The following is a 72,089-nucleotide window of genomic DNA, read 5'->3' as shown; positions in this document are numbered from 1 at the left end:
CTTATTATCGGGAATAGGATCTTCTAGTTAAAGATATTAAAATTATAAACCTATTAATTACAATGGGCTCCTGACTTGTGCTTTAGGCAATATTTTATTTGCGATCGTAAGCACGTAATATACATTCCGAGTAAAAAGATTGCAACAAAATTTCTAATCTCCTTTTCTTAATTATACTACAAGTTTTTTAATATACTCGTAATTTGTGTTTTAATCCAGGTGAGTTCTTAGTTTTATTACTAGAGCTGTAACAATCATCGATGTCTGCAAAGGACTAAAAAAGCCACGTTATAAAATCATATTTATGGTCTACATATCATTACCATACCGTCTTCCGTAACATAGAACTCTTGAATAAAACATCTTGCTTGTACCGTGTCTATAAGCAAATAAGAAACTATCCGTTCAGTGACCTCACACTAATAAAACGCAGTTACTGAGTGTCGGTTAATTGCTTAGCTATACTACAAATATATTAATTAAATTAACTATATCCTCCCTTTTGTCAAAACAACTGTTATGATCACAGTGATTTAATAAGTTCTATTTATACTGGTAGATACAAAACTTCATTTACGTACTTAAGAGTAAGTCTACCATTCCTAGAATTGACTTATGATTACGCTTTTATTAAATAGAAACCCAATTAATTAGCCTATAGAGGTTTACTTCCATTTACTTCCATATGTTTTATATTGCTATCTCTGAGAATAAAAACTCTGCTTCATTATCATAACTGTTCTAGCGTGTACTCCTTAAACATTTTTTTTATAAATAAGATGTGGAATTCAGATACAATTTTTCAGGCCAAAATTTCCATTTGGGTACAGTTTTTTAACGCCATACAGAGTATGATATCTCAATGTAAGATAAACATCTTACACTAATACAGAAACTACAGTTATAAAGCAATGGATATTAAAACACCCATATGTAGTAAGGGATTGAATCTTTTGAATGTTTCCATTTCGTGCCCATGTGTCCGGACGTTGAATCACATAATACAAATAATAATTTCTACAGATCTATATCAATTTCTTGTTAATATAATGTATTTAAATATGTTTTAACCTAAAACCAGTGTTTTTAGTTTGCTAATCAGCATCCCCAATTCCAATCAACCCCCACCCTCTTCTGATCATGACTGAAGATTAAGTACTATCGTGTACTAGGGGTTGAAATTGTAAGGAAAATATCTTTTTATTAAGTGCTTATTCGTACCAAAATCGCTCATTACGGTCAAATTGACTAACTTACTGTATCATTTAGTAACATTATTTAAAGTTTATCGGGTCAAAATTAAACTAAACTGTTAATATTAATTCCTATTCCAGCTCACTACTAGTTACATCCTGACGAGATTTTTAAATAAATTTAAAATAGATCGAGTTTTTAACTAACAAAGCCTGTAATTTAATCCTGGAATCAAATATGACTTTCTCTTGATTATAATTATATCATTTAGTTATTTACATTGGGCCTTGCCAAACATTTGCTTTTAAAAAATTAATTACGAAAAAAAAACAGTTTTAATACAAATTTTGCTACAGACGCGTCTAAACTATTAGTTTACTTTTGAAAAGATAAATTAAAATTTAACAATGGCAAACGATAAAACATAAGTACAACAAGATACAAGATATGTAACAACAATATATTTAGCAAGATTTTATCCCAGAATTTTTATTTCTTATTTCAGTTATTGTAAACCAATAATTTCATTTTTAGAATACGATGGCAATACAAATGTGGGTAATTATTATCATTTTCACTACAACCTTATGTTTCGGAAATAAGAAATAAAAATTTGTCCCGCCCCTAGTGGCTACGGAGCGAAGGAACGTGACGTGACGCGAAACGGAAGTTTTTCCCCCTGTGCAAAACATACACCTATAGCAAACCAAAATAAGTAGTCACTTCAAAACAATAGACAGCCAAGTTAGTTACAAAATGTCACAAAACATTAGGCTATAAAATTTTATTATTATGAAATTATACTCCAATCAAACATCTAACCGCAACACAATTAAATCAATGAGATAGCACACTTCATGCCATTTATGTGTTATTTTGTTTCTTGAAATGGTATTTAAAAGGTATTTCGTGTTATGTTTAAAAAGTGCTCAATTATCAGTCTAATGAATCAGACCATGTAGTCCTCAGTCAGAATTTCTATCTGTGCCACTTAATAAATCAATAATATTTTAGTTTATAGAATATACCTAGTATACTTTTACGATTGTAGCAACCTCTGAATAGATAACATGAAAGTGTATGTATATTAATTGTAATCTAAGATTTTTTACTATTATGCTTTAAACAAACGTATATACTCAACATATTGTGGTTTTTTAGGTTAAACAAATCTAGGTAAACAAAAAGTGAAAATTTTATCTTACTGTAGATGGTTAATCAGACTGTAATTCTTTAAATATATATATAATATGATGGGGTTTGACCAAATTTGTCTTCACTTTAGTCGTTCAGCAATATATCATTCCACACTCTAATCTGTCAGTATTTGAAATGAATTACAGTATGTTTTTGAGTCCATGTTTAGTTCTATGCATAGTAGGGATAGATCGATCGCTTATTTCCCAGTAACCAAAGTTATCGGTGTCTAAGTTACTAGATTCACCGATCGATCTTGCCCAGTGATGAATCACATCATGGTAATATCATTATTGATATATTCTAGGACCCAGCGAAGTCGAGTCTGGTAGCTGAAAACCTCAACTTTCAATTATTCTAATAAGTTGACATCATCGCACAAAGAACTCACCTAATAGGGCCAATAATAACTGGGCAACCCAGAACTGTTGCCACTTTCTAACAGCAGAAGACCAATGAATTGTGTTTCATTATTTCAAACTAGCAGTTACCGGCGGTCAATTGTACGTGATTTCCTATTGATTAAAAGGTACGTTATAAGCATTTCCTTTTGAAATAACACAATACACGCCCCTGAATGTAAGTTATTGTCGGTTGGAAAATTATTGCAATTTCCATATGCATTTCAAATTAATAATTGTTTTTAAGTGTAAAGAGTAATGTTTAGGGGCCCTGGTATCCGAAAGTGGAATAGTATTTATAAATACAAATTAAATACACAAATTTCTCCGGAACATTCCATAATATTTAAATAAATAGCTCCAAAGATTTCAATAACAACAGTATTATTTAAGCTCAGTGTGACAATATAATGTAATATAATGTATATGAGCTAATTAATATTTTGATGGAAGTAGATACCTTTATGGTCTATATTATTTCAGTGTACATGGCCTTTTGGATTAAAAGTAAAACGAAATTGCGAATGAATTTTATTTTAGGTTTTGCGTATGTATTTGGTGTGCGCATGGTTTGGAGGAACAATTCTGATGTGAATGAATTTTTGTCATATGTCATAGTAAACTTTACCTTTTAGTCACGTTATAAAATATACATACGTAGGTATGAAATACTAAAGTTAGTTAAAAAGCATCTACTGGTATAAAATATCAAATCAAATCAAATCAGCTTTATTGCAGCGACAATATTACAATGTATAGCAAACGTCACAAATTTTAATCTAAAATTTCTTACATTCATGCCACAAAATTCTCATTTACACATACAATTTTACACTTATGCACCTTTCATCCTTCGCCAATATATCCCACTTTAAACAGCAGAATCAGTCGTGTAATTGGGCGGTCTCCCAGTTAAATGCTAAAAACTCCCCTGCATTATAAAATGCTTGTGACACCAAGAGGTGTTTAAGGCGACTTTTGAACGCCTTGGGCGTTAGGGGATTTTTTATTGAATTTGGCAGTCTGTTAATAAAATTAACACCTGCCTGTGAGGGCAGGTGTTCAAAAACCACTGTTCTGTGGCTAGCAGTTCGTAGTAATTCTCTACCTCGTGTCTCATGCGTATGTATGTCCCGGCCTCTGGTTAAGGCACACTTATACATACAAAACAAAGTGGTTTCTAAAATGTACAGTCACGGGAGAGTTAACAGCTGTAATTCCTTAAAAGCTTGCCTGCACGACTCTCTGAATTTTATTTTTGCAATTATTCGAATAGCTTTTTTTTGGAGTTTGAATGCTCTCTGAAACTGAGAGCTTGCGCACGCTCCCCACAGGACCACTCCGTAAGACAAATGGGGGTAAATTAAGCCATAATACGCCGTTATCAGTAACTGACTTGGGCAGTATTTTGCTAAGGATCTCAAGACATAAATGCCTGAGGAAATTTTTGCGCAAACATGATTGATGTGTTCATTCCAAGTCAACCCTTGATCAAGGTGTATTCCTAGGAATTTTGAAGAGAGGACTTCTTCCAGTGTGGAATCAGCTAACAAGACGGCGGATCCACAATGGTTGCCTACATCGCGCAAAGCAAAATTTAAAACGTTGGATTTTGAGGAGTTTGTTGTGAGATTGAGGCTTTGGTAGTATTGTACACAGTTATTGATGTCAACAAAGGCCTGTTGTTCCAACACTTCACTTGATCTTGCACTAAAAACAGAGAGTCGTATCATCAGCATCCTGCACTAGTCCTCCATGCAGAAGTGATGATCCTATGTCGTTGACATAAAGTAGGAAAAGCACAGGACTGAGAATGGATCCCTGGGGAACACCGTACCTCAGTTCTATTGGTTTTGACGATTGATTTGATATTTGGACAACTTGGGATCTATGACTTAGAAATGAGCTAAGCCATTTAAGGCGCACGCCTCTGATGCCATGGGACCCAAGTCTGTCGAGCAGTATGCTATGGTCAACGCAGTCGAATGCTTTGGACAAGTCTAAGAAACACACTCATTGTGTGGTTCCGACATTCTATTCCCTCTACAATTCATATCGACAAGACTCACTACTGCGTCTGTCGTCGATTTGCCCTTTCTGAATCCAAATTGTTCATTTGAGAGCTGACTGTATTTGTCCAAAAATTGAAGCATTCTTATGAGAAAAAGCTTTTCAAAAACTTTGCTCAATACTGGCAAAATTGAGACAGGCCGATAGTTATTGATTGAAAAAATTGATCGTCTTTTTTAAAAATTGGAACAACTTTTGCAATTTTCAGGAGGGAGGGGAAAACTCCTGTTTGGAATGAAGAATTTACCAATTTATTTAAAGGTCTCACCAAATGCTTGCAGCATTGTTTGATGAGCCATGTGGACATTAGATTTAGATCATTTGACTTTTTAGCTGGGAGCTCCTGAATAATTCGGTGAAGCTCATCCTCAGTGACAGGCGTCAGCAACATTGAGGCTGCTGGACTCTGTCTTCGCGAGGGACGTACTTGCGGTTCAGACGGCCGAGGACTTTGCCCAACAGCAACGGATGCGAAAAATTCGTTAAACTGATTGGCAACCTCAGTTCCATCCTCCATAAGTATATTCCCATTTTTTAATTTTGATTTATTTTTTAACTTTTGTTTTATTGTTAATGATGTCCCAAGTTGTTTTTGAAATATTTTTAGAAGACAGAATAGATTTGGAGACATCGTATGCTTTCGCAGCTTGGATCACTTTCCGGTAAATATTTTTGTATTTTTTGAAGAATGTTTTGAAATTTTCATTACAAGTACGTTTGTTAATTTCAGAGAAAAATTTCACTTTCTCTCTCGAGATCAGAATACCTTTTGTGATCCATCTGTTTTTTGACGTTTTTTCGCAAATATTAATCGTTTTTGTAGGGCAGCATGTGTTAATATGGAAATTTAGGACGTCGTTAAATGTTTTGAACTGCTGCTCTACAGATTGAGAAGAGTGAAGGAAACTCCACTTTTCTGTTGACAGGGAAGTGTTGAGGTGAGCGATGTTTTCTGGCCTTGTGTCTCTTATTGTTTGGTTAATTTTGGGCTCCCTTTCAAGTTTCATTCCACTGACGACAGCTTCTTGCCCGTAGTGGTCAGATATAGCTGTGTTTACCACAGACCATAAAATACCATAAAATATTTTTTTATGCATTAGTAGTGATTGGATTGATGCCACGATTAAGAAATATAAACATGCCAAGGTATGAGAAGCCTGCTTTGGTAAAAAAGGATATATTTCTGACCCTCATAATCAACATCCGGTCTATGGAATTTATGGTGCTGTAGTAGCGTTCGTATTATTGCCCCGATCTAAAATATGTATGCATGCATAAGTCTGGAAAGTTTTCTTATACATTCATAGTCATGTACATTCGAACTAAATACTTGCGGAGCCGTAGTATATCGTTTACATTGTTTCCTGATCAATAAAATATATACATGTATAGGTCTCCTAAGTCTTCCCGGTGAAAAAACGATTACTTTCGGCAATCGTCATCAACTTCCGGTATATTATTTACGGTGCTGTAGCAACATATGGCACGATCAAGAAAAATATATACATGTATAGGTGTGGAAAGTTTTCTTCTGTGAAAAAGCGTCTACTTCCGACACACATACGTTGCTCTGAACAATCATAGTCAGCCAAAAAGCGACCACTTCTGAAAATTGTAATCCATATCCGGTCTAATCTATTTCCGTTATACGTACTCTGCTAAGACAAGTCTGTGAAACTTTACCTTTCTAGAACAGCAGGAAATTGAAAAATACAGTTTTTTCCGAGGAATTGTAACCCTATTTCATCCCAAAATAATTGTTCTTCATGAAAAGTCTGTACATCTTATATTGAGCGCTTACGCTACGTGTACTTCAAATTTCACCATTCTAGGCCATCGAAAAGTTAAAAAACCAAAATTTGATTTTTTCAATGGATTGCAACCCCTTTTAACCCCATAGTTTGTTGAACTTCATAAAAGTCTGTTTGTGTTTCTGTGTAAGTCATGAGGCACATGTGTGTGAAATTTAATTTTTTTGGACATTATAGGAAGCCGGAAAACAAAACCTTAATTCTTTTAGGGATTTCAACCCTATTACAGCCATTATATGTGCTTTATCTGCATGATTGTTATGTGGAGAGCACGTCACATATGTTTTTAAATTTCATAGTCGCAGGACATTGGGAAGACAAAAAACTAACTCTGCTTTTTATATATAGATATTATAACATCGTCTTGTGACCTGTTAGACCATAGAAAACTAACGTATTCCAGTGACTGAAAAGACATTGCTCCTATAGAGGTAATAAAAATATAGTCTAAAAATTATCAGATTCCAAAAACGCATAATTTAATTGGCTTTCTAATTAATTTGCAAAATAAAAGATCTCATTAATGAGTCTATAGCATAAAATGTTCCTATATGTTTTACAAAAAGGATGTAGATCGTTGTCTGATCTTTTAGTGATTACTAGAGTTATACCCAACCCTTGATTATAAAACCTTCTGAGATTTTTTAATCAAGAGTTATGCCTATCTTCTATGAAAATATAAATCTTGAGAGTACGATTCTATTGTTAACGTTCCTGTCGTTCCAACAATATTGCAAACAAACAATTTATTTATAAAAAGTAGTTATTTACACCGTTCTTTTAATATACTTACGGGACACCTAGTCTTGAACTTGAAAATATGCATAAACACTATTTGCAGTTACAGGACACTGTAATACAAACGATTTATAAGAACAATTCAATACTATTTCCAAAACAGAGTTCAAAATATTTTAGGCATGATGATTTTATTAATCCGCAAATGGTAGAGTGACCTTGTATTGCAAAAACTCATCGCATTATGATTCATTTTCATATTTATTAACTATTTGCTCAGTAATCTAAATAAATATATAGTCGTCCGAGCCAATTATTCACACGTTTGGTTGTTGATAGTAAAATTAAAAAAGTTAAATCAAAAATTGAGACTGTTGAAGGGCTGAATAAAAAGTGTTTTAACTGTGTCAATTTCATTTAGCCATCTTATATGAAAACATGTAACGCCAGCAATGGATATGTCCAAGGACTAAAAACTGTACACCTCAGAGTGCAGTTCTAGTGCTGACACCTTGTCATAATTGTATTGAGCCCTCATGGACTTCATCACAGCCGTATCCAAAAACTGGAATATAGCTCCTTCCCCTCTTAGAGAGATATAACAAAACTCCACTGCATAACTATTGGTATATTAATCCACTGTTTGGAAGTACATCTTGTATATATTATTTCTAATATAGCCTGTTTTAAAAAAGAACATTTCAGAGAAAACACTACAACTAAAATACATAATTATATGACGAAATAATGACAGTAATATATGACAAAACTATGGACATGGAAACAAAAATTGCATTAATAAAAACATTTATAACTATTAAATCAAAATTTACAACTTGCCTATTTAAAATTCTAAAGCTGCGTTTTAAAAACACAGACTTGATGAGGCCAGAAATAAAGCTACAGAGTCATGTAAAATAGATATAGATAGATAAATTTGCGAGGTAAACTAGTAACTAAAGGTAGCGGTCTGACTATAAACAAAAATGATCCCACAATAAAATATCTTCTGGAATTTGTGAAACGATTTGTAGATTTGATAGAAGCCTCTATGTTGAGCAATATGACTAATGTGGCAAATATTAGACAATTCTTCAAAAACCTTGAAGATATGTAACTATCATTTTGTAACAACTGATATATCACCTGGAACAAAATTAAATCCTGGTTTCTATCCAGTATGGTTTAAAAATGTAAGCCCACGAAGTTGCAAGTAATTAATTGTTTAATGATTGCATATCTCTCAATTCCACAGAGAAAATATTGAATATTGACATGCACCTGTACCGTAGTTGTAATTATTTATGCTGAATCGCGGTAGGAAGTAGGCTCTTTTGTTAACTAGACGCGGTGCGTGGACATTGTTTGTTGGTTAGACCGGTACATCAGCTGATCGAGATGACTACGGTGATACGTTCCGAGCCGGTTCCCGGAGAGAGGGGGACCAGTGTTGGAGTATTGACGACAGCGTACGGACGTCCACTAGAGAAGCAGTAGTTCTTCCTCTAATCTTATAGTTTGGATCTAGAGTAATTCTTTTAATCGGGTGTAAATTCAAATCAAGTTATTAATTTTCTTTAGTGCGTTTTTAGTTTCCTATCAGCCTCCATAGTCTTCAAAGTAGTAAGTCCAGTACCAGCGTTTAGTTAATATCTTTTTATTTTTATACTGATGTGATTAAATTTGTAAAGTTTCCCATATTACAGAGTCTGAGAATTAATTCAATTTTTTGAAGTTTTGTGAATTAAATTTTGCTCGTAAAGTTAATATCAAGTTTTGTGTTATATTGATTTTTGAGTATTTTGAGAAGAGAACTTTTTATTTTATTTTGTTAATTTAAACCATTTTTGGAGAAGTATACATTTTTAGTTTCATTTTAATTTTAATTCTTTTGATCAGACTCTTAATTAGATTTGATCGATTGTGAGAAGTTTTGGAGAAAATCAAATCTAAAGTTTGTAAACTTTGTTAAAATTTTGGGTGAACTTTAATTCGGAATAAATCAAGTATTTCCGAAAAGTTGTTTTGATTTATAAAGTATTAGCTCCAAAGTAATATAGCATATGTACTATAATAACGGTACATAATTTGCGCCACTCTGCTATTTCTTTTTGAGCATAAAAACTTGTTACAACAGGTTATTTACAGGAAAGAACTTGTAAACTTGCATAAACTTGTCGGATTCCTGCAAGTGTGTATAACTTGTATAAGACTTGTGTAAGACTTGTATAAACTTGAAAAATTGTGTATAAACCTGCATAATCTTGTGTAGTGTGTAAGACTTAGGACTTAGAACAGTATTGTGATTTTAGAATATTTGATTTATTTTAAGTAAATTATATTAAAAATAAAATGGAGCTAGCGCATGTGGATCTGTTGCTCAAAAGGAAATTAATATTTGAAATAAAATTTTAGGGGCGGAAATGCTTTTGAAAACGACACCGTCAGAATCTTAGAAAAATGTCGAGGTCCCTTTTGAAGTTAAATATAAGGGCCAGTGCTAGTAACCGGAAAGGGGGTATAAAATAATTATGGTTATAGAAAAGAGCAAGAACAATGAGGGCAGGAGATAGGAATATTGTGAGAGCTTCCTGTGTAAATCTTAAAAAGGTCCGGATGTGCCCAAGCTGGAATAACCCGGCCCGTTGTAAAAGTGTTTGTTTGTAAGAGTACATATCATAAAGTAAACTTTGTTAAAAATTTTGGGTGAACTTTAATTCGGAATAAATCAAGTATTTCCGAAAAGTTGTTTTGATTTATAAAGTATTAGCTCCAAAGTAATATAACATAATATGTACTATAATAACGGTACAAACCTACTAAAATATACAATGTTATGTTGTTTTGTTGGCTTCTCTAAAGCGTTCGATCGCGTTTACGCTCAAACTTGGTTAATTAAATAACGTACAGTGAAATTTCAAAACCTTTCTTGACCATTTTACTTCACCTACTTAAGTCAAGTGGTCGAGGTTCATTCAAAATCCAAAACATAACAAGCTATCGGTCAAATACTGGTGGTAGTGGTTGTGAGTGAGTAATCATGGATTATTTCGAGATTTCTGGTTTTGTTGGTATTAACAAGTGTCTGCGCTGTTGTTATACTACGAACATCACTTTATAATTCTGGTGCTATGCCAGGCATTTTAAAGCCTGTAAATCGGGTTATCATCACAATCCCAAGTCATTATTACAACGAATATCTTAACAAAAACATGACTCGGAAACACTGTACCATGCAAATAACATCCCATTTACATCGCCCTAGTGCCGGAAGAGAGCGTATGTGATGGTATAGACTAGCTTTTAGTGGGAGAAGCTTGAAGTATACCGGTAACACGTCCCGTAAACCGTCAAAAAGTTATAGTTCCAGAGTGTCCCGAGTAACCCATTACTCGTTTACGTGATTTTCGGTTCAAAAATTATTTGAACAAAATTTTTAGAGTAAAAATTGTCACAAAATCAAGCTTGTGGCTCAGGAAATACGTCACGCACTGGGGTGAATACCTTCAAGTTTTCATCTGCAAATAAATTGAGGTGCATTATGAGTAACCGGTTACTCGTGCTGATTATACAACTCCTGATACTAAACATAAAAACCAAGACAGAGGTCTTGGAGACTGATCTCTTTTTCGTCGTTTATGGGCAGGACTGTCATTCAAATCGAGAATAATGACTGTCCAAGTATGGGAAGGATAGTCCAGAAGTGTGCTTGGCAATCAACGCCGTATAAACGAAATGGAACCACTAATGGCCTGAACTACCCTCTTAGCATCAAGAAAAAGATTGCTCAAAAAAGAAGACCGTAGGATTTGGCAAAATTCCAGGAATCCTCGTGATAAAAACAACTTCAATAGAGCGGCGCGGGATTTGAAACGTTTGTTATCTAACTTCAATAATGAAAGGTTTCAGGTTTTTACTGCAAGTCTAACTCCTACAGAAGACACGAAATATTCAATGTGGAAAAACTACTAAACACATGACTAGTCCAAGAGTGCCGATTCCTCCGATTATCTTGCCAGGTTGTGGCTGGGCCAAGAACAACAAGGAGAAAGCTGAAGTATTCGCTACGCACTTACGCGATGTGTTCAAGCCCAGTGACTCAGCTCAAGCTCCTGACCCAGAAATTGAATACTTATCAGAATCACCTACCCAACTATCACTTCCTGTTCAGCCCTTTACTCCCTCTGAAGTAACTGAAAATAATTGTGAAACAATTGAAGCCGTACAAAGCTCCTGGGTATGACCTCATTACAGGAAGGATTTTAAAAGAACTGCCGAGGAAAGCTATTGACTTTTGTCTTCAACGCAATATTGAGAATTGAGCATTTTCCAGCACAGTGGAAATTATCGGAAATTGTCATGGTAGCTAAACCTGGGAAGCCTCCACATCAGGTTAGTTCTTATAGGCCCATAAGTCTATTGCCTGTGACATCAAAAGTTTTTGAGAAGCTTTTTCTAAAACGATTTCAGCAAGTTATTGATAGCGGCAACCTTATCCCCAAACCATCAGTTTAGTTTCCGCCAGAAGCACTCTACCATTGAGCAGATTCATCGTGTGGTCAATGTAGTGAAGGAAGATCTGGAAGCAAAAAGATACTGCTCGGCTGTTTTTCTTGATATCAGTCAGGCTTTTGATAAAGTTTGGCATGAGGGTCTCCTCTATAAATTAAAACTACTAGTTCCTCATTCTTTCTTTAATGTCATCAAGTCCTATTTGTCAAACAGGTTTTTTCGAGTCAAATTTCAAGACGAATACTCCGACCTCCACAAAATTGAGGCGGGCGTTCCACAAGGCAGTGTATTGGGTCCCATCTTCTACACCCTCTTCACATCTGACATACCTGTACGAGCCGATGTCACCATGGCCACCTTTGCTGATGATTCCGCTATACTAGCCTCCCATGAAGTCCCAGGAACTGCATCCCAACGACTACAATCTGAGCTGGATGACTTGTCGGAGTGGCTTGTGAGATGGAGGGTGAAGGTTAATGAAACCAAGTCCACTCATGTAACTTTCACAAACAAGGCCTGCTAACTGCCCACCTGTCTCTCTTAATAATGTCCTCCTCCCCCAATCTGAAGAAGTGAAATATCTGGGTATGCATCTAGACCGAAAACTAACTTGGCGTTCTCATATCTGGCACAAAAGATTATTTTTAAACTCAAAATTCAAAACAATATCCTGGCTTTTAAACAAGAGGTCGAAATTATCATTAAGAAATAAGTTGTTAGTATACAAGGTGATTTTGTTTGGACTTATGCTATACAGCTTTGGGGTACAGCCAGTAACTCCAACATCGAAATTCTCCAACGTTTTCAGTCTAAAGTCCTTCGGAATCCTGGGAGCTCCGTAGTATATAACTATCAATTAATACATCAAGATACCAAAATTCCCACAGTAAAAGAGGAAATAACTCGCTACAGCAAGAAGTACCAAGACAAGCTGTATTCTCATCCGAACTACCTTGCGATGAACCTGTTGGATAATAGTGCGTCAGTTACACGTCTGAAGAGACACTCAATTCTGGACTTACCTCTTAGGTTCTAATTTTAAACTTTCTTGTTTATTTGTGTTAGCTCTATCGCTGGATAGAGTGTAACTCGTGTTAATTTATAATTTTATCTAATTTACTTACTGTTCTAAGAATGTCTGAACAGATTGTAAATAAAATTGTCAAAAAAAAGTATGGGAAGAATGACAAAATACAAGAAGAATAATCCTTTAAATGTTTACATCTTGTTGCTCCCAGTGCTTTAATCGTTTCATCATGTTTGGTTATACCAAGTTCATTTCTCACTGCTAATCAGATATCCGATAATAAATAAACATTTCAGAGGTCTTATCATGAATGTCTCCGCCCATTAGTGTAAAATTCCAATGTCTTAAGATTAAACGAGTTTGAATGCTATATATATATATATATATATATATATATATATATATATATATATATATATATATATATATATATATATTTATTTATTTATTTATTTATTTATTTATTTATTTATATTATAGTATTTCACTTATTTAAATGAAAAACGAAGATATAAAGCTTCTATATTTCGTGGGATTTGATACCCATATTATATACCAATAAAATTTGTATCAATGGCAATAGCCGAATTTTATTTTTTTCAATAAACATTGAATTATAAAATTATTATATATTACATAATATATACATAAAATTATATATAATTCCCTTTCCAAAAACTCTAGGCCAATTTTGGCCCTTGGCTAGTAGATACATACATAGGTACCGTTTCTCACCGGTCGTACTCTCAAGACACGGAAATGAAACTTCGGGCTTCACTCTTACACTACCGATCCACCGGTTAATATTCAAGAGTGGACCAAACCGACCAATAAAATCTGTTATTCCAGTTTTAATTTTAACCAATCAGGATAGAGCTACATCATCAGCTGCTTGGACACCAGCTCGCTTCTCCATTCTACATCCCATCCATCAATCCATTGCATTCCATTATTTGACTCGGTGTCGTCGTTGTGTCAAGTGTTGTGATTGTATCAGAAGTGAATACGCCGAGAAACTCATTTCATTGTTTGTAAGTAAATTAAGTTATACGCCCTGTTGTAATGTGATATAATTGTTTTACTTTCGAATTACCATTTTAATTTGTGCTCATATTATTTTTAAAACTGTGTTTAACATTACAAATCTAGTTTTACACCCTGTATAGCCTAAAGTTAATGATTTGCAATTAAAAAAACAGAATATATAAATTATAAGAAAACCATTAGTAGTTTTTTTTATCCAATTACAGAATGACATAGAAGATTTTAAGGTATAGGCCTAGACTTAGTAGTAAACTTGAAATCTAGTCTTAGCCTATTTTGTTGAAGTGTAAACCGGCTGGGCCTAGTCTAAAAAATTGTAAATGTTTATATTATCCACTCCATAATATTTGCTGTTTTTTTTTCAAAAGGAAACCCCTTAAAAGTACCTTTAAATACTAATATAAGCAGTTAAATTTTGGGAAGACTGATATTGTTTGTCTTGTAAAAGGATTTAATAGTTAAATAGTAATGCCTCTGGCTATCAGCACGGGCTGTGGTAGGTGCTCTGCGCTGATGGCGACGAATGAAAAACATCCCTCGAGATAGTACCATCAGTACTCCATAGTATAAAATTTGAAAAGGCTGATCTCTAATATTTGAGTACTAAAAATATTACAAACTTGCTTGGGTAGGGTATGATAAGCGGACCCGGTTTTTTATATCGATATTGGCAAACGATATGACTTAATCATAACCATTGATATAATCAATCGATACTGATTAATTATTTTAAACTATTAACTTAAATAATTTATATCTATAGCTAGCTGTAAACACTAAAATAATACACGTAGGATAATATTTCAATTTTATATAAGTAATTCTGATTATTAAAAATGGCAGTCAATTTTAGAAAACTACACGACGTTGCTTTTTCGTGGCTTGAACATGTTGGACTCGTACCGAAAAACTCATTATGTGAAATTTGTGGGAAAGAAACAACTGTAAGCTTAACTGTGAGAGTAGTAAATATGGTCATCTTCACTTTTCCTAATTTTGGTTATAATAATTTGTTTGATCACTGTAAATATTAAATTCATATTTTAATTTAAAACATATGATTGTTATTGAGGACTATAGGTACTTTTATATCGATTGATAGTCTATGATTTGAGATGCGAATATTAGGTATCGATGACTATATTCTTCGATATAAAAAACCGGGTCCGCTTATCGTACCCTACCCACTTGCTTTATCATATTGGTATCTATGAGGTTAAAGGCCGACCCTATAAATCACGAATTTGATGTTATCAATGTATTCTGCTCATCCTCCTGAAAAAAATATACATGATTTTGGGGGGGTTGCAAATAACAAATAATATGGTTTTAGGGTGTTTATTCATAAATAGTTAAGTTTTAATGATCTGTTTGTGTTTTGTGTCTGGATATCTGTTTACTTCAATGTTAAGTATTTGGCAGCTGGGGGGGAGATAGCGTATCCTGGGCTGTAGTTAGTGCTTCACAAGATATCGTGTACTGTAGTTCGGATCGAAGTGAGTGCGTGTCAATCATGGATCAACCATCAACTAGTTTGAAGAATGTTGTGTGTCATAGTGTTTTGTCAGGTATGTTAGGAGTATTCGTTTTGAACAAAATGAGATTATTTCCTTTTTAATAGAACATGGAATTTTTAATAATGAGTGTATTTTCGTTGTATTACATTTCAAGTTATATTTCTGATCAGCCCCTCTAGAATTTGATATTTTACTGATAGGTACTATCTTGAGGGATGTTTTTCTTTTGTTGACATCAGCAAGGGCTGTGGCAGCACCTTTGGCCGGAGGCACTCGTCTCAAACCGATAACAACTAATTAATGTGTAGCTCGAAATTAAAGAAAACATTGTTTATCTGGGTCAGAATTCTGCTCATTTTAGTATTATTTTTCATTTACGTTTCCAAAGATGGCACCACATCCAATGACTTCATCTCAAGGTTAAATCACGGGTCACGAAAGGTCACGTGATGCTCAACGTGGATATACAACATGGAAATATTGCTCTGCATGTGAAAAGCTGTTCTATTCTTTATGTTCTACAACTTCGTTATTTATCATTTCTACCCCGTCAAACCTTATATTGTTTTGTTCTGTAGAACGATTCCAATAAGTTAATAAGTGAAACTCGTATTATGCCGCTCCAGCCGTTACTTTTACAATTACCACCATATTCTACATAACAGGGCAATGGCCGCTATTGGCTACTGTAGAAGTATACAAAGAATTTAATTCACTTTAAGAAGTAAAAGAAAACAACACTACGTATTTTCTGTCTATTCTGACTCAATAATAAGTAATGTACATTAAAGTTCCCTCATGACACTACCTTTACATTGAATATGCAGTAAAACATCACTTATTAGCTCCACAATGAGAATAACAAAGAACAAACTTCATTATGGAAGTAGAAGCTGAGACCAAAATGGCTGCAGAATAACACGCGGCCACCAACACAATCAAATCATAGTTTGAATCATTGATATCATTCATATTCATGACCATTTAAAAATACTGAATTAAAAATATTGGACCAAATTATGTAATAGGTAGTTCAAGTAACAATATATAGTTTTGCTGGTTATAAATCTTAAAAATAAATATGTTATTGATATATGAAAAACTATCTATAGGCTATTTATAAAATGTTACAAACATAACAATAACATTTAAGTACCTTGTACTATTTTCAAGGATAAACATCTCTGACTCCTTGTGAAACAAGGATCACACATATGTCATTGTTCTTGCCGCCATTTTAATTCAATAACCAAACACGGTTTCATTTTCAATTATTTTTAAACACGATTTTACTCTGAACTAACTTTGAGCATTGATATTTGAGCTGAATTACGTTCTAAAATCTAGGCTTTTTAAACAAAAGGTCGCTTATTAACTTTGAAAAATAGAACAATCACCGATTAATCGATTGCAACGAAGTATATGTGTAAAATATTTGCTGTTATCCACGCTAATTAACTTTCTACTTACTTTAGTCCGAAGAGACTACGGAGATTGACAGGTGTTCAGATCGTGGTTCAAACACACGTATCGAATTTTAAAGTCGGTGCAAACAGCAAATGAAAATTACAAATATCGTTTATTTATGTGGAAAGGTTTCGTTGTTAGTTGTTAACAGATAAAAACATGTTGAAATTTTAATTAAACATTCGCCCCTTAATGGAAAGTAATCCATGGTGCAGAGTAAGGAGGAAAGGAGAAAAAAACCACTATATTACATAATATCTTTGACGTACATAGATTTCTATTTTTATTTCATTATTTTCTACTTAAAATACACTGGCTTTGATCACATAACAGGTGTCAATCAAGCAATCCATCAGGTTCGCAAGAACCGAGCAGAATTACACTTGTTAACAGTCACACCTCTCTAGCGCGTATGTCCACTCACCAGTCTGTATTATATGTATTTTTTATGTTATTATTTTTTATTTTCAAATTTACAACCTGTCTAGGTATTGACAATTGTAAATAAACCGTTGGTGACAACTCTATTTAACCGTAGTAACTAGAAGCTGGGAAAAGTATGTATGTTAACGGATACGTCGACTCTGATTGGTCGAATAGTGAACGACCAATCAGGTTAAGCCACCTCCTACCTATATAAGCATGTTAACAGTTCACTCTATATATTCTATCTCCACGTACATGCGCGTTGGACGGTCCGTGACTTTTTAACACGATATCACGTGTAACCGTCTGTTTTACGACTTTAAAACGGTATTTAACGTGTACCTAGTCGTTTCTTCTGTACACCCGTAATGGTAACGAGTCTTTTTACGTGAAATAAACATTTTCAAGTGTAACTTTTGGCTCTCAGCGATACGTGATGTATGATGTATGTGATGATGACCCTGGTTCTTGGAGAAGACCCAAGTGTATATATGAAAATATATGGAATTCTGTAATATCGATGAATTAGAAAATTAACGTCTATGTAAATTTAATGTTTTTTTTTTTTTTTGATGTGGTGGGGGGTGGAATAAATATGTCATGTTGTCGGGTAAATAAAAAAAATACATTTATCATGTATTAATTGCTTTAGAAATTTGAATAAATGAACAAAAGAATTGTAAAGATCCTGGAATTTTATATTATTAAAAAACTTTATAAATAGGTGATATCAATATAAAACAAGTCGAATTAACTAATTAGAATTAACATCTATGTAAATTTATTGTTTTTTTTTTTATATAAATATGCCATGTTATCGGGTAAGTAAAAATAAAATTACAATTATCATGTGTTGATTGCTTTTGAAATTTGAATATATCAACAAAAGAATTGTAAAGATCCTGGAATTTTGTATAATTAAAAAACTATAAATAGGTAATTTCAATATAAAACAAGTCGAGAGCTGCTCTTGTTATAATATACAATAACAGAATTTCACTGTTTACACAACTGAAAGCGGTTAAATAAGTGAAAACGAACAAGTTTTTGGTGGCCTTTGGAAAGGCCGTTTGTGCGGAGCGGGCTCGCTCGTTGCGGCAACAGGAGCCTGACGGCGATCTGGATCTCCCGCGACGTGATGGTCGACCGCTTGTTGTAGTGGGCCAGGCGAGAGGCTTCGGCGGCTATCTAGGCTTCTAAAATCATATTATAGTGAAACTATACTTTTATATGTAAAAGAAATGTATTTATTTCAAATTCAGATATTTCAGATTTCTTGGTTAAACTATTTATGATGAAGATGTGAAATATGTTGTATTGCCGTATATAAATAAATAAATATGGCCTAGATACATAAAATAAAAACAAAACTTAAACTCTGAGCAGCGTAGTACTTACGATTACTTTAGCCAATCTGAAATAGTATTTCTGCAGGTAATGATGTGGTCAAAACTACATTTATTAATTAAAAAGTCATAGTTTGTTTTATTTCAATGAAAATAGTACAGGATTTTTTTTATATTTACAATACCAAATTTAGAATGTTCAAAAGTTTCCCAGAGTGTGTTTTTTGCAATGTTGTATTTGTTCTGACTTTTCTTGCAGCAAAACACTATTTGATTTCCACCATTAAATCTCTTCGCTACAAACAGGATATGCTACTTTGGATTTAAAAGAGCAAGGTCATTATTTTTTAACCATTTAAAACAATGTACAATGTTTAAAAATACATTTTAAGGCAATAATTGCATGGTCATTGCCATTGTTCTTGCCAATGTCACTAGCCTACTCAGTAGATAAACGATATAAAAACAGCTGGCAATGATATACTATAAATATGTATAGATCAAATGTATTCGATAGTATCACTATTTATAATCGATAATCATGATTCGATTGTGTTGATGGCCACTTATTTTACTGCAGCCAAGGTAGCTCATGGGTAGCCTATCAGCAGTGTTATTCTTTATTTCAACAGCATCTGTCAATTCAATACAACAGTAGTATAATGTAAAATAATTTACATTATACAATTTATGTAATAATATATCTAGCAACACTCGTGTAATATATATGAGTATACATTTTATTATACATTTCAATTATAATGCATTAGTAATAAAAATAGCCTATTAACAAAATAGACATTACAAAATATAAGGCAAGCATTTGCAACAACTACAGAACAATAACAACTGATAAATATTGATAAATTTTCTATAAATGAAAACAAGGGCATAGTTTTGCAATAACTTTGAAAACAATAACGAGGATAAAAACAAATTAGGGTGCATTAACAATTAATAGTGGAAAATTATTATCAGAGTATGCGCTGTGTGCATGTGGATGTGCACATGTGAATGTATTTAATGAAGGAGGGTCAGCATATGATACATGAAAGGGCCAATTTTCACAAGGAAGAAGTCCATGTACTCAAAGATAGAGTTTGCCTATTTCTGCATCCTTAGCAGAGGACTGTTCCTGGGACAGTTTGTCAAGATGATTAAACCTTCATAAAAATATGTATTGTAATTTTTTACCATAGCATAGTTTGTGTAAACTAGGCTATATTTTTAGTTTATACGTATAATTTACTTGAAATCTACATCTCAACAAAATAACTTTATTCATTGATAAACGTGATTTTATTGTATTTTAAAATTAAAAGTATTTTTGTTTGATCTTTGAGCAAACCCTTTCGAAGGTTAGCATGGTCAGTGTCATCTTAACTATCCTGCATAATTGAGAGTTAACTGTATTTTGTGCAAAGATTAAATTACTAAGTTTGTCACATACCATTCATGATTGCCAAATATATATATATAATGTTATTAAGAACTGCATCGCTAATTTCAAAAAAACGGCGGACATCTAAGTAAGTGTAGGATTGGCAATATCTAGTGTGGAGTTATTCAATTTAAATTGATTTTTTTATGTCAAGAAGATCTGTTCAAAGGCCTAGTTCTTTTCATCATTTAAGTTTTACAATTATTTCAATTTGAAGTTAAATTTATTGTGTGTTTTAATGGTCAAAGTAATTGCTTTAGGATTTGTCAGTATTTTTATTACATTAAGATAAATAATATTACAACGGTTTGTTTCAGCAAAATGAATGCCTGAAGAAGAAGACGGATTGCATGTCAGTAATAACTTAGGAACAGCTCACAAACATGGCTCCTGTGCCCCTTGAAGGCCATCAGACTCCTGTTGGCAACAATGTCCCACAGGAGGGGGCCAGGGGAGGCTCCATATCTCTTGGGGTCCTCATCGACTTCATCGTGCAAAGAACCTACCATGAGCTCACAGTGTTGGCGGAACTGTAAGTTTTCTTATCTCACTTGATTCTGTTTTTTATTATGTAATACTTCATGATAATATATGGCAGCCAATAATGAACAAAATACATTACACAATATTATTCAATATAATGAATTAAATATAAAACAATAAATACTCTGGTAAAAAACAGAATGAATTGATAGTGACTTCCATATTTCCAACTCTATTTTTCAATTTGGCAAAATGATTCAAACATACATTATTATTACATAATATTCACAATATTCTGCCTCTTTGATAAAGGCAATTTTCATTTATTCAATGACAACACGATTTACATGGCAATACTAGGTATGTAATCTCTAAACAGAATTAGGTATTGCATACTATTTGCCACACAATCTTTATATTATGGTTTCAAGGTACTGTATATTTTTACTTAAGAGGACGCAGTAGCAGTACCATATGTCCAATGTTAATTTCAGTTGTCCTGACCTTATTTTTAATCAGATTAGTACGATTTTTATATCATTTTACTCACTAAAGCATTGTCTAGGGTATCCAGTGATTACTTTTCCAAAGAACAAAATTGAAAATTTGTTAAATAGAATTTTGTAATTGGTTTTTAATTGATTTTATTCACAATTACTTAATTTTAAAATAAATAAAGTTTTGGTTACTGGATTCACTTTTTAGGTACATAAGCTTCAAAATATGTTTTATTTTGTAAAATTATCTTGCCTAGGTACTTCAGGAGAACTGTTTAAAACTTTAATTGATTGTCTCTGATCCGTGCCTGGGAGTCTAGATTAAAACTTCTTGTAGTGCAGTCATTGAAGCGAAAAAATACGGTCTTACCTCCGAATTTTTTTACTGTGAACCGATTTGAATGAAATTTTAGAATTAGGCTCATCTTACCCTTAACTTCAAAAGTGAAAATGATCTGAACTCCGCCTATTATTTTTAAGGGGTGTAAACAACCCCTTAATGGAAAAATTGAAATTGAGCCATTTTATCGCTAGAAAACATGTATAATAGTAAGTGGTGAAATTGTAAAGTGTTTTCTAACACAATTACCTCATATTAAAATCATTTTCAACCCCTTGAAAATCTTACAACCTTTGCAAACAACCCCTAAATTAAAAAATCACAAAAAAATACTTTGGTATGACATAAAAAGATGTAAGTATAGAATAAGTAATATTTTATATTCTCTATAATAATTATCAAATTTTTAACCCCCTTTCAACCCTTGAAAACTACCCCTTGATAAAAAATAAAAAAATTTTTTTTTGAAAAATAAAAAGGATTTAAATACTATTCCACACTCTCAAAATGATTATCATATTCTTAAGCTTTTCTACCCTTAAAACTACCCCTAAATTAAAACAGTAAATATATATGATTATATATTTAAAAATAATTAAATTTAGAGTAAAAAATTACCATTTATTGAATAAATTATTTACAAATTATATAAAATTCACTCAAATGTGTTATATATACATATAAGAACGTTGGTATGTATTCATGCCTACGTTTCAAAAATTTGTGAGCCATATTATGTATATATGTACACAATTACAATAGTTTTGGGTCTCTATTATACTGCGTACTTTCACATTGCTCCAGATATTCACACTCCGAAACTTTCAGTTACTAAGTAGAAAAAAATATTATAAGTTTTTGGACCATAACTCCTTCAATTTTCATGCTATCACAATTTATAAAAAACCATTGTAAAGGTAATTAAGAGAGCTACAACATCCTTCATTGCAATATGTAGTAAAAAAACCTTTTTCTCAAACGGTGAAGGGTTAAAGGGCTTAAGAGAGGCTGTGATTGCGCTGCCACGCGCTCTTTAAACAATCATTTCTCCGTCAATTTTTGTTTGACAGAAAAAACAAAAAACCCAAATTGTTTGTCAGAAAAATACCTAAATTTTTCATTCTTACACTTTTATACGTATATGTCGTCATTTTGGAGATATTATGAAAAAAGGTGGTTTTTTAAAATTTGAATTTTTTTTTTCAATCGTTACTTTTTTGAAAAATATGTGTTCTGAAGCAGCCAAACTGATATAACCTATCAAACTCTTCATAATAAAGTTAATTCTAGGCGGAATACGATTAATTTTAATTTTGGTGGAAATGGCACTTATGAAACCCATTGATTTAAAAGTAAAAAACATTAGATGCTCCTCTTATTTGCAATACAGCTCACTTATTTTACGTGCAAAAGACTTTTAATAGTGTTCATTTTAAAGCTTATTTCAAGCACTACAAAACCCTTTTTTATGATAATGCCTAAAATGCATCTGCTCGCCGCTAGATGGCATTGACCACATCGATTAAATTTCAGACACAATAAAAAACTCCTTTGATCTTTAATATCTAGCTTAATATTGCACTTAGAATACTTTATAAAAACCCAAATTGTTTATTTATTTACCTGCTACAATTTTGTTATTTATAATATTTTTAATAAAACGTATATTTTTGGAGATATTTGCAAAAAACCGATGAAAACGTGAAAAAAATGCGAATTTTTAATTGCCAATAACTTGAAAATTATTGGATTTTTCGAAAAACTGTATAGATGATTTTTTGCTTAAAATTAGGCCTACTATCGATATCCGAGGTTATTTAGAAGAAAAAACAATTCACCCCCGAGAAGGGGTGGCAACTACCCCCAGGGTGGTTGCGGAGTTCAAATCATTTTCACTTTTGAAGTTAAGGGTTAAGATGGACCGAATTCCAAAATTGTATGCAATTCGGTTCACAGTAAAAAAATTCGGACCAATAATGCTTCAATGACTGCACTATTGGGAAATTCACCAGGTTATTTTTGGTGCTAAAATTCAATTGTCTTAATATTATTTTGTTTAAAATATATTGCATGAACTGTTTTTCACAATATATACGGATAATAACAATAAATATGTTGTGAGGAAAATATTCAATTACATTATAATAATAGAATAGTTAAACAAGTTACCAAGTCAAGAGCTTGACAACATTGTCACTGAGTTATGAACGATATGTTGAAATGTGGTACTCCTCACTCGGTTCCTTTATACCCGAGAGAAGACGGAAGATATGCGCACAAATGCTGGGTTTGACAACCGAGGAGCAGTGGCTTTTCGGATTTCTCGCAAAATCACACCCACCCACCAATTGCATCGTCACCTTGCTTGAATGACTCATTCTGAACTCTATAGGATTACTTAGCACAGGTGCCATTACTATTATTGATATCATCAACAATCGAGTGCAATTTTTTCAAACTATAAAATTTGGTTTACTTTACCTTGTATTACACAAACACATTTACACTCAATATACAGGGTGATCCATGACGATAAGCAGAAACCATGAGAGCTATGATACAAACACATGATCTATTAGTTAGATATAGTAAATAAGCTGACATAATTATTCAATAAAATTATTTTTTGTAACTTGTGGTTAGTAGATAAATATGAATAGATAAAGTCAATATGTTTGATACTCTATGAATCTAGATTTCTTTATTTAAATGTGATACCAAATTAAAATATAACTCTTTACTTTCTTGGATTATGAATACACCTCAATATTTTTTCCTACTTAACTTGTTCTTGCAAATATTATTTAAGACAAAAAAATATGATACAATGCGATGTTTTTCAGATTACCACGTAAAACTGACATCGAAAGAAAGATTGAAATCTACACATTTTCTGCTCGTACAAGGCAATTGTTTGTCAGACTGCTGGCTCTTGTCAAATGGGCCAACAGTGCCTCGAAAGTGGACAAGTCTGCTGTAAGTACTGATCATTTATTCAGAACATTCCTACTTTTACCATTTGAATAATAGATTTATTTATATGAAAGTTTTGTATACTATCTTAGTAACTCTATGATGTAGGCCTAAATATTTATAGTTTCTATGTAAGTTGTTACATTTTTCAAATCTTTTTGGGTGAAGTGAATAAAAAAAACTACCCACACTACACTAGTGGTTAGCATCTAGTGTTAGACTCTTCCTCGGAACCAAGAGAATAAACAAGTGCTAGAGCTAAAATAATTGTTTATTCGTTTAATTTTTTCAGAATTGGATACATGTATTTTCCAAATATCATGGAATGTTAAAGAAAAATTACAAGGCGTACAATGTTACATCAAAACATTATTGAATGACACAGATATGAAGGAAAGAATTTTAAATGTGTGGTGGGATTGAACCGTCAAGTTGCATTTTAGTTGCTCCTTTTCTATCTCTTGCAGTTACAGTTTTAATACTGCCTAGTTTGTGTTTTTGTCTATATTGAATGTTACAGATTTCAGTAATATCCCAAAAAGTACTCACTCCAAAGTATGTCATCGATTGTACATGAATGATACCCATATCAAATGCCAAAATGTTTAACTTAATGTAATTTTATTAAACTGCAGATTGTAATGTAATTTTATTTAAATTGCAGATTTATGTGTTTTAACAAGTTATTAAGCCAGTATCAACCCACTAGCTATAGTTTTTGTTTACTAAATTTCTATACTTTCAGAACAAGCTTCAATTAACTTCGTGTTTATGTGTTTTAGTGACATTTTATTTCTACTCTAAAGAATTATTCTGTAATATAAAATAGTTGTGTAAAAAATTCTAAAATGTTAGTTTTTTATCAACTTTGTCAAAGATAAATGGATCTTTTAGATAACGGGCATCAGACCGCAAAGTCCATTTGTCATGCATTGTTTTCGTGCCAAGATACAAGATCTTTATTGGCCATTACATAATTTTCACAATTATAATAAGATTTGTAAGATGTACAACATTCACAACTTGAATGAATAAAAAACTTTGTTTTTAAGCCAATTTGCCACTAATACTTTAAATTTCTTAATGGATCGTTTTTAAGCCAATTTGCCACTAATACTTTAAATTTCTTAATGGATCAAAATCTTACAGATAATTGTAACTTATTATACAGCAGATATTGCTGATAGCTATACTTTTTGTGAGACTTAGCCTAACGTTTGGTGTAACCAATTTATGCTTTTGACAAATGTTATAATCATGTAAATTAAAGTGAGAAGTAAAATCATTCATGTTTTCTTTGATAAAAGCAAGTTTTCTTGATAAATATAAATATTAGTTAGGGTCATAATTTTAAGCTTAGAGAAACTGCCTCTACATGACCCACAAGAGGGTAAGGCATCACTAATACTTATTGCTTTCTTTTGGCAGAGAAAATCTTTCTTAGCAGAGCTGCAGTTTCCCAAAGTGTCTATAACTGTCTGTGATGTGTTGAAAGCCTACTTGACAATTAGATATGTCATAGGCTATAATTCCATTTATCTTAAAAAGAAATTATGGCGTAAATAACATTCATTAATACTTATGCATTATGTATACCAACTACACTTACTTTTAGTGGCCTATATTTTCGAATTAAACTAACGAAAATGTCCCCAACTACTGTCCCACTTGTGTATTAACCTATTCTAACTAACCATTGCTGCAACTAGTTGTGTCCTTATTTTAATCCTACCCAGGGCAAATATATTGGTCTTCGAAAAAAAAATCTGAAAATATAACCTTACTACCTGACTGTAACACATGTACTAACCTACTCCATACAAGGACCAACCACCCTACCCGAACATCAAATGACCTGTCCGAGAGCCAACCAACCTATCCTATCCGATGGATAACCAGTATCCAGATGTATCAGTCGAAAATAACAATGAGTCTGTTAAGATTAAACTAATTACTAAAATTCGCATTACACCATTTGCAGCATATAATGGCCTTTCTGGACAAGCAGTCAATGTTGTTTGTGGATACGGCTGACATGTTGGCACGCATGTCTCGTGATACCCTGGTACAGGCTAGGCTACCTAACTTCCACATCCCAGCAGCTGTAGAGGTGCTCACCACAGGCACGTACTCTCGCCTCCCATCCTGCATCAGGGTGAGTACATCTTCTGTCAACAAAAAACTCGTTAAATGTTGCAGAATACCCAGTTTGAAAGTTGTATTGTAGGAATTTTTCTTAATTATTCATATATATATGAATATATGTATATGTTTATATGCTTATTTTTTTGTCTAACAGTTACAGTACAATACCTAATATTGTTACAATACTTTTCAGATATAGGTTAGTACTAAAATTAACTAGTCTTATGTTTTGAAATTTGTATTAAATGACTAGCTTAAATTAACCCTTTGAGTGCCGTAGCGTTTTGCTATATGGTATGCATAAAATGCCGAGTGAAAATGCCTGATTCTGCAAGGGTCTGCTTAAAAATTCATAACAAATTTATTTATTGGTAAAATGTCTTGGGTTTTTGTTTTTTTTTTTAGATAAATATATTTTCTTTATACATGTAATACATTGATCACTTATTTAACGTTTTTATACAAATAAAAAAATAATTAACAAAAACTTTATGAGCAAAAACATTTTGTTTTTTATTTTGACACAACTTAGTGTTATTGAAATATTTTATTTCACTTTTAGTTATTCTATCTTATACTCCATTTATTTCTTTACAAAAAGACATATAAATATTTTTTTTATACTTATAAATAAAGTTTGGAAAATAAATATGAAAATATGAACCACTACAAAATTAAAAATTTTCTAACCTAACCTAACACTCTGCGTATTGTCTACACTGATAATGCTTAAATCTAATGCCTGCAATACTAGGTCTTCATTGTCAGCAATGTTTTTACGACTCATTGTTTATAAATTAATATCACTGAACAAACACAAAAATATAAAAACTATACAAACGTATTTAGTAAAGTACTAGATGCTTACGATCGCCGGCCGTCATTGTTCTACTTACACACAGACTAGAACAACAAAAACAAACGAAATAATTTGAAGATACTAACACTACAAACCCATTTACACTTAAAAGCTTTCAATATCATTTGTGAAATAAACAGCAGCGCAAACAAAAACACGTGACGGCTCGTCCGCATAGCGGCCGATTCTAAACGCGACTAACGCGTTCACTTTACAACCGCCGTAAAAATCAGAATCTGACCAAAATGCAAGAAAACCTACATCAAAAGTTATGTTGAAGCTTTTGGAATGCGTATGTATAGTCATTGAGCCAATGTAGATAAATACTATATAAAATATAAGCGTTACTGCAGAAGTCGCTAACAGCGATTCTGGCATTTCTTGCATATAATGCGGGATCGCTGACAGCAATGCTCCGGCACTCAAAGGGTTAAGTTAGTTTACATATAGCCTATTACTTTTAGCCTAGACTAGTGTGATTTCATTTTAAAGATACATTAATAACAGCTGTTCTGTAATAAGACTACTCACTTTTGTGCTTTCCTTCATTTATATTCTGTAATTACAAAAGTCTTCATATGACTTTTCAGTGGTATTCAGCCCAACTGCGTATTATAATACCCTTTCAAGAAATTCTTGTTGTTCCTGTTTCGTAACTTAGTTTGGATTATATATTTTTGTTTAATATTTTGATAGGAATCTGATTTTTAATAATATTTGGAAGCTGTATTATGCCATACCAAGATTTCATGTAAGTTTAAAATATGAAGTCTATAGACCTTACAGGTATAACTCTTTGGATTGAGTAACATATGTTTATGAATATGTAATAGGATAAATATTTTATGATTACAAGTATGCACACCATAAAAATAGTAAAAGATTTTTTAGTAAGGTAACAATTTTAGTAAATTATGTTAGTTTATTATTATTGAGTTACTCAAAAAATATCAAAATTGTGGAATTTGCTTTTTCTGCGCGTGACATTTCATAAAGCAGTTTGTAATATCGCAAATCAAAAAAATTATGTTATTTAGTTTAAATACTTAATAAATTAATTTTTTTTGTCAATCTCACTGATTTGTATGATTCCAGGAAAGGATAGTGCCTCCAGATCCTATAACCCCAAGTGAACGTAGAGCCACACTACATCGTCTAAACCAAGTGATCCAACATCGGCTGGTCACAGGCAACCTCCTCCCTCAGATGAGGAACCTCAAGGTAACCGATCTCATAGTAGAGTAAGTAAAATGGGGTTATTGAACTTAAGTTGGGGGGAGGGGTAATAAAAAGTTGTAAACTATTATATCAAAATCTATTCATTTTTACATCATAACATTAAAAATTGACATCAACCCATCAGTCTTAACTGATATTTTAAGCACTTAATCAGCAATTAAAACAGTTGAAATTACAGTGTTTTACTTAAACTTGAACAATATAATGTTCTCTATTAAAATTAAATATGAGTTTTGTCTTAGTTCTTTTATAATACACCACATATGATAATCATATATGCCAGATGGTTGTGTGTGTGTGGATTTCTTATTAAAATATAACAGATTTGTCATAAGTAATGTGTTTAAGTCATACTAATTATATGTATACCTTAAAGTATAGTTTCCATTTATAGCTTTAACTTACAACTTGTATATATGAAAAATGTGTACAATATTTTGTGCTATGAAATCATTCATTGCCACTTATGTTTGGTAATTCAAAAATGTAATGAAGTTGTGTGGTAACTTCAATTCAATAGTTATTTAAGAACTCCTTGGTCACTGCCAAATTTTCATTTAGGTAGAAATATTAGTGTTATTTTTTTTATTCAACAATTAGTTTCATTTATAAACAAACCAATTCTTCTGATATTTGCTTTATTTTAATATTTTATCGAGGTTATAAATAAATAGTAATGCAACTTGAAAAAGTTTGCAAGGAATTGATCAATTATTTTATTCTTTTCACCCCAATATATTAAACATAAGATAAACTACAGTTATTTTAATATACCACCCACTAGTAGTAATAATAATTTATTGATTATTAATAAATAACTGACTATTATCCTTCGCAGGATTTGTCCATATCTGAGTTTTTACACAACATCTGATCTTTATTATGTCAAAACTCGGATGTGACTACTGTCCAGTGCATCATTGCTTAGCTTAGACTCCCCAGCACAAATCCCTCCACCTTCAAACTCATTTTTAGTATTGCTTGGCAGCCAGTCTCATTGCATTATGGACATACCCTGTATATCATAAATCATGTGACAAATTTAATTTTAATATCATAAAAATAACTTACTGTAACAAAAAATAAAATCGTACATGAGTTTTATTAATTTAAGTTGTTCACTTGGTTACATTAATGTTTCAGATCGAAGCTGGCAGAGTGACGTTTCATGTAGAGCACGAGTTTGAAGTTTCACTCACTCTTATGGGGGAAGGGCCAAACATTCCCTGGAGGCTCCTGGACATTGACATTCTAGTGGAGGACAAAGAGACTGGAGGTTGGTCTCTCTCTAGTTATTTAATCGTATTCTTCTCCAAAGATAAAAATATTATTTGTTCTTTGTTTTTCTTTCAAAATCCAAACATCAATTAAACCTTCTTTAAAAGATTCAAAAAGATTAAATTTTAATCCTTTCTAAAGATCCAAAAGACAGATATTTCATCTTTTGCAACTCCAAATACATAAAATAATTGCACTCAAAGTCTTAAAAACGCTGATCTCACTGATATAACTTTTTCTAACAATATAATGAATATTATCATTTGGACTTTGTCTTTTAGTATGTCACAGAACACTTGTTAACATTTTCCTTAACTCTACAAATGGGAGGTTGTATGTTTAAAATAAATTAACATTTATAAAGATATGTTCTTAACATAGCTCAATTAAGCAGAAATAAACTCTTCCTACATTAGCCTTAAGTTGAGCCTTAATGTTTATGTCTCACTGTACCTAAAGCTTTACTGTCTGCATCCAGATGGCAAAGCGTTGGTCCATCCTCTGCAAGTGCAGTATGTCCACCAAGTGGTACAAGCCAGGTTAGTGGACAATCCCAACCCTCTCACAGAGGTCTACAACTGTCTGCATTTCTTCTGTCAGTCCCTACAGCTGGAGGTAGGTATTTCATTACATCTTGTATTTGATTAGGTTATGTATGTCCTATTCATTTATTAAGAAAAAACTACTTTTACAATTTAAATTAAATAATTGTATCCAAGTTGGGGAATTAATTGTTAAACGTACCATGTGCAAACTCCTAGTAGTGTCTTGGTAATTCAATCAATCATTTATTGTCAGCACAAAAGTATATAACAATGTCATTAGTTAAAGGATGACGTTGAACAACAATCTATACTGGCTTATAATTATTTAGTACAAATACATTAAAAAAATTCACCAACTCTTTAAATACATGTTTTCTTTAGTTTATTCAAGAGTCGAGTTTTTTTGTCATTTTGCAAGATATTTTCAAAACAGTGCCTATTATGTTTAATAGGCCAAAATTACAATTTAGTGGTCCAGGTGTAAAATTAACTTAATATTTAAAAAATCCAGTGATGACAAAGGACCAAAACCAGGTTAAAATTTAGCCTTTAAATCAAAGTCCTCATTTACACCTTACAAGCATTTTTCAGTTAACCATAACTTAATAGTGGTTTTAAACTTGTTTAGGGACAAGCCTTTGACTTCACTATGTAATCTGTTGAATAACTTAATGCCCTGATATAAAAAGCTGTTTTGAGTGCTAGAGTAAACACATCTTTTTGTAACAGTATTTAGCCTATTCCTTGTTTCACAGCCACAAATATCAGCTATATGTTTGAAAAGCATGGAGGTTTTTTTTAATGTACATTAGTGTACAAAAAAACATGCAGAGATGGGAGGGAAAGAATGCCTAATCTGATAAAATATGGTTTACAGTGAGCTAAATTTGGCAAATTTCAAATAAGCCTAATGATTTTTTACAACAAACAACTTGTCACAATAGCCAGAGTTTCCCCAAAAGTTAATTCCATATTTTAGCTAACCATGTACAAAGGCACAATACACACTAAGCAAAATATCCTGAGGATATCAATTTAATGCAACATTTTAGCAGGAACTATCTTAGTTGTATATTAAGTACAAGTTCAACATCTGTTGTTCAAAGATGGCCAAATGTAGCAATGTTTTGGTACATTGTGAACAGGCAGGAAAAAGTAGAGGATAATAATATGCTTTTAGAAGTCTACAGAATATTATACAAAATGTGAAGGATCAGTTAAAAGTCATGTACTTATTTTTAGGCTGTCGTACAATAACTCAAAACTAATGCTCCAGCACTAAAAGAGTTGCTAATTCTTGTTTATAAACTTTTTCAGGTGTTGTACTCTCAGACTCAGCGACTGTGTCGGGACAGACTGGATGGACACATTCATGTTGATGAGTACTCCCCTGGAAAATGCTTGTCTATATCATATTGGCGGTAAGTAGTGTATCAAACTTAAGGTGATATTAAATATAGTTATTTTGTAACCAAACAGATATAGCTGAGGTAACAATTCAGGAATACTTCATTTAGTAATTACGTCACGTCAGTTTTATTAATAATAATTTGTGTTTAAATTTGCTTTCCAATTAACCTGTGTTTAATTTGATACTTGTGTTGTTATAATTATTTAATATTTAAATATTTATTGTCTTCAAGTAATACCCAACATGCTTAAACATCTCTCAGCATGACGTAAATTAATGTTAGTGTTAATTTTACTATCATTTTAAGTAGTCACAATTATTTTCACACCATGAAATTTATCACTTGGTTATTATAGGTAAACCGCTAACAAAAAAACCTTGGTTGATCTGAGTTCACGCAGGGTGGGGTAAATATCCCTCCAAGCATCCCCACCACTGCTCGGCGCACACTTTAATTCAATCTAATAAAATCAGCTGACTACTCCTGCTCGGTAGGTATCGTTCACTGCTGCGACCCGTTCAGTTGAACCGGTCAGTACAGAGTTACTAAGCCTTCCCGCTAGAGCGTGTTTTACCGGTCATCGTGTTCAACAAAATAAACGACTGAACGGAATGGCCAAGTGAACGAAAGGATCCGCTTGCATAAAAGTGTTCGGGTAGAGGAAGAAACAACATATTTTACAGTGAATGGATAGATATATATCAAGAAATGTATTGTTTCAGGAATCTAGTAAATGTAAATATATATTATTATTAGAACTGATTAACAAAAATAACTGTATGCTACTATATACTGTACATTACTAAATATTTTAGACGTTAATACTTATGAACAATGGACTTGGTTGATTTCCTTTGGTTGATATGCCTTTGATTTATCATAAGATTATTTCACTACAAATGTTTCAATAAATTTCTAAACATCAAACAGACACATTGCATTGTTTGAAAATAATTTATTTTTATAAATAACAACACATTTTAAACATTTAATCGATTAAGTTCCCACCACTTTTCATACTACCCAGGCTGAGTCATTAAAATAATATTACGCACACTACTACGCAGAACGCCTCCTCTCAAATCGACCCTGCATATCGCACCTAGAGCAATATATCATGTGCCCCATGATAACCTTTTAAATGATAATTGGCAATCAATTTTTAACAGCACTAATGTTAATGTTTTTGCATTACAATTTCAGAATATTATTACAATTTCAATAGTCGAATAAATTACGTAAATTAGTGAAAAAGCAACCACTTAATGTGGAGCTTAAAACCCGCTATGTCAGTTTCAGGAAAATTTTAAGCAGAAATTTAAAGCAACTAAAAAATATTATTTTTGTGATAAATTAATGGGGATTTTAAAATGTTTTGGGGGGTTTTACTTAAATTGAGTGGTAGAGGGATTATCAAAGTTTCTTCCCTAAATAAATATTTGCCAAATACCAAATTATTCAATGACAAAATTAAGCTTAAAGTAGCTAACGAATTTAATGAATTATTTACTAATGAGGGTCAGAACTTGGCGAACTTAATTTTCTTCGAGGAAGAACTAATGACTATAAGAAATTTGTCAATTTAGCTTATACTCATAACACACGGTACTCGCAACAAATCGTCATTACAGATTCTATATTTAAAAAAAAAATCAGCGTTACAAATTTGTATTATATTTCTCAAGTTTTGTACCGTAACGTGTGTTTGAGTTACAACTTCGCTTCTGTGTTTCAAGCACCTAATCTTTACTGGTTTAAAAAACGTGTGAAGGATGGGTTACTATCGTTAGATGGCGAAGAAGTATATAGACTTATTGTTCCTTGTTATCGCTGAACTTGTAACCCTTCCTCGCTATTTATTGTTATTCGGTCTGTCCTTCACTATAATTACCATAACTAATACTTCATACAACAGTCCAGCAAAACTAGATTTATACTCGGTTACGTATCATTATCAATGTGACTCATCAATTGCCTGCTTGGTCACTGTTGTCATTGCCATCCAGCCGGATTAAAAATAAATTCTACAACCATTAATAATATCAAAAATTACTAAACTACTATTTTTTAGTTATAAAATTATTTGTTCTATTATTAGTTTTGAGTTCCAATATTCACGACCAGAGCCTACGCACAGGTCCTAGGCCCATGTAGGCTCATCCCGGTTATATTACTCTTCTTATTTCAAATTTTAATTGAATTAAATAGAATTAATGCAATGTTTATTATAATAGAAATAATTAACTACGTATAAGTACCGTATTGTTACACTCTGATACATGATTTCAGACATTGTATATATTTGCTTACGTTTGTTGCAAAACGTGTATATGTGTTTTATTGTACTATTTTTAAGAAAATAAACCATTTTAATTTCATTTTTCATTTCACCTCATTTGGAAAAAAGTATCAAATTTATTCAGTTGCCAGGCCAAATTGAACAAAACTTTCAAAGTGAACGGGTCTTTTGAAACACTCCGATCCGGATCACTCGTTCACCTGACTGACTCGTTCGAATTGAACGGTCCAAGTAAGTAACTGCAGTATAAACAATATGGCGCGAGCAAGACAAGATTTAAACAGCTGACAAGAAGATGCTCCGCCCACTCGCCACTCCCCCCCGCCGGAGGGGGGCCCCTCCTGCGCTGTGCTGCTCAAATATTTGCTTCTGCGCAGGTTTCTTTATTAGCGGTTCACCTATAGAAACAAAAGTTGTATGTGTTTAACCTTAGTGTTAGACATCATCAATATTTTTTTTTTAATATCCACATCAAGTGTTAGGCACCAAAAGCCTAACTTTGAATAGATTGTTGTTATTATAACCAATATAACAATAACCAAGTAGTTATTGTTCTCTTTTCACCTCAACATAAAAATAAAAATGTGATAAAGGTAGTCATTACTTAGTAATCCACTACATATTATCTTCCCAACTAGTCAGCATAGGCAATATCTTGGTAACATTTAATGGTATATTTGAATTACTATTTAATGGGAACTTTTGAAATATCATGCTTTATTTGAGTTTTAATAGGTATCTAAATTAAATATTTAATAATCCACCTTGAATATTGAATCCATAATCATTTCCAGCATAGTGATATTATTATTCCACTAGCAATGAGATTTTTGCTTGAATAATTTATTTCAATACCAGTCTCATATGCTACTCATTGTTTATTGATTTGGTTCCATGCCACAACATTAATTAGTCCTTTTGTTTCTTCAAGACTATTTTCATATTGACACAATCAGCTAAGACTCGTGAGTTGACTTTTTATGCTCTGCCAGTAATAACAAGCCAAAGATATCACCTGAATAAATTGTATATACTTCCTAAATTTAATATTTGAAATCTACTATTTTAAATCATTAATTGTTTGTTAATTATTATTTAATTTATTTGCTTAACAACCAATAATGTGAATATTTTGTGCATGTGTTATAATTGAATTTATTTCACTTTCTAGTATTTCTCTTCTTATTTTTTATGGTAAATAAATGATAGTTCTAAACTTTCTTGAATACAAGGACCAAATTGTATGTAGCCCAAAGCTTAACAGTAAACAAAATCTGTTTGTGCAATATTTACGTATTGAAATTGACACAGGAGTTTTTTAATTTGACCAAGTGATTTTACCAGAGGGGTATTTGAACTAATGCAAAACAATACACATGTCAGATGTTAAAATTTACTTGGGCTATAGAAATTTAGGAATAATTATTTTAAGATTTAGTTTTATACTTAACGAATAACTTTTTCTGTTGCACAACAGTTTGAGGGGAATTAAATGTGATGTTGCAGAGAATTGACTTCAAAGGATCCCAGATCTGAGTTGGGATACCGGCTTACAGTGCTGGTAGACACACACGATCCAGCTAGACCTCTGTCCGTCGTCCATGTGCCTACCCTCGGGAACAAAGTTGGTCTTGGCACTGAGGTATTGTGTTACATTGTCATCCAATAGTAACTGAACATATATCAGGTTTAATTGTTTACATGTGCAGCGACATCCAAATGGAAATGAAAATCAGTGGTGATAAAGGTTAAATAGGCGGTAACAGTCATTGTCTCCTTGGCATCCAAAGAATTTAGTACAGAACCCTTGTTTATATTTGATGTCAGAATACATTAGGACTTTGGAAACTTAGTACTTGAAGAACTGGTCATTTAAAAAATTATTATTAGATCTCATCTTCACCCAGTAAAGATGAGTCACATGTGCTGCAGTAACTTCAGTATGGAGTGTACAAAGATAAATGTCTTATTGTGTTGTATATGTTGTTTTAATTTCCTGTCCAGGGTATCAGAAATGAATTTGAAATGGCTTAGTAAAATTGCTTTGAATATTAAAGAATATTAATAGTTATTTTACTACTCTAAAATATGTCTGTTTGACTAATCATGTATATTTTAACTATTTTACATTCTATTTGAAGGTATGCTCAATTTAATACCAAATTTTACTATCCTCCTATGTGGATTTATAAATAAAAGATATTTAGTGTGTGTATATCAAAATTTTTTATTAATCTTCAATTTAATGACATTTGTGACAAACTAAGGATTACATTTTTATAAATATATTCCAGGTACATTATCGCAATTGGCCAGGAAGAATGTCGCACTTGAAAGATAAAAGTATAAAAAATTCATTTAAATAAGTCTGAGAGAAAATCTTCCCTGCATTCACTTAGCTGTTTAATACACAAACAGCCTTAGATCTCAAGATAACTTTGTATTTTCAGGAGAATGAAATAGCAGACCGAGCTATAAGGTCCGATCTGTTATCCATGGAGAGGCTTCTGGTACACACCATCTACGTTAGGACCAAGAGTAGGCTGTCTGACCTCAAAACTGAGCTGCAGACCATGCTCAAGGATGTTGACTGTGAGTTATCAGTCACATTATTTTGTTACAAATTCTTGAATTCTAATACTTGTTTAGATTTTATGTATTGTTTTATTTGATTCTTTTGTGGTGAAGGAATAGGAAGGAAGTAATATTACACCTTGTAGTGCAGCATTAATATTTGTCCCGTGACTTTCATAGAGTAGGGATGAAAGAGAGATGAGCTATGGTGGCAGGAATGTCATATGTCTGTTTTATCTATGGAGGAGAGGAAGTCTGTGTTAGTCTATTCTACTTCAGAGGAGAAACTTATGGAACAATCCTCAAGTAATGTAAATTGTAGTATACTCCTATAGTATTATAACTGTAGTCGCAGGCTCCCACTGAATCATTCTCAAATCCAAATATCTTTAACAACAGGGTGGGGATGTGCTGATCCTCGATATTCATATTGTTAAATACACATATGTAAGTTTTGTTAATGCATTAAGTGGGCAAGGTTAAATTGTGCATTATACTACAAGCACTAAAGCACCATATTGATTCCATTTCAAGGTGATCATCGGATTCAGCAGGACATGATTTCGTAAACTTCACCATTTATTCTGTGGCTGTTAGTTGGGTGTACAAGATTGTGATTATCATGTTCAATGTATTTTTGAAGTAATTATGACTGTGGTAACCCTCTTTTTCTGACACTTCAGCACATATTCTAATGCTACTAATCAGAATGACAAATGTGTTATGGTGAAGTTTTACTAAAACAATTGTCATAATATTAAAAGATGATATTTAATAAAACAGAGTTCTCACATAATTAGTTTGAGTCAAGCATTGTAAGTATGTCACCAATCTGTTGAATTACTTGTATGTTAACTTGAATTACTCAATTACCTGAAAGTAGTACTTCGTACTTGTTCCACCTTAGCTAGCTCAAGTCTGATGTGTTGTTTGTGCTTTTGTCTCCTATGCAGTGACCGCTTGGGTTCATTCCAGTTAGGTATCGCTTATGTATACTTCTGAGTGGTAGTCCATTACCACACTTTTTAGTTTATAAGTTTTGTATGTATGAGGGTTTTTTGACACCTGAAGAAGAAGAGGGTAGGTTACAATCCTCGGAACTTAGTGTTGTATTTTTTGTGACATATCATGATATAAAATATCCTAAATCCTTCTATCCTTTCAAATCATCCATCATCAATAACACACTGTAAACAAAGTATCTGAAAATATTCATGTATGCCAAAGGTCAGCTGCAAGGTTCACCAGCCATCCTGAGTGTGGCCATACTGCAACCATGCCTGAGAGCAGAGAGCCTCTTGGTGACTGTAGACACGCACACAGGCATGCTGCAGTGTCACGTACCACAGTATGATCCTCCCATCATGACAGAGCTGCAGTCTGCCCTCAACACAGACCACACTAGGCTACCCACACTCATCTCAGAATTGAGGTAATTACTAGAGAAATAGATCATCTTAAAGGACTGTGGAATTGCACATGGTTAAGACAATATTGTGCATATCTCACAAAAGTCCCAATGTACAACATGACCAGTTTCCTTTAGATTTGTTATTTTTAGACTTGAATTGCTATTATCACTGTGATTCCAAAAATTGAAAGTGGCCATATATTTCAAATGTACTTTGTCTTAAAGTTTTCTATGCATTAATGGTTTTCGTTAAACAATGTTTGAATGCTGAGAATACTTTACTGTTGTAATATCTAGTTATGTTAAATCTAGGTATTGGATGACTCAAAGACGCTGTGAGATGACCTTGCAGCATTTGCCCGCCACTCCTCACGAGAAGCTGCCTCTACTGTTCCTGGCTGACCATCCTCTCAGCAGAATCTCCAGGCACAAGATGTTTGTCAAACTCCATAAACATCCCAATGTTATTCTTGTACGTTTACTTCTTAATTGTATGCACATTTAACTGTAGATGTTTGGCATAGTAAAAATTCATAATTATGGTCACTCTTTACAAGTAAGTACTTTTAATTGCTAAAAATATATGCCTCTCCCAAATAATGTGTTATTGTATATTTTTTACGTCAGGAATTGTAGATTATAGTCTTAATGTGGGAAATAGTAAATAATAATCGCAAACATATGTTTTCATGTGATAATTTTTTTTTTTTTTTTGTAGTAGCACACAACTACAAAAAACTTCAAGTCCTTCACCTTTACCTTGTTTGTAGATTGGAGTAAGGCTTTTGATCTAGTTGCTCATAATGTTTACTTCTTGAACAAATTTGTGGTATGCTGGTCCAAACTTAGATTGAATTACTTTAAAAGAAAGGGATCACCCAAATCTTTATAAATTCTTTAATTGCATTAATTTTTTTGTCCTTTCCAGTATTTTTGCTTTTGTATTAGTGTAGGCCCTAATTGGTCTAGCTTTTAAAAATGAAATGAAAAAAAATGAAATATGCCTTTATTCAAGAGGCGGAGTTAGGGCTATTTAGCCCTCTCTATCACTCAACCTCACATAATAAACAGATATATATATACATATTCAACAACATAGACATACATATACATATATGAACTGAGGCTTCATTGAATACTATTTAAAATTAGAATGAAAAGCGTCAATTTCAAACCATTTTTAACAGCAATAATTTCTAATCTAATGTTTCAGGTGGTCGAGATAAAGGAAAAGGAAAACTCCCCCTGCGAGATGGAATGCAATTTCTATCTTGCAGTAGTCAAGCACTCATCAATTGAAGATAACCCCCATGATGATTCTATTGAAACAGAGATACCAAAGATGTATCTGAAAGTGCTGACACTTATTGAGTTTGACACTTTTGTTACTACTCATGGACCATTCACTTCGGTAGATGGTAGGTACTTTATATTTGTTTAGTCTAATGTAAATCATGTAGTTAGATGGTTTGACCAATGTCCACTGAAAGTAAACCTACTGCTTTCAATCTTAGGTCAGTATTATGACTATCATCTTAAATTTACTCGTTCATATAGCATCGAAATATGAACACAGTTCACAGTTCAAATTTTGAAATATTTCAACCCCTAGTGTGGAATAAGTACAGTAAAAAATGTTTAAACAAAAGACATAATGAGGACATGGGTAATGCTTTGGAAGAATAGGGGATGGAACCTCCCCATGGAATATTGACAGTGGCGAGGTAAGGTACACCAGATACATTCTTGGAAATCAAACGTTCATGAAAATGAGCATGGAGGAGCTCTCTTCCGTAACATAATGTGACTCATTCTACTCATTTAATACGGCAACAGCCTCTGTCATGGCCGAGTACACAACTGCAGTAACTCAATGACAATATAAGATCATGCATTTTAATATTGCTTGTGTTGGATGTGATTGGCTGAAGTTTAACAAATATGAACAACGCAATCCATTTGGCTTCTTTATCATAGGATGCTAGCTTTTACGTAGCCTATTGAAATCGCACTCATGGTAGCACTTAAGACAAATTTCTACATAATTTCAGTGAACATAACTCCCTGAGCCCAAAACCATCCCCTGTTATGTATGTATCTACACTATATAACGCAGCTTGTGGAAACGATAACTGTTCCTAAAAAAGCCCAAACAATTTTAAACTTGTTATAAAAATTGATACTACTGTATACATGTCTCAGTTCAGTTCATTGGCCAACTTGGTTCTCCATTTTGCTTTAACACATTAACTGCCATGCCAACCTAATTGGGTCGGCGAATATTTTGTTGCTACTATACACTGCCGACCCGATCGGGCCTCACCATGACGATAACTTAGTTTTACTTTATTGCAGCTACGAGCATTGCGTTTGGCTCTGTTGGCAAACCAGTGGACTAAATGTTCTAAATAGATACAAGAATGAACCGAGGAACGTTGTTTGAAGTTGTTTCGTTATTTTTTAGGTTTACTCAAACACGCCCGAATGTGAAATTTTATCTTCCGATCGGGTCGGCAAATTTATTTTGTACCAATTGTTGATGTATTTTTCTTCTACACTATCGTTAATTGATTTTATTATATTGTTTTATTAATTATTCTCGTTTCATTTACCTCATTATCGTTGTGAATGAAATTAGAAAAACTATTTTGGAAACATTTATATTGGAATTATTGGATATAAAATATTATCCAATATTTATAAAAACAAAGTTTATTTTTAATTGGATACATAAAAGAGGATTAATACTTGTAATACAGATTTAAGGTCTACTTGTGGATTTTCTTAAAACAGTCTTTGCAGAGGTAGGGCTTTTCTGGGCACAGCTCACAGAAAGTTGTCACTTTCTTCAGATTTTTTTCATGCTTGACGACCTAACTCACGCATAGCCTTGTTGTAGTATATCTTGCAGTTTTTCCTTGATCTCAGTTTGGTTTTTTCCTCGCCAACAAAAGTTGTTGTCTCAGAAATGTAGTGATGGTCCGTTGTACACACTGCAGACAGAATTTCGTCTTCTAGACCCAAGAGTGAATACACTAACTTTTCTCTGAACGTTTTGATGGAATACACGACTTCTTCTACATTGAGCAGTAACTTCTATATCATTTTTGTACGCTAGCCTCGCATTGACAACAGCTTTTCCAACTTGTGGCACCAGCGCATCGACAATGTCTTCCAAATCAGAAAACTCAATCCACTATAATTTTCCAATTCACCATAATTACCTCCATATCTACCGCGTTCATTACTCATCGGTTCGTCCGAAAACATCTCTATATCACTTTTATCCAGGTTTCCACTCATCTCTGACATTTAATAAAGCTTAGACTAACATAAACAACCATACAACTATGTAACGAATAACCGCAATGAAAGCAGCGAGTGCAAATGAGGTTACATAAATTGGCGCCAACTACACGACGTATCGACTGTGAGCGGGAAGCAGTTGGGAATGTTTGTTCAGTCAGCCGTTCATTGCACACGCACCATAGAGTAATAAAAAAGAACGCACACTGTCTTCACAGCCATTTAAACTAAATATCCCAAAGTATATTGAAATTTTTATGTCCTCCCAATAGGGTTGGCAAGAAATTTTTTCCGGTAATTTTAGTTAAAAAATAAATCCGCCGACCCGATCGGTCCAAAGTTAAGCCCCACACCCCATATCTTATAATTTGCATAAATCGTTTTCATTTACCGTTATATTCACCACAAAAACAATACCACATAGAAAACGAGTACATACAATTTTGGCAAAACAGGGAACTCTAGAATTCTTTATGGTGGCAGTTAACGTGTTAATATGGTAGCCATTTGATCATTTAAAAAATGCACAACTCCCTTATTTATAGACCTAGAAAAAAGTATTCTGGAATGCTTATAAGACTAAACAGTTTTTTGGTACCTTGAAAGGTTTTTTGAGATATTATATGTAAATGTTTTAAAAACATTTCTATGGTATGAATGCTTTGGTACAGAAATGAATCTTTTAAATACCTCGACTAAATTCTTTGACCAGATTGGTACACCATTTCTTTCCATTATGGTAGCTGTTTAATTTTGAAAAAAATCACAACTCCGTTATTTCTGATCCTAGAGAAAAAACTAAAACTGTTCTGTAAAACTTATAATATTTCCTAAACTTTTTGCTATAAGCCTTTTTTTTATTTATCTCTTACGGTTTTCAAGATATTGAGTACATTTAAATACCATGAGAATAATATTTTAGTTGTCACAAAATCTACCTACTTCTTCCGACTGAGCCGGGAGGACTATTTTATAATTTGATACCATCTGCTTCATTGAAATTATTTTATTTTTAAGTTGTCTTTTCTTTTATGCTATATTAAAATATTAACAGAGGGTAGATTTGTCTGCTCACTCTCCATATAATGAATAACAGATTAGTGTCAAGGGGTGATAATATAGTCCAATTGCCTAGGCATCTAATGTGTTAATAACCAAGCCTGCTATAAATTAGATTACACAAATGAAACATTTGTTCTTTACAGCATTACTGCAAATTTTACCAAAACCGCCACCTTCATAAAACATTAAGCTATGTACGTCAAAAATATTGTTTTGTATTTTGGTTAGTAATTGTAGACTAATTTAATTTATTTTTCAGAGCAAAAAGAAAAGTGTAACCTGAAACGTAAACTGGCGAGCCTAAATGACCAACAGTCAAGCCGCCCCTGCATGACCCCAGCATACTTTATACCCGAGTTGGCTCATGTTGTCGCTCTCTGTGATGAGAGGATACCATTCGTCACTTTGGCTCAGGAGGTCAGTCATGTGTCTTCAACTAGAGATAGTCTTTTTATTACTCCTTTAGTGTTATTATTCCACTGTTTTTGTATTTTACATTTTATTCTTGAGTTGTATGAAATTTTGTTGTAATCCTGTTATGTTAGTTTATAAGTAGTTTGCATCAAATATGTAGACTTTTTTTCTCGGAAAGGGGTTGTATTGCTACTCAGGTTATCCAGCTTTTTACCATTCCAATCACAGACTAGTCCCATTGGTGTCAGGTATAAGGGCCACTGTATTAAAATTATTATCACGAAACTCTTATGTATAAACCTGTTTTTCACCATCTATGCACACATAACCAGTTTTTGTTTCTTAGCATTAGTATATTTCCATATATGTGTAATAAAATTGTTATTTTCTAAATTAAATTTGATATCACTTTTCAAATTTTATCTCAATAACTTCATTTTGTTAGCATGGTCCCTATTATGGTAGTAATAATGTCATAAACAAAGTACATATAATATAAAAACAATATTTAAACAATTTTTGAATCTATTTCAAATATAAAATATTATTTTTAATTTCATTCTGAGAATAATCGCATTTACCATCATATATATTGCTTGTCATTTAGATTTTTAGTTTAGAGCTAGAACCAACTCAATATTTTGATTCCGCAGTTTTATATAACTTATCACGCAGTTGCATCTTCACTTTGATGAGATCTTTTAAAAACACTAAAAACCATTAAAAAACCAGTTTTTAAATAATTTGTGTATCATTCTTTATTTGATTTTTGTATCCTATTTTGATATTATCATTGTTCAGTATTATTTTTTTATTTTTACATGTGTTTTTAATGTCTTGTAAATTTAGTTGAAAAATTAAGCTTTACATGTTTTCCTTTATCTTAATTTAATTTTGTGTTACAGATATCATAAATGCCCTGTAATAAATTATGGTATTATGTACTTAGTCATCCAGAAGCTTTATCAGAACACATCAAACGAATGGTACAACTGGTATACTACCATTGCTTTTGGTTCTTAGTTTTCTTATGAGCTGTTGTTCATTGGGGTTGGGGTGTAACTGGTTATTTTAAATTTTTAATATGAACTCATGGAGTCCTGATACTCTAAAACCTACAGGCAACACATTTTGTCTTGTTTTTAAGTTATTCTCTAGAACTACTGTTACTGTCCAAACAGTTGACACGCAGGGAGATAGCACACCAAGGACTACAAGTGGAGGCCAATGCCACAGCTCTAGTCCTGCGACTGGTACAGCTACCTCCACCCCCTGGTCTGGCCCAGTCCTCCGGTTGGTTCTCATTGCTCAAGCGGCTGCTGTCCGTCTCTATCCGTGTCTTTGGCAAGGTCAAGTGTTGGATGGCAGAGTTTGTCATGTACGGCAGCCCCCTGGCCACCACTCATCCCAAGGAGCAGGGTAACTTTCTGGACATTAGTTGATCATATAAAAATCTTATAACATTTACATATAAAGTGGTATAATTCACACGAAGGTGAAGGTACTTTTACATATTTTTTAATCTGTTGGGTCCAAGAAGAACTTTCAAAGACATTTTGTCCAAAGGCGGTTTTATACTTAAGCAACTCTGAATATAATAAGGTCAAGTATCATCAATACTTTATAAACAAAGCATATTTCTGTTTATAGGCATGCGTCGACCCGTGTATTTCCAGTATGAGATGGGATCTGCAGACAATGTTGGCAAAACTGTAGACGCTCTTCTCAATGATTGGGCACAGATCGCACATCTCTACACACTTGTGGATGAACTTGCAGAGTACTTTAGAATAGGTAATTGCTTTCGGTGAAACCCTGCAATTATTATTTAAAAGGAGCCTAGCTATTTAACTGTTTGTCTCACAAATGCTCTGTCACTGTTTGCTGCAGAGAAGTACAACCTGTCCAACATGGTCACCATCAAGTCCTACAGCTACAGCAAACTGGTATTGGGCTACGGTCCAGAGAGAGGAGCAACAGTTACAGTGCAGTGGAATAGCCAGGCACAGGCCTTCACACTGGTCTTTGGTAACTACTCACTCTTAGATTTGTTTAGTTTATAATTCAACCCTTTGCTACTCTACAGAAATACAAGTAATTTTCAAACCCGACTGTCATATACACAAACACTAGAATAAAACAGCAATCCATTGCAATTTTTACTACTTTTTGCATATTTTTACCACATAGTTTCTTTATCATGTTTAATGTAGTTGTGGTATGTTGATAACTGTTTATATTGGAAATAAGAATTTAATGTTCTTGTGTTTCTGGATGAATTTTTCTCTAAAGTATTGAATTTTGGGATAGGCTTAAATATTAAGGTAGGCATAGTTTAATATTGAAAAGGACAGTTTTATTAAAAACTTAATTTAAGAAAGAGAGAATGTATAACATTAACAGGAATCGTACTACAACAATAATCGTTAATGATAACTGTCAACATGGGACCACTGTTTGAACAAAGCTCCTACCATTTGTTAACAAGGCAGTGAGCTCCTAGCTATCTGCCTGCTTTTTCTATCTTTCCTGTGTTTTTATTTATCTGAGAAACATTTCTTACTCCCAGTTTCCTAGTTCAGTATATGGTTTGTAAAATGAATATTCATTTTAAATTTTTCTATGGTTTTGGTCTAATTATATTTATACTTAAGGATACATATTGTATAGAAATACACACACACTGAATAGAAACAATAATTCTGCAATTTAGTCTGTTTAATCAACTTAGAAAGGATTTTTTTTATAGAATCTGTTAATAAGAAATATATATATGTAGATATCACTTTACAAGTATGAAGCCAATTAAAATTTTGTCAAAACACAAGCGCTTTTTCTTATTCTTTATTTAGATACATAACTGCTCCTATTTACATACATAACCACTCCTGGTCCATGGTCCATTATTGTGTAACCTGGATTTATTTATTAAACTTTGTAGTAAATAAATACTTTCTGCTATTCCATAATACTTCTTTGGACATACTTTTCCTTCACTGTATTTATTTATCTCTTTTGTGGTCTTCTACATGGTCTTCTTCATTGTATTCTTGGATCCAGTATCATCCTAAGGTATTGGTTTTGCTTTGTTTGTGTTCAGTAAAACTATAATTATTTCTACTATAATTTTCAAATATTAATGTATTTTTAACATTTGCAGGAGGCAGCAATACCTGTGTAAATGCCCATTCACTGTTACGGGAACAGTTGGAGGCACATCTGAACCGACACAGGAACCTGGCCCAGATAGTGCACCTGCTGCATGAGACGTATGAGCCGCTGATATCTGTGAGCAAGCTGCCCACAATCCCGCAGTTAGGTGTACACAACTCACGGCCACAGGTGCCTGTCCAGACCTTCACCGTCATGCCGCAGTCACCCACACTCATCCGACTGACTTACCAGGGCATGTACTGTCTAGAACTGCGGCTACGTGGTGGTGGCCTTGTCAGTTTGCGTGATGCTGCGTACAGTCGCTTCGACCGAACCAACGTTGTTAATGAGTTCTCCCCCACACCAGGTCTCAAGGTGGGTTTTGTCTTGTCTTTAGGATATGGTGTGGAAGATTATATAACAAGCAAAAATTGTAACCATAAAAATTGCTTTATCAGAATGAAAGAACAAAGAAAAAGATACAGGAAGTAAATAATGGAAACTAATCAAGCTTTAAGTATTAGAGAGGAGATAGTAAATTATTGAAAGTATGTTCAACCTGCAGATTTTTTTATGTATTAAATGAAATTTTTTTACACAACCCACAATGTCTATTGAAGCTGTTGTAAAAATTGAATTACCTATATTAGAATATTTTCAAATTTAAATCAATACAATATCAAACTGGATTAGCCTGTACTAAAGAGAATTATATAATGAGTGTTGCTTAAACAATAATGAAACAAGTGTTACAGAATCTAACAAGCATTTATTCGCTTTATATTTTTTCAATACTCTTTTCATAAACTTATTCTCTTTGAAAAACATTCATCAGATATAGCATCAAGTAAAATAAAAATTACTTTATTGATTTTCTTATTAGTACATTTAAGTATTTGTTAGCCTTTTTTTCGATACAGGCTATTTTAAAGAGACAACATTGTTCAGATAATCTTGCATTAAGATAAACAAATAAGCAAATCAATTTCGTTTGCAACAATTTGAACAAATTAAAGTAAAATAAATAAATAATGTATTGACATGATTTGATTAAACTCTGATTTTATTTACATGATATATACATATATCATATTATATATGTATATGTAATATTATTATGTGTTGAACCGGTGTATGAATAATACTAAATTGATAATGTTCTACATTTTCTAGACATTCTTATCAAAATATGTGGATGAGAGTGCTGTTTTCCGGAGGAGATCTCAATCAGAGGATGACAATCCACCATCGCCTGTGCCTATGGACCCGGTGGAAGGAGGAGGCTTCTTGAGTGGGCACCGGCAGCCTCAGTCCCCCAACACAAGAGAGGGAGGACTTCGCTTCCACCCACCCCTGACACCCCCGTCAGGCAGCAACCCTCATACCCCAGCCAGCCCTCACACCACTAATATCTCTCAGGTAAGATGTGAGGATCAGTTATCTGTCAAGGAGTCAGAGATTGTAATCGTTTATAATGTTCTATTTCAGTTTTAGCTAAAGTTAATTATTAACATTTTAAATAATTTATATGGCTACTTATGAAAAATCAATCAGGATCTGTTTTAACCCTTTAGATACTGGCAGATGATATATTGTTGATGGTTTATGGTGCCAAAAAGATTGGCTGAAAATAAATCATAACTATTCAACTATTTAACTATTCAAGAGAGTCGATATATAAAAAATACTTGTAAATAATGTGTAAGCCTGTGTTTATGTCTGTAGCCGTGATCTTTGTCTATAAAATACTATATAAGGCTGAAGAAATCAGTAGAGATTCCAATCAATTTCACTAGGCTGAAGAATAAGTTCCTAGGTTGTAGCTCATTCAAGTTTGGAGTTCCCTTATCACTTTGGAAAACATTTATAACCCTGACTTCTGGCCTAAGGGGACCTACATCTGTGCCTTCAGATACTCTCATAAAAATGTTCATGTATTGTCTTTATTGGAAACTAGGCCAGACAACGGAGAGTGGCACTTCACAAGAATATGGATCTTGCTGTAAGCCTACTGTCAAGTTCTGTCATTTAGAAGAGGTTAGTTTGGGAAAAAAGTGTTAAAGACGAGTGATCCGGACCCCAAAAGTTTGTCAGCAGAATTTACTGTAGCCTACATTATTACAATAGAATATCTAATCTATTTGTAATAAGCTGAACCAACGAGCTCATCGTGAGTGAAAAAGCCTGCCGAGGTCATCTGTATTAATGAACACTGGTTGGCCAAGGATTAAATTTCCTTTTACATCCCTGCTGACTTTGTACTTGCAAGTTCTTATTGTAGACAGGCTCCTTGAGATCATGGTGGTGTATTAATATTTATCAAGTGTAACATAAAATTTGAAAAGATTGATGTTGGCAGTTTAATTTTATATGTAAAGCTGCAGCCATTAGGATAAATAATTAGTGAAGTGAATAAAATGAAGCAATGCCTATGAAGCACTAGCCACGAGTTTAAGAATATTCTCAATTTGGTGTGAATAAACAAGTGCTTGACTCGTGAAGCAATTGCTCAATGAATGGAGAAGATACCGGAAAATTCTTGAGCAATTGCTTTACATACGTATTGCTTGCTTCTCAATTTTGAAGCAATTGCTTCAATCCGACACCGATGGAACACCGATCTTTGTTTCAGTTGTCCAAAGCACCTTTCAATAATTACCCCCTCCTTCGCATGCGCAATGTTGAAGTTCACTTGTGCATCTCCTGCAGCTGGCTTAAAAGGTGTTACTAGCCATGGTGATACTCCATAACCCGAGTCTCCAAGCAAACAGGCAGCTCCATCAAATTTTGATATTACATCTCTAATTGGACTCCTTCTCCAAATTCTTGCATCATGTACGCTTCCCGGCCATTCAGCTGAAACACTTGTGAAACGTTCTTGGGCATCACAAGTCGCTTGTACATTGATACTGGCAAACCCCTTCCTATTAATGTACTCATCTCCAACATTTGTGGGTTCTTTAATCTCGATGTGTGTGCAATCAAGAGCTCTCAACTACTGTAGGAAGGCGAAAACGTCTTTGCCACAACAGTTTTGATTCATTAATTTCATTATTCCTTGCAGGAAAGTGAATCCAGTTACCCGATCTTTCCACAATAATATTCGGAACTGAATCAATTGTCTTACATACAGTTGTTCGGTGTATGCCTATATCTTCGCCAATACCACTTTGAAATCCAGGATCACCAACAAACCTCAAAAAAACTCCCATCTTTTGTCTTGGTGATAGAGCTTTACCTCTAGTTTCTTCATTTTCGGGCAAAAACTCATGGGCTAGAAGTCCACACTTTCTCTCCTTACAACGGGTAATTTCTCTTCGTTCACCATAAAATTTGCGAACTCGCACGTACATGAACTCGGCCATGTTGACAGTACCGCCTAAGTCGAGAAATGAAGCGTGCCCTATCGCTTGCTTCATTTTTATCGAGCAATTGCTCCAAAATAATGAAGCACCACCGTTTTATTCACTTCATTTTATGTGCAATTACTTCACTCCAGGAAAACTCGAGCAATTGCTCGGCTAAGAATTTGTTAGCTGTTTTATTCACTTTAAATGAAGCAATTGCTCAAATATACCCAAGTAGAAGCAATTATTTCACTTTATTCACATCACCGAATCTAGACTCGACTATCATTACTTTTTATCGAACACCTGACTCAAATTTTGCATTGCCTCTTCAGTATCTTGAACAGCTCCTTGAATGTATAAAAAATATGAAGGCTTGTGAACACATTGTTCTCATATGAGACTTTAATATTGATATTATTAAAAGACATACCTGTGACCAGTGAATGTTTTAACTTGTAGTTACTACAAGCTATATTTCTTACCGTATTAATACAAATCCAACTAGAAACCAAGCATGCTTAGATAATATTGCAACCAATATTGGTGTAAACCAATACCAATATACTGTACTTGGCGAAGGCCAATTAAGTGACCAAGCTGGCTTATGGGCTAAATTTAGAATAGGAGATTATTTTAATGAATCACTAAAGATCTACTTACTAGATTGTTTAAAGAAATGGCTTCTACTCTACAGATGAGTACATGAATTTTAATTTTGATAACATGATTATTTGTTAATCGCAAATGCATTATTTATTAACTTGTAACTCCTAGATGGCCTATAATGTACTATCATTTGTTACCATTGTTATAATTTATTTTTTTTCTTTTATATTATTGTAAGCACATCCAGTATTAATTGGTGGGCTGATAAATTTGTAGGTAATGGAAGTATGATGTACTCTACAACTCAAAACTGTTCTCTATTGAGTTGGGTTGAAGAGAAACTTTAGTTCATTATGCTTACAGTTATTGTAAGTTTCATTTGTAGCTTGTGAATGCAGTGCCACAGTCAAATTTTTTAGTTATCCATGAGGAATCATTTGATATTATTACCAGAAACATTTCTTAAAATATATATTTGTTGTTTAAAAAGTTGATATTTTGTAATTTTTAAACAATTTTTTCAGACTCAACAACACCAGAGCTTTGGCTCCAGCCCAGCTACCTCATTCAACCTGGCGTCTCCACCATCACTACCACCTAACATTAACCCCTCTCCTTCCATGCTACCCCACCCTTCCCCCAGCTCCAGCTTACTGGCCAACTCTCCCTCTAATCCTCTTCATGTCCCCTCTCCTATGCCTATCTCCTCCCCCGGCCCAGCCATCACAGTTGGTCACTCCCCTGCAAGCTCCTTCATGGGACAGCCAGGTGAGTCTATAAGTATTAATGTTTTACTCAACAGTAGACATACCATCCCCTTTCTATACAGCTGTTTATTGCTTATTGATCCTGTTTCTTTCACATTCCTTCCATTGTCAAAAATAAACTTCAAACAAAGGGTCTAGAGAGGTGAGAGCAGGTGCTAAACATATTCCTCAACCTCTCTAAAGCTTTTGATTGTGTGCATCATGCGACACTGTTGCACCAGCTGTAGTCAAGTGGTATTGGGGGATTGCCACACAATTGGATCTCATCCTATATGAAAGATAGAGAGTAGTGCGTGCAGATTGCGAATGTCTTGTCAGGCAAAGTTAAAATGCCGTACAGTGCCTCACAGGGGTCAATATTAGGGCCAGTCCTTTTTTTAATTTACGTCAACCGATTGAACTCAGTGATCCAGAATGGAAAAATTATTCAGTATGCTGACGATACGACTCTCTGCATCAGATCAAAATCAAGAAACGAACTTGAAGTGGAGTCATTCATTGAATTGAATTCATGCATTGAATATTTCTCCAGAATCAATTTGAAAAAAGTTCAAAACCAATATAATATTCATTCTTTCATAGTTCATAATGAGCCCCTGATCACTGCCAAACAGTTAAAAGAATTTTAAAGGTAGGATGATTTTGTTTATTAAAAATATTGAAGAAGCCCAAAAACCTGTTCATCCTTGGCTAATAAAAATAATCTTTCCAACAGACAACAAGCACTTACTAACAATAGAAACTGAGCCTTAGACAACATTTTTTTAGGAATTGGAGACAAGTAGTTAGTACAATGCATCTTGAAAAGTCTAGAAAAAACATAAGGCCTCCTTTAAGTAAGACAATATCTATATTTCACCAAAATATTGACAGACTCAGTAACAAGATTGAATGATTATTCCATTAACTTATCTTTAAAATCCAGATATTGCACTCACAGAGCATGGCTTAAATTCTAATACCATCGAAGCTGCACAACATCCAAACCATACTGTAGTAACCTCTTTGAGTAGGGAAAATCACTTAAAATGATGGGTAGGTATTTAGGTAAAAAGAGAAGTGAAATCTTCATAAGTCACTTTCATTAGGCAGATAAACTCTTTTCTTAATTATTACAGTGAAGTTTACTAGTTTATGAAAAATAGACAAACAAATCAAATGTGTTCTCCAACTCTTGATGTATGATTAATTTTTAAAACAATTTACTTAATATTTGCAGGTCACACTGATGGCAGTCCTTTTCCATCGTCGCAGAGCATGACATCTCCGGCAGCTTCCAACTGGCCAGCATCTCCAGGCATGCCCCGCCCCTCCCCTGCCCGCCCTGGACAGTCCCCGGACACCCTCATCCCGCCCTACACAGTCCAGATCACAAGACTGGTATGGTACACCACATTAGTATCTTATAAATGCATAAGCTCATTTTTCCCTTCTTATATTTTTATACAACTTAAAATGTTTTCACGCAATTCCAAATTGTACTACTACTAATTAATTAACCCTTCAGGTACTAGACAAAAATTTCCATGTGTTTGATAAGTCTTTCTCGCGCTATTTTACGTAATCAGTCATTACATAAACACCCATGTTTATTTACTCGCGGTAAACATAACAAAAGGTTTACAATCAGGGCAACCGATAACATAGAAGTGAGTTTACAACCTGTATTCACTACTCAAAGAGAAAATTATTTTGAACAAATTATTGAATACCATCATATGGCCTGAATACTGTCAATTGGGTTTAAAAGAAATAAATAAAAGAGCAACTGCGACCTAGTGGGAAAGACGAAAACTACTTCAAAGTGTTTCTTATTTATTCCACTAGATCACATTCATATTCAGGTGAGCGATTATTAATCTCAAAACATTATTGTGAAAACAGTTTAGCACCATAACTCTTCCCGTACGGCTGTCGGAATTACTGCAGGCATTACGTAGGGCGCTCCCGAATTTGTTTTGGGATTACTAGTCAAAGGGTTAATGGCTACATGTTTGCTGATGACCTTGGCCTCTATGTTTGTAGTAAACAGAATTGAAAATCAGATTTTTTGGACAATATGACTAGTGAACTGGTGTGCAGTAAACAAATTATGTTTAAATCCCAATAGGAGTATTGATCTAATTTTTAACATTGGCAGCAATGGGCAAGATCTTACATCCACCAAATTCTTGGGTATAAATATACAAGACAATCATAAATGGTCTACACATACCAATTATATTGCAACCCGAGTAGCTAAGAGTTTTAAGAAATAATATTTCCTGCAATGTATTGTAAGTGTTTATTTTGCTCATATTTTTATTTATCAACCTAAAATATTTGAGGTAACTCTTTATCTGCTAAAAGGCTCTTTATTTTTCAAAACTAGGCCATTAGAATTATAAGTAACATTTCTAGCCAAGAGGAATAAAAACTTGGTATACTAACATTGCCATCCATGTATATTTTATCCGTTTTAGTGTTTATTAGAAGCAATTTAGATAGATTTAAGGAATTAGCTGCAGTTCACAATCATGATACAAGAAACAAGCATAGGCTTCTTTAATAGCAAGTGTACTTTCAGTTCAAACTCAGGCGAGTTTCCAATACCAAGGGATTAAATTCTATAATGTCCTACCTAATTTCATTTAAACTATACCAGTCAATTTGTTGAAAAAAATTACAAGAATTTTGATAAAAAATTGTGTAAAAATGTAGAAGACTTAGATTTAGATGACTTTTTCAATTAAGCGTGACGTACCTTAGCGATATTTTTTACCATTGTTATACATTTTTATTTATGTTTTTGACAAATAAGAAAAGAATTATTCTGATTCTGACTTAGGTTATAGGAGGTGGAATGAAAAAATCTAAACTTCCACCTATTCCTTTCTCTTCAATCGACCTACATTGAAGCTAAATCTCTTCACTCTCTGTCAAATGGTTTTCGAGATAATTTGTTACCAGATCTAAATGGACATAGATAGATACAAAGACTTGAACTTACTAATAATATTTCTAATCAGTTTAATTCCATAAAAGGAAATATATGCCTACTTGCAGGCCATCCAGTATGCTGATGTTCTGTACCCTAGGTATTAGTTTGTCTAAGGTATGAATATCCATGAACCTGAAACAGCACAGTATGTATGCTCTTTCTTCTGAATCCCTATTCGCTTGATCCAGTCTAGAAATTATATCAATAGTTATGTATTTAATCTGTAATGTATTCCTCATTAGTAAAAAGTTGGTGCAACGTACCCTTGACAGTTTTTGAGAAAAAATTGTATGTTGTGTTGTGTATTTTGAATACATTACATATACACATTCGCAATTTCTTTCAGTGAGTGAAAGTCCAGAATAAACTTATTGGTTTGATTTCGTCATTGCTGCCATCTAATAGTAAAAACTAGATAATATTACTTGTCATTACTATTTGCTTCACACTATTACAGCTGATATTTTTTCCTGAAAATACAAAATACTGGAATAGGTATATTTCACATTGTTTTTTTTTTTTTTTTTGTTAATGGAGTAAGCAATAATATGTTATTGTAAATATATCCTTTAAAATTTGTTAATTCATATTGGAAAATTTGACTAAATAGACAACTAATTGTTGGTGAAGTATATCTGACTTGAATGAGGCCCCCTTATCAGCAAGTCTACATTGTGGTATACAAATATTGCGTTGTCTTAAGATTCCTCTACTACTAAACATTTTTAGTTTCTACAGTACTAGCTTGTCCTAAGTTTGAATCTTGATAGTACATGAGTGTTGTCATCGGCAGGTGTGAGTCAGCAGTCTCGAGTTCTTCCCCAGCGATCATGGGCTGGAGCAGTTCCAACATTGCTGACCCATGAGGCTTTGGATCTGCTGTGCTCTCCTTCCTCCCACCCACAGGGACTGCCAGGACCCGAACTGGCTCCTCTAGAGCGATTCCTAGGCTGTGTGTACATGCGGCGTCAACTACAGCGCTTCATCCAGTCTGAAGAATGTGTCAGTATCTGCATGTCATCATTTGTTTATAGTCTGTTTGAATGATAAAGTATTAGTATTATAAATTTGCAGGGTGTTAATGTACACTGGAAATTGTAAGAATTTCCAATACAAAGTTTTCATTTTAAACATTTTTTTCATTGGGTTTGTTTTGTTTTTTTACCTCGAGTTGCAAAACAAATGCAACTTTCAGGAGAGGATGTGCTCTCTAAAGTGTTTATTAATTTATCTGACATTGTTGATATGATTGCAGCCGCAGTTGTCGCAGATGACCACCACAGAGCCAGGAGTTGTTTACTTCAAAGTGGAGACGTTACAGTGTCGTGTAGGGCTCAACACCCAGCATCTGCAGTCTTTACACATCAAGATCACAACTGCGCCAGAACATAAGGACTCATGGTCCCGGAGGAAATACAAGTGCTGGAGAAGTTCTTCGAAATGCGTGTCAGCGCTCCACCCTTCAAGCCTAACGCACTCTGTTGCTTCGGTCGCATGCTTAGTGTGCAGTTCAATCTGCTCAAGGACTTTGTACAGATAATGAAGCTTGAGTTGGTGAGTACATTCACAATTATTGTCAATTGTTAAATATGTTTTATAAGTCAAAATTTGTTACTGTGTAGGTTGACTGATCATCATAATCATCTTTAATAGTAATGGTAGAGATAAGTAGTCCTGTGGTGTAAACAGAGAATCTAAATCTAAGGAGTTTAATTGTATAACCCCATTTTATAAGCCAAAATCCTAATAATTCTCATGTTGAAATATTTTCCAATGCAATAAAAATATTTCAATCTTCAACCATTTTTTTCTTTTTCATTAAAACAGCATTCAATGAAAATGCATTCAGTGAGAATACCATGACTAAATCTACACATTAAGATATTAATTTGGCTTGTTATAATGCTTAGACACTGTATTTGAAAATGTTCTGTGTTAAAAGAGGTTTTCTGAAAATCTAATTCTAAAAAGATGGAATTTGAACAATGTAAACCGTATATGAATATATTTTACTCATGCTTTATTATGTAGTCTGGCATAAGAAAAAAAAAATGTCAGCAGTTCTGTATCGGAGAAATGAAGTTTGAATATTTACACACTTACACTTTCAAGAACAAAGAGTTAACGTTTTCTTGTACACTTGCTTATTTATTTATTCCAATGGCCTGCCATTTACAACTCATTTCCTATAAAGAACAAAGGTTACAGTTTCCAATATAATCAACAAGATTTCCAAAATTTTCAAAAATACAAAAGATACTAGAAAAAAGATAAAAAATAGAAAAGTAAAATACATAGAAGATTAAAAGCTTAAAAAACTTAAAATATTATGACACACACACACACACACACACACACACACACACACACACATATATATAGGAGTTTTTTATCCTCCCCCTCAAATGGAGTATGGAGTATATTTTACAAAGAAGGAGAATACCAAAAACTAGAGGTCTCTAATTTTACTCTATGAAATTTGGTGGCAAATTTAAGTTTAAGACCACAAACTTTGTTATTCACACGTATCCAATGGTTACACTGCCTTCCACAACCAATGTCATTATCATACTTCTGGCAATCACTTTTCAATTTATTTAGACATTACCAGAAACCCTGCGATGTTATTTTCGGGGCAAGTGAAAATATTCGCAACTTGCCAGATAGCCAGTCGAGCTGGGTTAGAAATTTCCAGGGTTCGAGAATTTAAAATAACTGTTATTTATTGTTTGGAGTCGAATCAGAGGGCCCTGCGGAAGAAATTGATACTTCCAAAATAACGTTGGGCTTACTTCATCACGTCAACTCCAATAAAATTTTGAAGAAGTAAAAAAAATTAAAAAAATAATCTTGCTCAGAAAAATCAAAATTTCTTGTTCTAGGAAAGTTATTGTTCAAGCGAGTTCGATTTTCGAAAACGACTGTATTGTTTATTAATACGTCGGTCAGTGAGGAATTACAAGTAAGCTGAGTAGTCTCCACTGATAACTTGGTCGGGGGGTCGTATACAGTAATTATTGTAAGAGCCCGGGGTTGGAATAATTAATCGGTTAAATAATTATGGTTAGTAGAAGCAAAATACAAAATCAAAGCAAAATATGAATAGCAATGGCGACTAACAAAAGCAATATTCAAATAACACCAATAGCAAATATACAATCTTATAAATTAAAGATTAGCCATGCACCAATATCACAGTGCAACTACTATATACATAAAGCAAGCACTAACCATTAACAGAAAATATTTCTACGGGATGCAAAAGCTAGATGAGTTTATAATATAAAAATAGACTAAGCTTTATTTATTCTGTAGGCAAGTGTATAGCTCCAAAATAAAATATCAAGTTTACTTTTCAGGCATATAATTTTGGAAAATAAAAACAAAATAATCACTTATAACACACACCATGCAGAATTACCCTACCATATGCAAGCTAAGATAAAGGTAAATGATTTAAACCATGTGATAAGGCTACTAAACTAAATTACTATAAATATCAGGGCTCTATGAATATGAAAGAAAAATTGAACACTCACCCTATCTGCACAGTTCACCAGAAAAATAAACTAAAATATCGTTAAATAAATATTTTGAAGGAGGATATCGGGGTGAGGGTGTCAGGACGTTCGCAAAAATAAAAAGAAAGGGTTGCGAGTCCCGAAATAGATAAAGGAGAAAAAATAAAGATAATCACTTACAAAAATATAAATAATTAATAAAGTGAAAATTAGATTGAACTTCAATAAGAAAGAAAAATATTTCCGAGTAGATTAGAGATTCGCCAAGAAATGTGATAATAATCAGACAACAGAATGATGGTCGAGAAAACTTTACACCTAATATAAAAATTTACATCGATTGAACATAAGATTTAGTTTATGAGGACGGGGTCGGTGGGAAGAAAGTATTTATAAAAGGAAGTCGTGGGTATAGGATGCCAGTACTATCGCCGGAAAGAAAGCAGTGGTAAGGCGAGTCCCGACTGTTATAATTTTTTCCGGGTAGGAGATAATTGGTAGGAAAGTTCGTAAAGGAAACTCGGGATGAGGTGTCAGATCGATCGCCAGGAAAAGAAATGCGAGATCTGAAAAATTTAGAAAGGAAAATTTTAACACAATATTTAAAATTTAGTCGAAATGACAAAAAAATAATCTGAGTAATTGGAATTCAAAATATAAGTTAGATTGAAGAAAAGAATAACTTAAGTAATTCAAGTCGAAAAAGTAATTAAAGTTTCAGTAAATTGAGAAGGTCAAATATATTCTATTTAAATTTAATGATACCCTTAAATATCAAATAAATTATTAAGAGTGTATTTAAAATCAAACAATTATCTTATCAAAATAAATCTATAAGCATAAAACATTACTAATATATTTCAGATCGATTAATTTTCATAAATGACAAATAAAATATTAAATTCTGTTTCACATTAAAAAAATTTGGAAGAATTGTTGATGGCGGAGATAAAACACTTTAGTAAGGAACAGGTTCGTTGTTCCTTACCTGGTGCTGGATATCGGCGGCGGTCGTCGAGTCGCGATGAAGTCGATCAGCGAGCGGGGTCGGGGGAAGGGGTCGAAGTCGTCGTGAGCAGCGGTCGTCGGCGGTTGTCGCGGTCACTGGCTGTCTCTCTGTGTCTTCAATCGGCCGTCATTATATAGGTTCGCGCGATCGCGGGGGTGGGGGAAGCCTTCTCCTCTCGCCGTGATCGGAGGGGAAGCAGCGATATCCGTGCGGGCACGGACCTGCCAGATAGCGTCTGACTCATCGTCAGTAAAATAATTATTTCGCTCCTTTTGATGATCATTATAAAAACTCAAGTCGTTATTCGTAATGTTAAAAAAATATCTGTTCTAATTTTACAATGTAACTAATGAATAAATTAAAATTTAAATTTAATTTTGTATGTTAAAAAAGTAACATGTTACACCCCATCTGTACTTCGGGAAACAAAAAAAGATGAAAAAAATGTTAAATGTGGTATTTGTATATAGATAAACAAAAAAGGTTACCGTAGTTTAATCTCCTCTTGTACTCGTTTTGAAAGTTTCTGAAATGAAATTAAACAAAAGTAATACTCTTTTCGCACAACATAAAATGTTTTAATCAACAAATAAAATAAAATGATAACATATTCTGGTAAGAAAATATAACTAAAAACAAATTGCAATCTGCATAAGCAAAAAAAAATATGTAGCAAAACTAAAATTTACACTAAAATATATTACGGACACAGTCTTTCACAATACATATAATTATTATAAAACAAAATCAAATATCGCTTCACTAATAAAAAAATAAACAAAAACCGATCTCGAAAATTTAAATCTCTAAGGGAAGGATATTAGACACGCCGGGTATAGGGGAGTGGCAGTCTTACAAGGAATAATTTGGGATAGAAAGGTGATTTGTTGTAGGAATACTAGTAATTCTTGGCGCAAAAAATTTCGCTTTCATGTTTTTCGCGAGCTTACATCCGCAGAAATCGCTTTGGAATTTTTATCCTAGCGCCCCCTGGAAATATAATAGTCTTCTTCCGTTCTCTCTTCCGCTTCAGGCGTGGACGAGGTTCGGGACCGTGTGATGCATCGTTCGAGGGTGTCGAGGGGTTTGGACAGGAAGTAGTAGGAGGGAGGTTTGACGTGGAAGTGGTGGGAGTAGGGTTTGAAGAGGATGGGGTTGGATCAATTCCAGAGGTCGCTGAGTGGCCGGATACTTGCGAGCTCGACTGGTTCTCTCCTAGTTGGTCCTGAAGCCAGACCTCGTCCGCGATGAGGGATAGGCACGGGGAGGGGCAAGATGAACATTCGATCGGGTCGTTGGGAGCTGGGTTCGGGATTTTGTCGGGATAGGAGGTCGGAGATTTCGCAATTGGATCAATATTCGATAGAGTTTCGGTCGGTGTGTTGGTAGTCGTTACAGGAGAGTCGGGAACGAGATGAGGAGGATCAGCGGACGAGGCACGGAGTTCCTGTTGTAGCTCCTCCCACAAGACGTCTAACCAGTTCTCGTCGTCGAAAATTAGTAGGCTGAGGTTCCGGTCGTCGACGGAGATACCGGATGTCGTGTTGGCGGGGACTTCCTCGGTGTACTCGTCGCAAGCCTCGTTGAGTTCTGCCATAAAGGCGTCATACTCCAGCTCCAACCTGGAGGGCACTTCCGTACTGGGACGACGTGTGTCGTCTTCCACGCCGCACTCCAGGAGATTCCAAGCTTCGGCGTTGAGGAAATTAGGATCGAGGAGTTCCTGACACTCGGCGAGGTGTCCGTCGAATGCACCCAACCGGCTCGTTCTCAACGCTTCCTCCATGTGGACTCGCCACACCAGTGTGTTGAGTTGTCTTGGTTCAATTGTTTGCCCTCGGGAGAGTCGCTCCGCAAACCACGTGAGAAACACCCCGCAGTCCACGTTGTTTTGCTGCCTAGGGCAAGTGCGAGACGTGTCGTGAAGAAGCCATGCTTGTGGGGACCACCCTAAATCGTGGGATTGGGCGTATCTCCCTAGGTCGTGGAGTACTCTTTCCATCGCGGGTATGTGAGTGCCACCCAACGAATCGAACGTTGATATCCGTTTGACGTGGGGGTGGACGGCTATAAGGACCCAATGTCCGATACCGGTCGGAATGTGTAGGGGAATTAATATTAGTTCGGTGTCGAACGGGTTGACTTTCTTAAACCTCCTAGCTGCCCTAATAAAAAGACCATCCTCGAGGTCCTTCATATAGGAAAGTATCTAGGGCTAGGACGGTCAAGAACCCATGCACGCCCTCTTGGTTTCGTCTCTCTATGAGGCGGAGATACCCCTCGATGACAGTGTCATTGAGCCTTCCACCGGGCTTCAGACACTCCATCAGAACTTCTGCCACCAGAATAGTGGGTCTCATCTTCAAATCTGTTAAAAAAAAGCATCGTGCAGCCAAGCAGTCATGCAGGAAAAATAGGTTAGTGGGAGGGAAACTGTGGGCACACTACGGGGCAACACAAGGATCTAGTGTGCCTCCAAGGAAGAGTATGTCTTCAGATCCTTCGCATGGGCTCGGCCTACGTTCTTTCCATGGAGATCTCGAAGTTCGAATATATTCCATCCTATCTTTCTATGTAAGATGAATGGTCCTTCAAAACTTTGGTGCCAATTTTCCTGCGATATTCTCAGCCGCTGAGGAAAGTGTATGGCTGCGCCTCAAAACTTGTTGGCCTATTACAAAACTGTTATCTCTTCTTCTGAGGTTATAGTAATGAGCTTGGCGAGTGTGTGCTTTTTCCATATTTAGCTTACATTTTTCCCTTAATTTTAACATGAAGTTCATTCGTGATTCATGTATATCGATTTCGCTAGGTTTAACAGCACCTTGAGTGGCATTCTCTAATACTTGGCCGTAGATACAGTTTGGAGTTTTAAGTTCTCTGCCAAAATTGAGCATGGCCGGAGTAAATTTTGTTGATTCGCTACAACATGTATTTAACGCAAATCTAAATTCATTTAAATGTTGATCCCAACTACGATGATCATTTCGCACGTACTGAGAAATCATAGTTTTCAATACACGGTTCGTTCGCTCTGTTGGATTACTCTGCGGACTATAAGGTGCGGTTGTTTCGTGAATTATTCCCCAATCACTTGTAAGTTTTTGGAAGATTTTCGAGAGGTACTGCGTTCCGTTATCTGTCAGTACTACTTCTGGAGCACCATATCGCATCAATATAAGGTCTTCGAACTTTTCTGCCACCTTCTTAGCAGTTGCTGATGGTAATGCCACAATTTCTACCCATTTGGTAAAGGTATCTTGGAACACCAGGATAAATCTGTTTCCTTTACGAGATCGAGGTAAAGGTCCCATCAGATCGCTGGTTACTGTGAACCAAGGTCCTTGGGGGCGTCTGAAATGCATTTTCCCCACCGGTTTACATTGTTCCACCTTGTATCTCTGGCAAGTGTCGCAATTTTTTACATATTTTCGAATATCGTTTCGCCATCCAGGCCAAAAGTATCTGGCGCTTATTTTCTGGATCGTTTTGTTTACACCTAAATGGCCAGCTGTTGTGCTGTCATGATTTTCTCTCAGTACATCGGATTTTAGAGAATCTTGTACGCAAAGTTTCCAATTTGTTTTTGGGTCGGTAGATGATTTATCGATTTTTCGGTATAGTTTATTTCCTCGAATGGTGTAATCTGCATATTTATCCGGACTTGCAGATACCTTCCGAAGCATTTTTCGAGTGCCAATCGGGCATAAGTTCGTCTGAAGCTTTTTCTAGCCTTGGTTCCTTGGTTTTGAGCGATAGTTGCCTCCGAGAGTTATTCGAACTGTCGTTGGCGGTGCTACAACCAACGGTTGAACCGACTAGAGGATCACAGCTTGACGTGTCGATCGGATACCGGGAGAGTGCGTCTGCTACTCGGTTCAGGACTCCCTTGCGGTATTGGACTTCGAAGTCATGTTGCTGTAGTTCCAGCATCCAGCGAGCAAGTCTTCCAGATGGTTTCTCCAAACTCATCAACCACTTTAAAGCTTGATGGTCAGTTATCGCAATAAACTTGTACCCTTCGAGGTACGGACGAAATTTTTGAACGGCCCATACCAGAGCTAGGCATTCTTTCTCGGTTACGGAAAATTTCTTTTCATTCTCGTGTAAAAGTCGACTCGCATATGCAATAACCTTCTCCCGCTTGCCAATAGTTTGGGTAAGCGAAGCCCCTAAACCTTCATTGGAGGCATCCACGTGGACCGTAAAAGTTTCCTTGAAGTCAGGGCAGGCTAAGACCGGTGCGGTAGAAAGTTTTGCTTTAAGGGAATTGAATGCTCGTTCTTGAGAATCCGTCCATTCCCATCTATTCCCCTTTCTTAAGAGTTTCGTCAATGGCATAGATATGTTTGCAAAGTTTTCGATAAATCGTCTGTACCAAGACGCAAGTCCCAAGAAACTCCGTACTTGTTTTACAGTTTTAGGTGCTGGAAAATCTACAATTGATTTAACCTTTTCTGGATCCGTCTGGATTCCTTTCTCGTTTATTACGTGGCCAAGGTATTTCAACTCCTTTTTACAAAAAGTTACATTTTTCCATATTGGGTAATAATCCTGCATTTCTAAGGCGTTCGAACACTTCTTTGAGAAGTTTTAAATGTTCTTCGAAAGTTCGGGATACCAGCACCAAATCGTCTAAATAGGCAAAAGCGTGGGGCTCAAACTCAGGTCCTATCACTTGGTCTAGCAATCTCTGAAAGGTAGCCGGAGCAGAGTGTAAGCCAAATGGCATGACCTTGAATTGGAACAACCCTCTGCCTGGGGAACAGTGAAAGCCGTAATTGGTCTACTGTTAACTTCAAGAGGTACCTGCCAATAGCCATCTTTTAAGTCGATCGTGGATATATAGCAAGCATTTCTCAGTTTGTCGAGTATCGCACTTATTTGGGGAAGGGGATATGCATCCTTCTCACTGACCGCATTAACTCGCCTTAAGTCGATGCAACACCTTACTTTTCCATTCGATTTCTTAACCAGCACTAGTGGAGAGCTCCAAGGACTAGATGATGGTTCAATGATGCCTGATTCCAGCATCTTGTCAACTTCTTTGTTAATGATCGCCTGCATTGCCGGGTTGCGATAATAATACCTCTGTTTAATGGGTGTATCAGTTTTAAGGCGAATTTTATGTTCCACTAATGTCGTGCGACCAATAAAACCATCAAACAAATTCAACTGATAATCAAGGAATTCTTTCAGTTTTTTACTTTCTACTTCTGTTAGTGTCATAACGGCATCAGTATGAATAGTCTTTGAATTATCGCATCTAGTCACTGTTTCTGCAGTACTTTCATGAGAAGTGATATCGATCAGTTTTAAAGGCGTTATGACGTCCATACCCAAAATCATCGGCGTAGTTAGGCCTGGTAGGAAACAGGGCGCGTACCTTAGTTCTAATATCGGCTATTTCGCAGTTAAATTCGAAGGCCTGAGATATCTGGCTATTTGTGCTATCGGCCATATTAACATTAACATTTACGTTCTTAGGCCTAACGCCTAACTGTAATAGATGATGAGCTACTCTTTCCCCTATAATAGTCACCATTGATCCCGTATCAAGCAGTGCACAAAAGGTAGTTTCTTGAATCTTAATGGATACAAATGGTCTAGGATCGTTCGATTTAACTTCTGCACAGCTGCTTTTGTTAAATTCTTTTATTTGGTTGAGCCATTTGGGCCATTCGATTGAGGTGATTTGTTGCCCCCAGAGTCCCGGGACACCTCTGACGCTCCGGGCTCCGGAAATGTTTCCCTGCCTGCAAGGACACTGGACGGTTCGGATTCCTACTTTCTTACAGTTAAAACAGCGAATGGTTTTAGGGAAAGGACACTGGTGATATTTTATGCCCTTTAGTTTCGCAATTCCAACAAATAGGAATGGCAGTCGTTGTATCTGTAGTAAGATGCCTTGGCTGAGTAGTGTTAGTCGGGATAGTTGTAGAGGGCTCGAACCTTCGCTTATCGGGAAAAGATTTGGGTTTATCGTGATACAGTTCTGGCTTATCTATCATCTGTACTGGGTATGACTTAAAAACTCTACGTTTTGAGTCGTATGCCGTCTCAGGTACCATGGATTGAGCCGGATTTGGAGGAGGTCGATAACTATTCTTCTCTCGCAAATAACTTTCATATCCCTCGGCAAGATGAATTAGTTCACTAATCGAGTGAAAACTCTCCCTTCTGATCGTTAATTTGTATTCAGGTCTCATGTTTGAATATAATCGGTTCAGTGTTTGGTTTTACAGAGAAGCCACCACGTCGTCGAATTAGAGTCGTAAGGGCTACAATAAATTTTCGCATTGGCTCATTCTCGCCCTGAGTTCTTCGAGTTATTTCCTCGTCCAAGTTACGTCGGTAATCTGGAGGAAGATACTGCTCTTCGAAGCTGATTATAAAGTCGTCATAGTTTGTCCAAAATGACTTATTATTTCGGTACCAGAAAAGAGCGTTTCCCTTAAAAAGTTCCGGTAATGCCTTTAGTAGCCGATCGGGAGTGAGGTATTTCATAAGATTCGGCAAGTTCATTGAGACGCTCAATGAAAGAGACTGGGTCTCCATCCCCATCGAATCTCAAATTCCATTTCCGAACTTGATTGCAGATATGAGAGATATCCGGATGTCTAAGTTCAGATGTAGGCCTGCTTGCCATGTTAGCGCCACTGTCCAATCCAAAATTCGGGTCACAAGGCTCATCACCTGTGAGGGATCTTGCTGTCGGCATTCTCAACGGGTGAGGTGTTGTTATGTCTTGTGTGTTTTGTTGGGGCTACGGCATTTACAGATTTTTCGTGCATTAAAAGGGCTAATCGTTCCTGTACTAATCTAAAACTAGCTGTAGGAGGGAGGTTTAACATTTCTCGAATGCTAACTTCCTCATGTTGTATATGACCATCAACATGAGAGGCACTAATCAGTCCTAATGCTGAGGACACTACATTGGTCGCGAGGTTTTGTTCGTATGATAATAATTCTGTTCTTAGTGGAAGAGGTTCAGGAGGTGTATTTCCAGACCTAAGAAAAGTCACAAGTCGCTTTCGTAGTTCAGCCACATTACCATCCGGATTCAGATTAAATTTTCTCAACTCTTCCTGAAGGTCGTTCTTTTGTAATTTATAAATCCAGCCCACACGAGGATCATTCTCCGAAGGGGAAGGAAGCATAATTTGGGGATTGGGAATAGTTGTAGGAGGGATCGGTAGGCCCATTGTAGTAGCAGTAGTACTAGTAGTAGTGGTGGTGGTAATAGTAGCAGTAGTAGTGGTAGTAATCGGTGCGACTGATGTTACGACTGTAGGAGGACTCATTTTTGGCACTGTACCACCAGAAGAAGCCTGTGATGTCGTAATACGAGTTGAAGTCGTAGTGGTTGTGGTTGTTTTTCGTTTGTTTGCGTCCCCTTGTCCATCATTTCCGTTTACATACATAAAGAATAATATTTGATAAGGGCGGAGAAAGAGGTTCAATAAGTACATCATTATTGTATGTTTCAAATTTTCTTAAACAAAAAAGTTATTGTAAAACTTTAACAATTTTTTGTCGTAAATTGTAAAGTATATTCACAAAAAAGCGTAAAGTAAATCGTAAAGTTCGTAAATTAACGTATATTACAGTCCCAGTTGTTCGGGCGCCACTTTGCGATGTTATTTTCGGGGCAAGTGAAAATATTCGCAACTTGCCAGATAGCCAGTCGAGCTGGGTTAGAAATTTCCAGGGTTCGAGAATTTAAAATAACTGTTATTTATTGTTTGGAGTCGAATCAGAGGGCCCTGCGGAAGAAATTGATACTTCCAAAATAACGTTGGGCTTACTTCATCACGTCAACTCCAATAAAATTTTGAAGAAGTAAAAAAAATTAAAAAAATAATCTTGCTCAGAAAAATCAAAATTTCTTGTTCTAGGAAAGTTATTGTTCAAGCGAGTTCGATTTTCGAAAACGACTGTATTGTTTATTAATACGTCGGTCAGTGAGGAATTTACAAGTAAGCTGAGTAGTCTCCACTGATAACTTGGTCGGGGGGTCGTATACAGTAATTATTGTAAGAGCCCGGGGTTGGAATAATTAATCGGTTAAATAATTATGGTTAGTAGAAGCAAAATACAAAATCAAAGCAAAATATGAATAGCAATGGCGACTAACAAAAGCAATATTCAAATAACACCAATAGCAAATATACAATCTTATAAATTAAAGATTAGCCATGCACCAATATCACAGTGCAACTACTATATACATAAAGCAAGCACTAACCATTAACAGAAAATATTTCTACGGGATGCAAAAGCTAGATGAGTTTATAATATAAAAATAGACTAAGCTTTATTTATTCTGTAGGCAAGTGTATAGCTCCAAAATAAAATATCAAGTTTACTTTTCAGGCATATAATTTTGGAAAATAAAAACAAAATAATCACTTATAACACACCATGCAGAATTACCCTACCATATGCAAGCTAAGATAAAGGTAAATGATTTAAAACCATGTGATAAGGCTACTAAACTAAATTACTATAAATATCAGGGCTCTATGAATATGAAAGAAAAATTGAACACTCACCCTATCTGCACAGTTCACCAGAAAAATAAACTAAAATATCGTTAAATAAATATTTTGAAGGAGGATATCGGGGTGAGGGTGTCAGGACGTTCGCAAAAAATAAAAAGAAAGGGTTGCGAGTCCCGAAATAGATAAAGGAGAAAAAATAAAGATAATCACTTACAAAAATATAAATAATTAATAAAGTGAAAATTAGATTGAACTTCAATAAGAAAGAAAAATATTTCCGAGTAGATTAGAGATTCGCCAAGAAATGTGATAATAATCAGACAACAGAATGATGGTCGAGAAAACTTTACACCTAATATAAAAATTTACATCGATTGAACATAAGATTTAGTTTATGAGGACGGGGTCGGTGGGAAGAAAGTATTTATAAAAGGAAGTCGTGGGTATAGGATGCCAGTACTATCGCCGGAAAGAAAGCAGTGGTAAGGCGAGTCCCGACTGTTATAATTTTTTCCGGGTGGTAGGAGATAATTGGTAGGAAAGTTCGTAAAGGAAACTCGGGATGAGGTGTCAGATCGATCGCCAGGAAAAGAAATGCGAGATCTGAAAAATTTAGAAAGGAAAATTTTAACACAATATTTAAAATTTAGTCGAAATGACAAAAAAATAATCTGAGTAATTGGAATTCAAAATATAAGTTAGATTGAAGAAAAGAATAACTTAAGTAATTCAAGTCGAAAAAGTAATTAAAGTTTCAGTAAATTGAGAAGGTCAAATATATTCTATTTAAATTTAATGATACCCTTAAATATCAAATAAATTATTAAGAGTGTATTTAAAATCAAACAATTATCTTATCAAAATAAATCTATAAGCATAAAAACATTACTAATATATTTCAGATCGATTAATTTTCATAAATGACAAATAAAATATTAAATTCTGTTTCACATTAAAAAAATTTGGAAGAATTGTTGATGGCGGAGATAAAACACTTTAGTAAGGAACAGGTTCGTTGTTCCTTACCTGGTGCTGGATATCGGCGGCGGTCGTCGAGTCGTGATGAAGTCGATCAGCGAGCGGGGTCGGGGGAAGGGGTCGAAGTCGTCGTGAGCAGCGGTCGTCGGCGGTGTCGCGGTCACTGGCTGTCTCTCTGTGTCTTCAATCGGCCGTCATTATATAGGTTCGCGCGATCGCGGGGGTGGGGGAAGCCTTCTCCTCTCGCCGTGATCGGAGGGGAAGCAGCGATATCCGTGCGGGCACGGACCTGCCAGATAGCGTCTGACTCATCGTCAGTAAAATAATTATTTCGCTCCTTTTGATGATCATTATAAAAACTCAAGTCGTTATTCGTAATGTTAAAAAAATATCTGTTTCTAATTTTACAATGTAACTAGTGAATAAATTAAAATTTAAATTTAATTTTGTATGTTAAAAAAGTAACATGTTACAACCCATGTAGAAAACTGTGTTATCCGTATGGTATCGTGGTTATATATCAAATAAGTTGATTGGTCCAGGCTTGAAACAACTCATTCTCCCCAAGTTGAACTATCAACAGTATGACAGGTCTGGAAGAACAGAAACACCAATGCATTTAGATACTCTGTAGAGTTCACAAGTGTAAGTGACATATGTTATTGATGATGACGGGTGAAATGATATAATGTTATAATTGAACTGTTAAACCAGGTGCCAGGTCTAGTGCAGCAGCAAGGCCTTAAGTGGACAGTCCAGTGGTGTCTCAGGATCCCCCCGTCTGCCCCTCCCATAGTTCCTGCAGGACAAGCTGCAGTGTTACTCTGTCGCTCAAAGATTCTCCTGTTTGTAAGTATAAACTGTGTACAGTTTAGTTTGATTCTAGCTTTGATCCTTCAAATAGAATTTGTTAGACAGACAGAAATGGCAAACATTTTATCACTGGCAATCTCAATAAGGGTCTCTCTGAAAACAGCACGTTCTGCTTCTTCTTGAACATGGAGCTCCAATAAAGACTCACAGATAATGTTCTTGCCATCTTAGAGTCTGTTGCCAAAGAAAAACCATACCTTCCTTCCTTTTTGCACATCTTACAGAGAGATCAATAACTAAAACAATGAGAATGTGTTCCACACATCTTTTTTCAAGATGTTCTCAAGCTTAATTTTCTCATATCTCTACATAACCGGAGATCCATACAAGCCATAGTTTAATCCTTTCACTGATGGTCTATACTGAGTGATGCTGACTGGTGTTACCGATGCTTCCTACAGATAGGTATTATATAGCAGTCAATAGCTTGTGACATTCCAGAACTTGTTCAAAGATGATTCATCCTGTTTAAAAAATGCTTTCATTGCCCATAGCTTACAAACTAAAACTGCTAATAGAGGGAAGTTATTTTATGTGAAACTTGCTCAAAACTATATAGAACTACTACTTACTTCAATCTGAAAACTTTGGAATGCGGTTTGACCCGTAACAAATGTGAGAGGAAGATATACATTTTTTAAATGATTGCAAGAACAGGACTCGCCGTGATCAATGAGGAGAGTGTATCTACTTTACACAGGCCAGGGTATGCGCAGACAATACCGAATGTTACTTTAGTAATGGATACATTTGCACGTAATATTGTAGACTGGAGGGTAAGTGAAGACTATACTGGTAGCGATCATCAGTATATCACTTTCAGCTTGCAGTTCGGCAGAAACAATGATCATTTGCGACCTTCTGTGAGCTCATCACCTGCTGGTTTGAACGTATGAAAAATTAATGAAGTGCATCAGCGTCCTGACCAGGGTGAGAAGGAGAGCAGTTGATGTTGCAATAAAAAAGAGTAAATAGATATGAGCTTAGACATGAAGTTAACACAGGCCCCTGAATTCTGGGATACAGGATCATAATGCAAAAGCTTGAATCTATTGTCACCCAGCTCCATGATGGATACTGATATGTTGGAGCACATCATCGACAATCCCTTTCCAACTCATCCTATTTGGATTTGGAGGTGCTTGCGGTGCCAGTGTATGGCATACTACTGTTTATAGAAGAAGAACTAAAGAAAAACTGCATGAACATCTTGAATTAAGGAGGCTCCAGGACCAGATGGCATACACGGTGAAGTGCTGAAAGTGGCTGTGGAGGTGTGTCCGGAAGTGCTCCTGAGTATGTACAGCTGCTGCTTGGAGGAGGGGCATTTTCCCAAAAATCTGGAAAAGACAGCATCTAGTCCTGATAAGCAAAATTTAAGGGGGGATACAAGCTCCCATCAGCATATAGGCCTCTCTGCAAGGCAGTATGGCTTCAGATAGGGGAAGTCAACAATTGGTGCCATAAAAAAAGTTACAGAAGTTGGGCGATATAAAGTTGGATCTGTAACATCACAGAGTAGATTTCAGAGACAGCATGTTGAGGTGGGCTTCTTTCTCATTCTGTTCCTGTCAAGCCACGGTTATTTTGGATCTTACATAGACAGGATGGGAAAAGAGGAGTTGCCCACTTGCGTTTTTGGAGAGTCATCTCGGGATGATGTGATGAAGACAATGGACAGAAGAAAGAAGAGTTGATGACGTTGCAACTGCAGACTGTTGGAGTTATGCTCCAATGACAGGAATGCTGGAATATGATGTCCAAACACGTGGAGAAAAATCTTAAGGACAATAAAACTGATTAGATCGTGAACAAAATCTAGAATCAACAGATATAGTAAAAAAAGGAAATCAGATGAGAACTTGAATAAGGCTTCAAACAATAGGCCTAGCCCAGAGTATTGGGAACACCATTTTAGGGCTGGCCCAAGAAGAGAAGAGGGTGTTGTTTTAGTGGATATTCCTTCAGGAAAGCACCTTTCGTTAGAGCCCCACGCTTGTTTGCTTGGCTACAGTTAGGGCCAAGCGTTCGTACAATCATGCATTTGACCTTTATCAAACAGTGCTTAAAAATATTAAATATAAACAATTTGAATGTTTTTTATATTATATATACAGCAGAAAACCTCTTTAATCGGCTTGTTTGGGGCATTGATGCTTGCCGTATTAAAGAAAATTCTGAACTATGAAGGTTACTTATAAAAATACAGGAGTCTTATAACAAAATTTGTACAAAAACTTTTACTGTATGTATTTATTATTTAAAACATGGGCTATTTAAACAATATATGAGTTACAGGAGAAATATTAAAATCTATTTTTTAAGAACAGTACATAATGAAATAAATTTTAATACAGTATGAAGTTTACTGCTCAGAGGGTAAAGCTTTGTGACTCTTGAGTGTCAACGTTAGAATGTTCATTGTGAAGGCAATTCTATTAAGTTTATCTATTGCCACTTATACCAGATTATAGATAATTCCGGGACTATGGGAATGCCGGATTTAAAGAGGTTTTACTGTATACTGTATATGAATGCCCTAACTTACTCTACCAATGCTGTGATACATGAAAACACAATTTTTTATTGTTATTGAATAGTCTTTTCAAATACGAATAAAAGTACTGATTAAGTAAATGTACAATAAAAACAAAGTACTGATGTTACAATTTTAATAAACCAACAAAACAAATTGAATTAATTTAAAACTTATGTATCTAATTAAAACATCACAATTAACCCTTTGAGCCCGGACCTAAAAATATAGTTTGTGCAAAAATTTTTACCAAGTCTAGTTTTGCAAGTAACTGTCTAAAAACCCCAAGGCCTTTTCAGTGATTTTTGTACGATTTCATTTGAAAAATCATACCATCACTAATGGCCTAAATAATACATTAAAAATGTTTGGAATAAGGTACTTCACAAATAAAAAATTCAATAAGGACTAAAAAATATTTCTGTACTTTTTTTATATATGTAAAAATAACGCATATGTGCAAACAAACTAAAAAAAAAGAAAAAAGTTTACATTTAACATTTTTTTAGAAATAAAACAAGGAACAAATTAACCTGTGGGATATAATTTTATTTTCATTTGTCATGTTATTGCAAATATACAAAAAAATTAATTTCAGAACAGATTAGTTCAATAATAAATATTTTGTAAAATATTTTTTTAAAATGGACACAAAACCTGTGACGTACTAGGCCTAGGTTGTGTAACATTATTCAGAGCTAATGTAGATGGTATCTCAGGTGTTAAGTCTTTAGCACTAAATAGACCTACATTTCTCCCATTGTCACTATTCATATACGTCGGA

General features: G+C 34.5%; 1 protein-coding gene across 1 annotated transcript; it reads left to right on the top strand.

Moving 5' to 3' along the window:
* Window positions 1–13,855: 13,855 nt before the first annotated feature.
* LOC124371923 (mediator of RNA polymerase II transcription subunit 14-like) lies at window positions 13,856–68,745 on the top strand (the record flags this gene model as incomplete). Its single annotated transcript, XM_046830295.1, is given in 26 exon segments — window positions 13,856–13,981; window positions 20,509–20,723; window positions 24,355–24,487; window positions 26,466–26,639; window positions 28,584–28,709; window positions 29,871–30,003; window positions 30,484–30,620; window positions 31,868–31,971; window positions 35,768–35,903; window positions 36,712–36,853; window positions 38,063–38,267; window positions 38,559–38,718; window positions 39,460–39,664; window positions 42,874–43,031; window positions 44,210–44,447; window positions 44,679–44,822; window positions 44,919–45,056; window positions 46,189–46,556; window positions 47,355–47,600; window positions 50,662–50,905; window positions 52,124–52,240; window positions 52,243–52,284; window positions 54,678–54,886; window positions 55,140–55,278; window positions 55,281–55,438; window positions 68,611–68,745. Coding segments are annotated over 25 exon segments (4,140 nt in total), but the record flags the coding sequence as incomplete, so codon positions are not given.
* Window positions 68,746–72,089: the final 3,344 nt, after the last annotated feature.

This window comes from Homalodisca vitripennis, unplaced genomic scaffold, assembly GCF_021130785.1.
Source record: "Homalodisca vitripennis isolate AUS2020 unplaced genomic scaffold, UT_GWSS_2.1 ScUCBcl_2275;HRSCAF=6851, whole genome shotgun sequence".
In the NCBI taxonomy this organism is placed as follows: Eukaryota; Metazoa; Arthropoda; class Insecta; order Hemiptera; family Cicadellidae; genus Homalodisca; species Homalodisca vitripennis.
This window is presented reverse-complemented; position numbering and strand designations above follow the sequence as displayed.